This window comes from Aphelocoma coerulescens, chromosome 1A (genome assembly GCF_041296385.1).
Source record: "Aphelocoma coerulescens isolate FSJ_1873_10779 chromosome 1A, UR_Acoe_1.0, whole genome shotgun sequence".
NCBI classification, from domain to species: domain Eukaryota; kingdom Metazoa; phylum Chordata; class Aves; order Passeriformes; family Corvidae; genus Aphelocoma; species Aphelocoma coerulescens.
In genome coordinates this window covers 32,305,679-32,377,767 of record NC_091014.1, presented here as the reverse complement: position 1 = coordinate 32,377,767, position 72,089 = coordinate 32,305,679, and the positions used below count along the sequence as shown (strand labels likewise).

Here is a 72,089-nt window from a genome sequence, read left to right as displayed (position 1 = left end):
CACAACTTAAAGCTTGAATATGCAGACCTGTGTGGGTGCTCTGTGCAGCTAATCAGTGTATGTCTAACAAGTCTAGTTAAAGACAGTTTTAGCAGATCCACAATCTGTGAGCAGACGGTCTCTGCAACACCTACACAGTGGTCAACACATTCAAAAAGCAAGTGCCTACCCAAGGGCAGTCGATTGGACTAATCAAGCATGCAAAATATAGATGACCTGGACACAGACAGCTGTCACTTGTCCTGTTTGAGGGCACTCAGAAATCCCAAAGAAAAGGGCTAATGCTGATAGGAGACTAGGAGGTGAGACATAAAAGCAATCAGCTACTGCCAAAAGCAGTAACATTAGCAGGTGTGTATTCCCTCATCTGCTTCTGAGGCAACCTGGGTAGGATCACTGTAAAGTTACAGGCAGGATGCTATAAAATTGCAATGTAGTAATTACTGTACAATACAAAATCCTGTATTCAGTCACTGTCTCAAGCTACCAGGGCTCTTGCTGTAGAGAAAAAGTTAGATACTAGAAACTTTGCCATCAATTCTGTTCTGTGGCAAAATTACTACACAGCATCCAGATAAAGGTCTTCATGCCTGTCTAAGAGAGGAATCTGGCCTATTATGTTTTTCACAAGTATTTTTTTAATGATCTCCATGCTTATTGTCTCTCCTTTTCAGATTGATTTTATCATGTTATTTAGTGTTCGCTCTTAGACAGGTCTTAGTAGCAACCACCTGGCACAGTATGGCCATAAAATATTTCTCAGCATTTGTTTTGTTAGGTTAAGCATTAAGATCATTATGATTCTTCCTAATTTTTTTTTATCAGGAGCAGAACTGGGATGGAAAACTCCAAAACACTGGTACACATGGCTTAGGTATTTATGTGCATGTTAGTATGTTCTCCAAACAAGTGACACATGTTGAAATGTATTAGAGCACACACAAAATAACATACTAAAATTATAATATCTACTTTTTTAAAGCATGCAAATTACATGCTTGTCTCAATAGGTTAGAAACAGATGGAGCATTGTGTTTAGCACATTTCTTTAGAGTTTCTAAATCTGCCTGATGGGAATACCATTACCTGCACCAGCTGCACAGGTGACCTCTTTGACTTCCACTTGCTAGGCTCTGAATATATAAGACAGTGCTGGCATGTTTTTAACATAAAGTGTATGCAAATATGGATGGATATATTTGACATGTTGCTGTAGTGCCTATTTAAAATGTATGCCATCTGGTTTAACCCTTGCACCCATAATCATAAAGTGTTTCCAACTCTCTGTGCAATAAAACGTTTTTATGTCTTTCTCTTGATTAATCTACTTTACTTTTTTCCATAATCAGAATCAGTTAAGATTCCTTTTCACCTGTGAGTCTTTTTTGTTTCTTTTCACTGGGAAATGATACTACTGTACTCCTAAGGGTGATTTTTTTCAGGTACTGAATGTCTAATTCCCTCTCTGGTTGCAAATGCTGAGGAAGATCTTGAAAGCCTTCCACATTAGGAATCTTATTACACAAGAAATAAGATAAATTTCTTGTTTTCATATAAATATAACACAGAAAATATTCCTTCTTCTGTTTCTGTCTCATTTTTTTTGAAAATGCGGATGTGAATGTATCCCTTTTACAGTGTTTCCAAGATGTACTAAGGCCCATATTGAAGAATTACCCGTGTTAGTCTGTAATCATTTTCTGGCTGAAAGCAACCATACACTTGAGATATTTACCCTGTTACACAAAAGACAAAATACTCCTTTCCTAGGAGTATGAATATCCAGAGTTAATATAATAGGCTTGATTTTAAGAAACCTAAAGTCAGGCAATTTCCTTCCATTTCAGGTGTTCACATGGGTATGGTTTTGAATGAAGATATATGGCCCCTGTGACATTATGGATGATTGATACAGTACAGGTTAATGAAAATGTATTGTTCCACAGCAAATCATAGAATCATGGAATGGTTTGGGTTGGAACAGACCTTAGAGATCACCTAGCTCCAGCCCCTTGCCATGAGCAGGGACACCTTCCATTGCACCAGGTTGTTCAAAGTCTCATCTAACCTGTCATTCAACACTTCCAGGGATGGGACATGACATCTTCTTTAGACAATCTGTTCCAGTGACCAGCACATGGAAAAAACCCTATCCCTCCACTTGAAGCTGGTCTGTGGAGTGGCTTCTGACAGTTTAGCAAGATACAGGAATGAGGGGACAAAACCCCTTTACTTTCTTAGAGTCTGCCTGTGGTCTTTTTTCCATTTCAACAATTACTGTTACTATGTTCCAGATTTTGTCAACAAGCAAAGGGAAAATACATCTTGTATGAGAGTTAGGAATTTGCTCAAAACTACAACAGTGTAATCCAATAAAAATATTTCAGTTTAGATCTAATTATTGAAGAAAGAGAAAGACTACTTTTCTATGGGGTAAAGTCTCTGTTGTAATAATAGCAACAATATTAAGAAATAATAATAATCTTGTCATACACTGGGTTTCTACCCCTTTTCCTAGCGTTACACACACCCTCTTGTCACTTGTGCAGATCCTGTGGTCAGTGGTTTCAGCCTGGAAGCAGTGATGGGTAACATGATTAGTGTCAGCATCTGGAGTACTTCACCAGTGTGAATGTGATGATCGTGGTGGTGGTGTCTTCTTCCTCAATAGGTGATATACCTGAGAACATTTTTATATGTTTGCTAACATGTTTTTACCCTTTCTTTTTTCTCCAATGATCTGAAGCTCCACATTACAACCAAATTAACTACATGCAGTGCCTTTTACCTGTATAACATACTATTTATCTGTCTCTTTTTTTATCCCTAAAAAATGGGGACACCCCTAAAAGCAGTTCCAGATGCTCCTTTCTTTAGTTGACTGCTGCTGCATTGTTTACAGCCCTGGGTCATAAACAGTGCCAGTGTCAGCCTGTGCCCATTTATCATCACATCTGCCCTCCTCTGTTCTGCATTCTGCATTTCCATTTCTTGATGCCTGTGCTATCTTACCAGGCTGGTATTTCTGTATGCTACATATGTATGGTAGCCATAAATGTATCACTGTACATAGAACAATTGCTTATTATTGCTATCTCAATAAAAATATGATAATACTTTACAAAGTTAAAGGAAAGTAGAATGAATTAGTGACAACTATCTAGTCGATAGAAAAATTTAGAAGTGTTAAAGCCAACCCTAGTAAAACAACAACAGTTCAGAGAGGGCAAGCCTCATGAACCTCTGTTCTGAGCCTTGCAAACGCGTTTCAAAGTCTGTAGCCAGACACAAACAATGCCAATACGGTATTGCAAGTCTACAAAGTCACACAGTTAAGTGTATGCTTTGTAACTATACCATATCTCATGAGAACCCCCCAGAACTTATTTTCATTTTGTGTGGTGGTGGTTGCTTCAGATTGCTCTGCATTGTATCAAATTCCCTTACTGAATTACTGTCTGGCAAATTTTCAGAGTTGAGATTTTTACAGAGCTCTTCTGATCAGTGTGCAGGACACATCCTGACCTAACACACCCAGTTGCTGCCTGCAGTCCTCTTTATCTCCAATATGCAGTCTGTGAGAGACCTGCCTCCCTGCTGCTGCATCAACTGGGACTAGAAATTTGCACAGTAAAGGGAAGACAGGTAATCCAGGCAACCTCGGGAAAGAATTAAAAAGGAACTGATGTGAGGCAGAAATAGGACAGAAAATGGGATTAAGCACGTTTTAGGAATGGGATAGTGGAAAGAACAGGAAGTGTCAAAGAGTCTGGGATCTCAGGAGAGAGAGATGATCAGCAAGAAAGCAGCTCAGTGTCTGTTACATGTGAGGCAGAGAACTCACAAATGTAAAATTAGCAGCATGTTCACCTTCAGCTTCGCAAACCGCATCACTGTGAGAAGTACAAAGGTAATTCAAATACCAGATGACTAATAATCTTCATGAAATTGCTAGATGAAATGTAAGATATATCACCTAAACTAAATGCAGCAAACTCTACAGATCCACCCCAAGACCTGAAATGTGATACATTTCTTCTGTCTAGCACTAAATATATCTTTATATTTCTCAGCACTGGTTAATTTAAAAAATGTATTTACTTCCAATCTTAATTAAAATTCTATTTTAATTATCAGGCAATTCTATTTTAAAATTTTAATTATCAGGCAATTAAAATTCTAATCTAAATTTACACGGATCAAGTAACTACTTATGGAAAGTGTTCTATAGGTTGTGCAAAAAGCACTTATAGTTTACAATGGTCCAACAAATGCAAAAAGAGGCTATGCTTGCAGACCATGAAAAAGAAGCCAAAAATTTAAGATTGTTACTATGAATTTGAAATATTGATATAAAGTCAATCTTTAACCTAACATCATCTAGAAAAGTGATTGTAAAATTTACATTTAAAAGTCTAGATATAGGAAAAGGTTGTAGCTTCTAAAGTCTGATATCTAAAAATGTAACAATAATTCCTTAATTTACTTTGAAAAATACTTATTTTCCATCAAAAACCAGTTGAAATGTGCAAGAATTTATCTGCCTTTAAAAGTCACTTTGAGCAACAGCAGTAATCCCTTCTTAGATGGAGAACACTGAAGCTACCTGTAAACCAAATTGCATTTTCCACAGATGACAAGGCAACTCCATATAATGGAACCCAGGTGTTAGACTAATTTCTAATTTAACCATAAATGAAGAAAAGAGAAGTATAATCCTCAATGCAAGTTGTTGTGGTATTACAGAATCCATCATAATGAAGAAATGCCCCCACTTTGCACAAAGGTTAACTGTACAAATGGTATTGTATCAACGAAAATGTTAATGAGTTTGTGTGGCAGCAGGTAAGCAAGAGCTGGCAGAAGGAAGCTATTGTGGTAGATAATTACAATGGAAGTCATGTCTTTGGTAATGACTGGGATTCACATCACATCTCTTTTCAGTCACAGCACAATTTCGCTAGCTCTGTTTATGGTAATCTATGGGATTATTTGACAGCAAGGTGACACTTTGACTTTGGAACAAATGTATTTCATAGACAGCACAATTACTGATATTGTGACATTCAATTAAACACATCACCGATATATAATTTTGATTTTAGAAAATATACAAACTTAAGGTATATTTTTTATTAATACATGAAGGTTTTTTGGTTCTCAATTTGTGTTTCATCATGCTATTGCTCTGATCTTACTAATTTGTAGGAGTTGGGAGAAATTTAAAAGCTGTGAGTTTTTAACCATTCAGAGGCAGGATTAGTAAAGAAAAAGGAAAAATTATGCCTTACAAGCATTCAAGTGTCTTAAAGAGAAGGAAAATAGATTTCTAGGCAATGTTTATCTGTGTTATAAACTCTACTACATAACAACAAATATGTAATATGCTTTTCAGGAGGGAATTCTGACAGTAGCTACACATGCTTTATCATATTCTAGGCCAAATCCCCAGCTAACCTATTTACCTCAATCTCACAAAACAGTTACAAATAGGAAAATAGTCAGGTGAAGAATCAAATCTGTGTCACCCATTCTTCCCTTTATGGAAGGAATGTGAAATAAAAGGGAGAGGACAACACCAACAACAAATTGTGGTGAGTACCTCCTGAAGTTCCACCCTGTCCTTGGTCTATGGCAATTAGCGGGGTCTCACTGAGTATTTCATTGCAAGATCAGAGAATACAGCACTCCACCAATACTTGCATGTAAGTGTTCTATACTCACAAGTGATAAAATATGTACTTTGGTAAGCAGAAAGTAGTTTTCTGTTTGAAATTCTTCAATAAATGCTTTGTGCAAATGAAGTTTGGCTTCTGGGATGCAATGTGTCTAGTGACCTAAAGCACATTTCATTACTTCAGTTCTTTGAGTAGCTGACCTAATTTTACACAACTGTCTCACCTAAAATCTCTCTTGCTTCATAAAATTCTATCTTCACAAATACAGCATTGTAAATATTCAATTTATGGGAAAAACAAAACAAGAAATGAGGATACAAGGAGGAGTATAAATATATCGGAAGCAAAACCTTCTTTAGAAGACAAAAACATTTCTACAAATACATTTCCTTACTATAAGCATGGCTCTTGCCCTACTAGTGACCTCCCTTCTGCCCTTGATGTAGGTTTTACAGTTTAAAGTTATGTGTCTGTCTTCTTTGTAGCTCTGAATCTGTGTGAAATATCTGTTATTTTAAGTTATGTGATCTAAGTATTAATCAAAGAACAGTTATAAGGCACAATAGTCACTCTGCACCATTCTTTCCATTGAACTTAGGTGTAAACTTTTACACTGAAATTGGATTAGAAGAGTTGGCTTAGGTAACTTATTTATAGTCACGATGTGGAAAAAACTGATTTGCTATCAGTATCCTGTTATTTCCACTTTTGCTGAGAAATTTGTGCCTTGAGTGAGCAAAATAGTATGAGGATGTTGCTAGGATTTTTTAGACTAGTCACGTTTTTCTCTCTCCGAGGAGACAAGTCACAGTCTTAATGATCTTACATTTGTAGAGTGGTTTTCATGCCAAAGAATGCACAAATGCTTTAAAACTTGACAAATTACACACATGAATCTTACCGTTCACCACTGAATACCAGCAGCCTCTGTTGTGAAAGGTTTTTAACAATACACAGTAAAGTCTAGTTCACTTTAGTACAAGATATGACTACTATAAAGCAGGAAGAGTCTCAGCAGGCAGACAATAACCCTTTAAATGGAAATGCAAAGACACCACTGAAGTTAACATACTGCTTAGAAAGTGTGTCACATCGATTTAATGACCTTCCTTTTTGTGTTTTGAGAGGACCATACATGCAATAGCTCACTGAGCAAGTTCAAGTGCACTTGATGCACTTAGAGTACTGTTCTCCAAGGTGCTGAGTACTGTGGTTCACAAGGCAACAAATGGTAAGTCTGTAAAAATGACATGATTAAATGTAAGTAAGTTCTTAAGTGCTTTGCTGATCAGAACTTCCAGAGCTGTAAAAGAGTCTGTGTCCCTGACAGTCTGACATTCACATCTTGAAAGCAGGATTCCTGAAGGAGAGAAATAGAGGCAGTGAAAAGGTTTGGGTTTTTTCACTGGCACAGTTTACAAGGCCAGAAATAAGTAATTTCTACCAAAATCCCTTGTCTCACCCATTCCTTTAGAATTTGCTTTATGAGGCTACAGTTGAAGACGACAAGGGTTCTATTTAAAAAAAAAAAAACAACAGAACAAACAAAAATAAAATCCCCCCTTAAAACATATCAGAAGAAATTTAGACTAAACCTAGACCTCTAAAAGACTTCTACAAACTGGAGAGATGCTGGTTTCCATCGACATCTCCAGTGCTGCAACAAAGATTGTACAAGAGGGAGATTGACTCTAAGCACTACTTTAAGAATTTCTCAGGTGGGAGCAAATGTGCCTGACAATGGATAACTGCTGCAGCCACTGCTGCTGAAGGGGATGGAGAGAGTGGACAGCAGTTTGATGAGACTCTCAGGTGATAAGGAGCATGTCCAAAAGTCTTGAAGAAGCAAAAAAGAGGGTCACCACAGGGAAGGTTGATTTGAACAGGAAAATCTATTATCCTAGTGTTTTCCTACAGTTCATCCACAGGTGCTTCGGTCACCCTTGGACAGCATAGGACCGTCTATTCTCAGACACCCAACCTCTGGGACCAGATCTGCTGCCTTTTCTGTCAGCATTTGGATTGGAGTTAGATTGCTTACATTAAGCCTGTCATGAACAGTGACAGTTATGTGTCTCAGAAAAGATCTACAAAGGCCAATGTGCCAAGACAAAAGCAACCAAAGCTAATACTTCCTAAACATAATACTTCCTAAAATTAAATCTAAAAGAATTTTTAAAGAAAGTGTTACTTTTTTTTCCCCACAGTTTTAGTTTAAGACACAGTAATAAGACTGCAGCACTGCACATGCAGTAGATGCCTTACTTCATGGTGTAGAAGTTACATGCCCAGCTTCACTGGTTAGCTGGTTAGCAGAATTCTAGAAAATATCTTCAGAAAAGTGCATTTTCTGTGTGAGATAGGCACTTGGAAAGGACTGTGAACAGTATGATTTTTAAAAGCCTAACTGCATCAAAGACTCAGCTATCCAAGATTCATTGACTGAACTCAGGAAGGCTTCCTGAGCCCATGTGTCTGAAACACAGAGCATCCCTTTCTTTCTGAGCAAAAGTCTTAAAGGTTTGAACCTAGATTTCTTACCTCTTGGGGAATGTTATGTGAGAGTATGGGTATTGTAAAGAGAAGGAAGGGGACACCCTTGGTATCTTTTATTTGCATGGAGTAAGTAGAAGGGTACAGGAACCAGAAAGAGTTGACATAATATCCAGTCCACTGCAGTTAGTGGCTGGCAGACAAATTAACTCTATTAGAGTCATCCGAAGAGCAGGAAAGGATTATTATATTAAAGCTGTCCTTTTAAGTCTGCTTTTACCCAGCAGTCAGAAAAATGCATCAAGATGGAAATGTGTACCTGTGACCTTCTTTCCTTGTATTCCCAGTCCTACAGGTAATTAGTCTCCTACTCCTCATACCAGAAGGTCTAAGGCAGAAGGCGTGAAACCTGAGGGTAATATATATTCTGTGATACCCAGGAATGCTTCAGTTCCCATGAATGAATATTCAGCCCTGCCAGAAATTCAATTCAGTATCAGCATGAGGTCTGACTGGTAATCCCCATCCCCTAGCATGGTTCCTATGGTAAAGAAACATATTTCCCAAGTTTCCCAAGTGCATTACAGTAAAGTGTCAAATCAAGAGACTAAAATGTGGTGGGCCACCAGCTGGCACCAACAGTTTGGCATGGATGCAGGGAGTGTGAGGGCAGCTGAGGAGCAGGGGAGGACAGCAGCAGGAGCTGGGGCACAGGAGTAGTGGGGGAGACACAGTCATGATGCCTACAGGTATCTAGGTTTATTCATGGGCATATGACCAGAAGTGAGAAGGAAGCTCCATAAATAGGACCTGGGAAAGGGGATTCAACTACTCATTCATAGTCTGATCCTGGGAACTCCCAGCTGGGTCCCACCAGACAAGATAGAAGCTATCAGAGTCAAATCCAGTGCTGTGGCATTAGGAAGTGGAAATTAAAAGAGAACGCTCAGAAGAAATACCCCTTGTTCTCACACATGTAACATAGCAGATTGGTTCCCCAGATAAAATTTCACTTACCCTCCCCCTCGTGTGTATTGGAGATGCACAGTGGGAGAAGAAGGAGGTAACTAGTAATGAAAGGAAAAGAAGAAAGGCCATTGCTTACTTGCACATACAAACTGTGGTGGTGCATGCCCCCATCTCCAGGCTGCACTATGATCTGAGAAATGCTCGTCAAACCTCGGCCCTGACCAACAACACCTGGGCTGAGCAACTGTTGAGCTTATCAGAAACACCATCTTCTCCCACAAACTTGTGCTGCCTAACAAGCTCCTCCCCTTGTTTTTGAGCAACCTCGGAAACGTTTTTTCCCTGAATAACAACTCAAATGGAATGATATTTTTGTTCTCATACTTTCAAAGAAAGTTTCTGACCTGAAGTGCAGCCAAGATGAAAGATTACTATTACTAAAGCCGAGTCTGTTGCAGCCCTATAAACAGTGGTCTAAAATGAGACACTTTGAGCTCTCCTGGACCACATCAGACTGTGACCAGCAACCTCCCTCTGAGGGAACACCTCTCAGAGCCAGCAAACTCTCAGGTTTGCTGTACTTGAAGGATTGTCGAACGATGACAGATCTGACAGCCCCACTCATTGGGGCCCAACTTTTTGCCCATTGAGAAGATGAAAAGGCATCTGAAGTGAGTATTTCACTACCTTCAAGGGTAATTTTTCACAGGTACTTTATACAGACTCTTTATGTCTGTGTGCATGCAAGAGTGCATATCAAATCTGGGAGAAATGCTGCTCTCCTAGATTCTTAAGACCTTTAGATTTGTAAATTAGGCCTGTAAGTAAATTACTATTGTGGTATAGTAAATCCTATATGAGTCCTTTGCCAAATTGTTTAAGTTATAATGTAAGTCAAGTTAGATGTTGCTAAGTTTAAGTACTATCAAATTTAAATGCTGTTAAGTGCTATTGGGCCCTTAGGGTTTGGATTGATTGACTCTAGATTTTTGTTTGTTGCTTTTCTTCAGTGTGCCTTAACCATCTAAGTAGTAGAGTAAACCTTGCCAACAAACTTTGTCGTGCTGTCACTTTTGTATTAAACCTGTTCTTACTGATGCCTTTGCTGGTGATTCTTTAAGCAATCTTAAACATGCATAAGAAGAACTTGAGTAGGAAAGAGATGTAATGTGTTCATGGAGAAGTAATTCCTTTAAACTAGGAGAAAACAGCAGGACAAAAAATGGAGATGAAAGAAAATCATTCAACACTCTGGGGAGTGGGAAAGGTGCTCCTAAGGACTCCCCTTTGTGCTGGGAAGGAGTGAGGGGGAACTGACCAAAGTGCCTGGATAGCAGAGGCTTCCTGTTGCCCCTGCCTTTTGCCCAGTGGATGTCTGTGAGAGGAGAACATGGGTGCAAAACCAGCAAGCACTTCAGAACTTTTTGCTTAGAACAGGGGCTCAAACCAAGATCTCTCTTCATATATTGGCTCCTTACTCAGCAGCACAGAGTGCTTTGTATGTGCCCTTCTTCTCCTTTTCCCTACTTTCATCTACTTCTCCTTTTTCCAACTTTCATCTTCTTTTCAAGGAAAGTGAGAGTAATGGTTTAGTTCTCTCCTAAGCTCTGAATTATTTTTTCATGACCCATTAAAGAGCTACAACAACAGGAAAAACAAAACAAAACAAAAAAACCCAACCAACCAAACACACAAAAAACAAACCCCCACAAACAAACAAACAAAACCAAAAAAGCCAAACCATAACAATACCCCGCCCCCCCCAAGTAAATCTTTGTTTTCTAATTTTCTTTTTAATCAGGCATACAGGCAGGCTAAAGGATGAATGCTTGTTAGGTAATTTGGGTGGATTTCCAGTGGATGAGACTCCCTGACCATGCCCTGAAAACTTCTGAACTTCTCAGTATTTCAGGGTTGGATTTTTCTGTTTACTGATGATTTTTGTTGTTTTCACTTATAATTGTTACTGTCTCTAAACCAGTTTTTAAAAACTACTATCAACATATGAAGGCTCCTGTGGTAACTGACATACATCCATGCAACTGAGAGCTAGGTGCTACAAACTTTAAAGAATTCTGCCAAGGAGCTATTCAGTGAGGTATGCCACATCTAGCACTTCCTCTCTAGCAGAAATAAAATGCCTGAAGGCTCTTTATTAAATTACTTTTCTATGTAGGATTATATATCTTTACTATTTGGACAATGATGGTATTTTTTTTTTTGGGTCAAAACTTGAAATCTTTCAGATTTAAAAGTTATAATCTTGTGAAAATTCAGGCTTGAGGAATAAGGAATTAAGCTAATGTAATTTGCATGATTCTCATTATCAATGATGGGTCTTTACAGCTTGATATTTTGGTCTGCCATATGCATCCTGGCATTTGTCTAAGCGTCCCTGTGAACACAGTCACACTCCAAAACAGCACAGATGCCAAAAGTATTTCCACACATGTTTTGAAGTGGTCTTCTAAAGGAAGCAAATATTCTGCAGAAGCTAACAAAAAAAAAAAAAAAAGAAGTGATTGAAATGTGGTTTACTTTTTAACATCTTTTAATATTAAAGTTATGCAAGTTTGATTAAAACAGGAATTTAAACCAAGAGTGAACTGCTCACTGAAAAACAGCTGTGTGTAGTCTGCTGCTGATTTGCCACAGCAGCATGCTGTTCCACAGTCCTTCAGCTCCCTCTGCTGCTTGAGTCAAATTTTTCATATTTGCCTGGTGTTTTTACTTGTTTTTTTAACCTCTGTTTTGATAAGAAAAAAGGATGCAGATTAAAATTGCACCTGAAGCAATGAAATGATTGCTCAAATTGATAAACAGTGTGTGCAAACTTCCATGTAATTATTGTCCCTTCTTTTCTCAGTGAATGACAAGCCCATCAGACTGTCCTGATTGCTTTCTGGTGACTTGCTGTGCATATATTCTCCCATTATAATTTGACTTGGTATAACAGAAAAGTATCTGTTGCTTAAACTGACTTTTTCTGGATATGCAATTTTATTTCATAGACATTATTACATAGAATCAAAGAATCATTTAGGTTGGAAAGATCATTGTGTCCAACCGTTAAGCTAACAATGCCAAGTCCACCACTAAATCCACACTTACATGTCTTCTAAATAATGTCAGGGATGGTGACTCAACCATTGCCCTGGGAAGGCTATTCCAATGCTTGACAACCCTTTCCATGAAGAAATATCTCCTAACATCCAGTCTAAACCTTTACTGTCACAACTGGAGGTTGTTTCCTCTTGTCCTGTCACTTGCTGTTTGGGAAAAGAGACCAACCCCCACCTGGCTACAACCTGCTTTCAGGTAGTTGTAGAGAGAGATAAGGTCTCCCCCAAGCCCCCTTTTCTTCAAGATAATGAACCCAAATTTCTTCAACCGCTCCTTATATGACTTGTGCTCTAGATGCTTCACCAGCTCTGTTTCCCTTTTCTGAACATGCTCCAGCACTTGAAGTGAGTGGCTCAAAACTGAACACAGGATTCAAGGTGTGGCCTCACCAGTGCTGAGTACAGGGGGACAATCACTGCCCTGGTCCTGCTGACCTCACTATTTCTGATACAGGCCAGAATGTGACTGGCCTTCTTGGCCACCTGGGCACACACTGGCTCATGTTCAGCTGCTGTCAACCAACACCCACCCAGGAGCGGCTTTCCATACACTCTCCCCCCAGCCTGTAGTGCTGCACAGGGATGTTGTGACCCAAGAGCAGGACCTAAGGTTCTTTGCCTTGGTGAACCTCATACCATTGACCTCAACCCATCGATCCAGCCTGTCCAGATCCCTCTGCAGAGCCTTTCAGCTGTCCAGCAGATCAACAATCCCACCCAGCTTGATGTCACCTGCAAACTTGCTGAGGGTGCACTTGATCCCCTCATCCAGATCATCAGTAAAGATATTACACAGGACTGGCCCCAATACTGAACCTTGGGGAACATCACTAATGACCCACAGCCAGCTGGATGTAGCACAATTCACAACTCGCTGGGTCCAGCCACTCAGCCAGTTTTTAACCCAATGAACAGTGCACCTATCCAAGCCAAGAGCAACCAGTTTCTCCAGGAGAATGTTGTGAGAGACAGTGTCAAAAGCTTTATTAAAGTCCACGTAGACTGCATCCACTAGATCACCTTGTCACAGGAGGAGATCAGATTGGTCAAGAAGGATCTGCCTTATAAACCATACTGGCTGGGCCTGATCCCCTGGTTGTCCTGTATGTGCCATGTGATAGCACTCAAGATGATCTGCTCCGTGACCTTCCCCACTCCAAAGGCCAGGCTGACAGGCCTGAAGTTCCCTGGATCCTTTCGAACCTACTGTAACTGGGCGTCACATTTGCTAACCTCCAGCCAGCTGTGGCCTTCATTTGACCATGACTGCTGATAAATGATGGAAGGTAGTTCAGTGAGTACTTCTGCCTGCTCCCTCAGTACCCATGGTTGGATCCCATACAGCCCCAGAGATTTGCGTCTAAGAGGTGTAGCAGGTCACTGACCATTTCCCCTTGGATTATGAGGGCTTCATTCTGCTCCCTGCCCCTGTCTCCCAGCTCAGGGGGCTGGGTACTCAGAGAACACCTGTTCTTACTCCTAAAGACTGAGGCAAAGAAGGCATTGAGTACCTCAGCCTTCTCCTCAGTCTCTGTTTCTGTGTTTCCCCTCCCATCCAACAAAGGATGGACATTCTCCTTAGCCCTCCTTTTGTCACAAAGTTATTTATTGAAACACTTTTATTGTCTTTTATGTAGTAGCCAGACTAAGTTCTAATTGGGCTTTGGCCCTTCTCATTTTTTCACTGCAAAACCTCATGACATCCTTGTAGTCTTCCTGAGCTGCCTGGCCCTTCTTCCAACTCTTCTCTTTTCCCCAAGTTCCAGCCAAAGCTCTCTGTTCAGCCAGGCTGGCCTGCTCCAGCACCTTGAGGATTTCCTTTTTGAAGAACATCCAGCCTTCCTAGACTCCTTTGCCCTTCAGGACTGCCTCCCAAGATACCCTGCCAACCAAGCTCCTACACAGGACAAAGTCTGCCCTCTGGAAGTCCAAGGTACCAGTTCTGCTGAGTCCCCTCCTTACTTCTCCAAGAATTGCAAAAAAAAACGTTTGGTGATTACTGTGCCCAACATGGGCTCCAACTATTTCATACTGATATATATACGGATGTTAATAATTACATCTTTATATACCTCAATGTCCTCTTTATTATCAATATTTCTTGCAGAGAGCTCTGGAATACTTTCTTTCCAAGATATTCATCATGTTCACCTATCAAAAATGCTAAATAAAAAAAGAAGGAGCTTGTATGCTTGCATTTTCTAATTTTTATTGCTATATTTTTCATTTCTAAGTAGCCTTGATAAAGTTTATCCCAGATTGAAGAAAAATGTATATATTCAAACTATTTATTGGTCAAAATACAATATAAATGCAAACACACACACACATTCATTAAAGCAGAACTTTGTTTAATGAGGTATAATGGATTATCTGCCAGAATATGTGTCAGAAGTATAAAAAAACCCAGCATCATACATCATACTGACTAAAATGGTGACTTGAAGAGCAGTAAAGGTTAAGGGAATATTAACACACACTATTATCCTGTTTTCAAGGTGTCTCTGATCCCCAGGGGATTTTGGAAACTGCAGGTCTACACAGACTACATGGAATATGGGAAGCTTAGAATTCAATATGTAATTTTCTCCATAGGTATCTAGGTTATTACAGCCATTTTTTTCTGTTGAGATATTCAGCCATGAGATTTTGTCAGTCACTGATGAATTACCCAAGAAATTAAGATTATGAAATCTCCATTCAAAATTCTGTAAAACTACTGAAAGTACAGTTTTGAGGAATCTTAGTCAAGACCTAACTTCCCCCAGTACAACTGGGATGACCTTCTGAGGGATCTACATTAATGCTTAGCCCCAGAAGTAATGGTGTCTTGTAGGTATGAATTATGCAATACCTGGAAATAAATGCAACCCATGCATAGTCCAACACAAACAGAACTCGGGCACTTCAAGCTTGATCAGCTCTCTCAGGCACTTCTTGTATGTGCTGCTTTGTCCTTTTTGAGGAATCTTCACAAGGTGTTTGCTGCTGATCAGGAAAAGGCAACACACTTGTCATCTTCAGGCATCTTGTTCCTGAGTGACACCTTAGGAGCAGGACCACTGGGCTAGAGACTTATCACATGACTGAATACTTCCCAGGAGGAAATTACAGAATGATGCTCAGATCCAAAGTGTTGTAGGCATGTGAAATAAAAGTAAGGTGGATTGCAGGAGCCCAAAGCTGCAGTCAAACAAGGGCCCTATTAAAGGCCGCCAAATTCTGGAGGTACTTGGGAGTACCTCCCCCTTTCAGCTGTAGCATGTCAGGCACTCAAAATTTGTACATGTGCTGACATTTCCCAACCTGAGCAGTTCAGTGCCTCACTCCTGCTCAAATCTCACCACAGCCAAATCTCAGTATTGTATTGCCTGAAGAAGCTACATACACTGACAGTCCTGTTGTCACAAAATATATTGGGACACAGAAGGAGAAGGCAACACTGATCATCATACCCAGTCCTCCACTACCAGAAACAATCAGAACATGAGCAGCAATTCAGGGCATTAAAGGACTCAAGTCACAAAAGCTTTCCCACCACTAACAAATGTTAGACCACCCAAGAATTTCAGGAGGTGCTCAAAAACAAATGTGGCAATTACTAAATTTTGCGTTTAGCCATAGTTATTAAATCTAGAACATGGACCTGTAGTTCAGGTGCCCATCTTTTAAAATACCGTGATGAAGGTCATCAAGTTCATGACTATTTATCAAAGATAGTGAAAATGTAAAGACTTTATGAAAAGATTTATTTACTGACAACAAAACTTTCAGAAACCAAGTCCCAGTCAGTCAGACCAATCAAAATTAAATGCACATTGAAATATGCAGATCATTATTTGACAAGTTATTTGGCATACTAAATTATCTTTCCAGAGTAACAGGTGAGGAAACACAGTTTTTAGTCTGGTTCATTTACCCCATTTACTCCCACGGAACTTGGCTCATGAAATAAGTCTAAAAAATTAACTGATACATTTGATAGATTTGCCCTTTCCACCAGCACTGTGGGCATAGACTATGATTCCAGATGTTACAGAACAGTCAGGTATTAATGGAATTTCTCATGTGGTTCCCCCTCCCCTCCCCCCTTACAAATTAGCATTATAGCGATCTCTGTTCTGAAAGTCTCTGTAAGCACGTTTTGCATCTGCTTTGCTGTGTGGGATTCTTCCAAAAGGTTCCAGATCATTGAAGCAGGCATCAAAAACTTCATCCACAGCTTTTTCCGCTGTTTCTTTGCTAACTTTTCGAACAGCCAGAATGGAACGAATTGCTCTGTCTCGTACACAAGTCTAAAGTGAAAAATAAATAAAGAAAAATCTGTCATTATTAGCATAATTTTTTCCAGATTTTGTCAAGTATTAACTCCTATTATAAAGGCAATAATTTTGTATGAAAGAAGAGTCAAACAGTGCCTGTAATAAGTATTAAAGTAAATTTTAGTTTCATCCTGTGTAAACTATGTGCTTTAGTTTTGCATGTACACATAAACCATGAGATAATTAAAAGACATTCCTTAGAACAGGAATTAAAATACAATTTGGCATTTGTTGTAGGTATTAAGTATTTGTAAAACTTGACCTGGGCACAAGAAAAAATATGCCAGAAAGAAACAGACACAAAGACCAGTTAGGATCTTTACAAACTGAAATGCTGTAAAACAAAGGAATGACTTCTCTACTGGCCTTCAATTTGATACCTCTCTTTATGGTAACTTTTCTTACACAGTTTGTTACCAAAAGACAAAAAAATATGTAAACATCATCTACAAGCTAACTGCCACTCTAACATCAGCAGCTATTTGGGTCTCCATCTGTAGACTTCATTACTATTTACAAAAATTAATTCCTACAAGACAACACGGTTATTTAGAAATCTTCTTATTTTGCTTCCTTCAGTTTTCAAAGACTTTTTAAAGATTGTCACCCACTTATAGGGGACAAGGTATTTCCACTACATTTCCTGCAAGCCCTGCTTTTTGTTTGGCTTTATTAGCCATCCACTGTCAGTGGTAATGCTTTAAAACATGACTGAGTATTCAGGAATTTCACTCCAATAAAAATAACAAGGTGGGAACAAAACCCTAAATCAGTCATTAAAGGTTAGTTAAGAGGAAAGAGCAAGTCCATGGCATCTATTTCTTTTATAATGTTTTCAGCTATGAAAGTGCAGGAGCCCGAGACCAAGTAGGTACAGATGGCTCATAACGAATTATTGTATTTTAGCATCCAGAACCTTTACCTGATGGTGCCCTTTCAATCCAAATTTAAACCTGGCTATTTCATTCATCAATGTACAGTCTCCACTGAGATTAGCAGCTCGAATCTATTCAGAAAAATAAAAAGTCACAAGATCAGTGAAACACATGAAAATACAAAGTCAAAAAAGTTGTAGCAAATGCTTTTCTTCAGTATATTTCTGGTGACTGCTGGTGGAGAATATTGCCAAGGCCACTTTAACTTCTTAAATACCTGTTACTACCATACTCTTTACCTCCATCTCAGCCTCAGTGAACTGCAAAGTATTACCACAACCTTCAAGTTTCTCCAGGAACTACATCTCACATATACCTAAAGCTTAAATAAATGAGCAGTAGAGGTTACAGGTATGTGTCTATGTATATATATGAACTGCTAGAAGAAAATGGAAAGTAGCATTCTCCACAATCTACATCAGAATCTGTTAGAAGGGCCAGAAGGAAAGGCAGATACCTTTCAAAGACTACAGCTGCAATACCCAGAAGAGCAGTAACGCATCTGTTTCACAAAAAGCCACATTTAAATGTTTTAGCTTGTTAACTGTCTTGTCCTATACACTAGGATTTCTTTTGTCTGCTAAATGTTCTATACCCTACATGGTCTGTTAGGAAATGTAATTAAATCCTGATTTCCTATAATTATGTACCAGAGTGAAAATAAATGCATGGAAAATACGAAAAAGTAAGAATTAAAAAGCTGTCAACAAAAAAAGTAAATACCATATAATTAAGTAATCAAAAGACATGAAGCGAACAAATAATCCCAGCAAGAGCAAGAACATGCACTTGGTTTATATAAAACTTACACAAAATAAGTTTTATATAAAACTTATGTTTGAGACTTACATGCTTTATTCTGCACTGTGTAAATGCTTAGACAAAAAAAGTAGATGATAGTTAATAATTCAGAATTATTGTATAGAGTTTACATGGCAAAATGTTGGCAGTGAGGGGCCTGCCAGGATGGCTTTTGTGACACTGGAGAAGTGGCTGTCCCTATGTCAGACAGAGCCAGTTTTAACTGGTTTTAAAGCCACTAGTCAAAGTTGAGCCCATTAGTGGTGCTGGCTCTAGCTCTGTGATGACATGTCTAAGAAAGGATAAAAAACACTACAGGGCAGCTGTGAGACGGATGAGTGATGCCCCACAGGCACCAAGACAGTGAGGAAGGAGGGGGAGGAGATGCTGCAGGCATCAGAGGAGATTCCCTGGCGACCTGTGGGGAAGAGCATGGAGACAGAAATTGTCTCCCTGCAGTATGTGAAACAACACAGTAGAGCAGACATCCCCACTGCAGTCCAAGGAAGATGTCATGACACAAGAGACAAACATGCCCTGAAAAAGCAGCAGCCCAAAGATAGCCCATGCAGGAGTAGATTTACTGTCAGGAACTGTGGGCCTTGGGGCCCAGTGCTGGAGCAGTCCATTCCTGAAAGACTCTATGCTGTGGAAAGAACTCAAATTGGAGCAGGTCTTGAAGAATAGCAGCCCAAGGGAAAGACTCACATTGGAACAGCTCACGAAGGACTGTATCCTGTGGGAAGGGCCTCAAACTGGACCAGGGAAAGAGTGCAAAGATGAAGGAGCAGCAGAGACAAAAGCGTTATGAACTGACCACAGCTCACATTCCCTGGCTCCCTGTGCCACTTGGCAGGCAAGGAGATAGAAGAATCAGAAATGAAGGAGGGAAGCTGAGCCTGGGAAGAAGGTGAGGTGGTGGAAAGGTATTTTTAGTTTTATTTTTCCTACTACTACCACTATCCTACTCTGTCGTTAACTGGTAATAAATTAAATTAATCTTATACAAATCAAGTGTAGCTTTGCCATGACAGCAACTGGTGAATGACCTCCATGTCCTTATCTTGACCCAGGAGCTCCTTAATCTTACTTTTGACTCCTCTCCTACTGAGCAAGGGAAGTCAGAGGATGGCTTGGTGGGTTCCTGGCAGCCATACAGAATGGCTTTACTCATACCAGATAAGGTTACTTCATGAAGTTTTGCCTATAAGAAGGTAGTAAGTGACTGTGGCTCTTTCCCACAGAAAATAAGAATTCAATTTATGAACTAAAATGAATTTTTATGAAATCTGCTTTGGCCACTACTAAACTCATAATTACGCTTATCTCCCATAGGTGAACCTTGGTTTATAGGTGAACCTTGTGCACATCTAAATTCTGGAATCAAATACATTGTCATTAAAAACAAACAAATCAAACAACTCATGACCAAAAACAAACAAGAAAACCACCAAACAAAGCCAACATAATATTTTTATATATTTTTTAAAAAACAGTTAAAAAAACCACCTACTTCATACAGTCACAGTGCACAGTAATCGAAAGGATAAGCTTTTCTGTGACCAAATTATATGGATTACATCAGAAATAAAATAAAAGCATGCAGATTCCTCTTGTGTACGTGACACCTGTGTCACGTACACAAGAGGAATCCTTCTCAACCTGTGCTCCATTTAATTTCACCTCCTAAAGCATCAATTATTAAGGCCTTTAATACCACAAATGTCCTCTAAAACCACAGAATCATAGAATGGTTTGGGTTATACAGGGCCTTAAAGATCATCTAGTTCTAATCACCCTGCCACAGGCAGGGACACCTTCCACTAGACCAGGTTACTCAGAACCCCACCCAATGGACATGGATTCATAACCAGTGTACAAGCAGCAATATCACAATTACTCAAAAAATGAATGCTAGAGGAAATGCCAAGTTTGTTGTTAATCAAAAAAATCTAAGCAAAAACAAGGTTACTGTACTACTGTGGTAACTACCCAACATACCAAGACTTACATGGGATAAAAATAATTCTATAAGCATTTGATTGATGTGTGAATGTGTTTTCACTTCTAACTACTGTCTCATTTGTCAATAACCACTTCTTACACTCACAATGATCATATTCTACTTAGTATGACATTAACTTACTAATATTTGTGAAAACTAAGTATTTGTTTTCTAAACAAAATTATTAAGGTTGACCTGACAGAAAGGACAAAATGCATTAACAGAATTAAAACAAATGAATTGTGTACAACAGACCATATAACACAAAGCAATCCTAATAACCAGCAGTAATTAATAAAATGACAACATCAGAAGCATTTTAACTTACCTCTGAACATGCTAAGTGTTTGACATTTTTAAACCAGTCAACATGTGCACGGCAATGATCAAATGCATGAATTAATTCATGTGTGACCACCCGGTTCATATGGGATTGTTGGCGAATGTTGTTCTGACAAAGAACAATCTGCAGAAGAAGAGATATAGGTAGCCTTTTCAGCCAGTTTCAACACCTCCTTTACTTCTCAGACACACAGCACACACCACCAATACCATTTAGGATCTTTAGATTGGTGTTTTTCAACATTAATAGCTTTATGGTTCTGAAGTGGACTAGATCCAATAGCATGGAACATTTTTCATTTATCTCGTTTTCATGATTAACTCAGGTATCAGCATTGGTAGATTTAATCCTAGCAACAAAACACTAAAATAAATGAAGCCCTTTGAAAGGGGACTATGTCCAGCACCTACCTGAGATGTGGCAGCATCAAAACCTCCACTGACACAGCCATCACAGTTTTCACAAGAAAAGTGTCGGTCATTGAAGACAGTGCTGAAAGGCCGAAACAAACAAAGTTACAGAAAAGAATTTGAAAAACTTCAGTCACCACTTATCACAGTGATGTTACTACACAAAACAAGACAAATTAGTTTACATACCAACCAGATTGCTTCAGAGCCTCAAGGAGAAGTCGAGCATATGGATCTAGAAAAACATTGCTGCAATCAATTTCTCTAGACAAAAGTTTTGAAAATCATCTATAAACAAAATATAAAGACAGTCAAGGAAAAAAAACAAACAAGAAAAGCACTATACATGCAAATTCATACTTTGCAGTATTTAATCCTAATGCAACTGGCATCTGTTACAGCTCAGACGATGTGAAATAGAATCACAGAATGGTTTGAGTTGGAAGGGACCTTAGAGATAATCTAGTCCCAATCCCCCTGCCTTGCACGAGACCAGGTTCCTCAGAGTCCCATCTAACCTGGCCTTGGAACACTTCCAGGGATAGGGCAACCACAACTTCTCTGGGCAACTGTCCCAGTGCCTCACCACCTTCACAGTAAACAATTTCTTCTGTTTATCTAACCTAAATTTCCTCTGTTTCAGTTTGAGCCCATTTTACTCCTTGTCCTGTCACTACAATTCCTAATGAGGAGTTCCTCTACGACTTCCCTGTAGGGCCTCTTCAGGTGCTGGAAGGTTGCTATGAGGGTTTCCATGCAGCCTTCTCTTCTCCAGGCTGAACAGCCCCAACTTTCTCAGCCTGTCTTCACAGGGGAGGTGCTCCAGCCCCCTTACCAACTTGGTGGCCCTGCTCTGGACTCACTCCAACAGCTCCATGTTCTTCTTATGTTGGGGGCACTAGAGCTGGATGCAGCACTACAGGTGCAGAGAGCAGAACAGAGGGGGAGAATCACCTCGTTCGACCTGCTGACCACAGTCCTTTTGATGTAGCCCAGGATAAAGAGTCAAAGCTGCTCAGGAATCAAATCAATCCTGACATTATTTTATTACTCACAGACATAAATAGAGCAGCCTATAGTGCCCACTGTCTGCCGTTAACACAGTCCATATCAAACAGTGAAAAGGGCACGAATGCACAGAAATTGACAAATCATCTTCATTTTTCAGGAAAAAAAAAAAAGAACCTTCTTATTAAAAAAACCAAACAAACCCTCTCAACCACTTTCGAAATTGTATTTTGTCTCACGCAAAATCAGCGTGTTCCTAACGCAGCAGCCGCACCCCCCGCCTGCTCGGGCGCAGCCCGGCCGCCGCAGGGGTGTTGCGGCAGGAGGGCAGGGCCCCCCCGGGACCCGCGGCACAAGGTCACCGCCGCAAGCGGCCGCGGCCGGCCCGGGCTCCGCCTCAGCACCACCGCTGCGCCGGGGCCGGGCCCGCGGGGGGACGGGGAAGCGCCTACTCGTTTCCAGGGTCAGCCTCAGCATCAGCTGGCACTTGTTGTGGAAGGTGAAGAGGCTGCGGACCAGGAAGCTCTGCGGCTTCTTATTCCGGTCCGGGAAAAGCCGGTAGCCGAAATCATCCTCCTCCTCGTCCGCTCCTTTCTTCTCTGCCGGCGGCGCCGAGTGAGCCTTCCCTTCCTCCATGCCCGGCCCTGCCGTCCCGCGCCTGCCGGGGGCACACCGGGCCCGGCGCCGCGGCCGCGCCAATCGCCAGCTCCGCTCCCGGCGCGTGGGCGGGGGCCGCGCGCGCAGGCGCTGTCGCCTCCTGCCGCCTGCGCCGCCGCGGGGCCGCCGGGGCGCGGGGCCGTCCCGGCGCGGGGCCGCCCCGGCGCGGGGCCGCGCTGCAGCCTGGGAGCGGGCTCGGCAGCGCGGGCGGCGGCGGCGGGAGGAGCCGCGACACGGCGCAGGTGAGGCCGCGGCGGGACGGGACGGGACGGGACGGGACGGGATGGGATGGGATGGGATGGGATGGGATGTGCAATGCCCGAACCCCGTGGCGGCGCCGTCCCGTAGCCGCATCCCCCATCCCTTGTGGTCTATGGGCGGCTTGGCCGCGCGGGGTGGTGAGGCGAGGGAGAGCTCACCCTGATGGAGTGAAGGCCTCACTTGGAACTTGCGGGCGGTGCAGAGGCGGGTGTTGAGGCTCAAAGGGGCTGTTCTGTCGGGGCCTCCTGCGGCACGGCCTCGGGACCCGCTCCAGGGCGGGCCCGTGCTGCCGGCCAGGGCGCCGGCGTGGTGCGGCCGCTCCAAGGGAATCGCTGGAACCAGCAGCCCGCGGGTGTTGGGAGGGCCCAGCACTGAGATTCGAATGAAAGTGCCCTGAAGGGTGTAAGAGCTGTGCCGCAAGGAGGCTGCTGTCGGTGCGTGGTTTAAGGTCGTTGCTAAGTTGTATGCGGCTGGTGGGTAACGGAGCAGGCTGACTTTGTACGCTTGAGCAAGATGCTTTAGAATGGCCGAGAGCAAACAGCCAGATTTCATGTTAGATTTTCGCATTCATGGGAATACTGTTTTAGTCAATGACAGGAAAAAGAAAAGTTCAGCAGATCACAAAGCGTTTTCTTGCATTTTTTAAGTATCTTGTTCTAGCTACCTAGAAGTGCTAGGCTGGATGGACTATTTGATGTGTCCATGCCCAGGTTGCATGATATTAACAGACTGAATATTACAGAGGTAGGTCCGGGTGGGACAACAGCGGAAGGTGGAAAAAAATATAATTGGAAATTAATTATGGGCTCCTTAATTGGAAATTTGATTAATGCTATGTATTTCTCGCTTCACTGAAAGTTTCTGCTTCCTTTCAAATAGACCTAGTATGTTGCTCAGGGTAAGCATGTCACCACTTATGTATGAACTAGGGAGAAGTACAACTGCTGCAGCAAGGTATCTGCTCAGCTGCTCACTCTTGAGTCTGTAAAAACATTTCTGCTTTGGTAGCATTAGTTCAGTAGTAATGATGCAGTGTGTTTTTCCATCTCTTTGAGACCCTTGTCTGTAATATGGATAGTACGCTTTACCACAGAAATCATTAACTGTGTTTATGTTTCGTGTCTCTACAAATAGCTTATTTATACTTCCATGAGGCTTGTAACAGATCCTGAAGCTTGCCATCAAGAGGTTATAGTTATCAACCATTCATAACTCTCTTCGTCTAAGTTTGTATTTAGCTCATCATGAGTTACTTAATCATGATTGTTTTCAAAACATGTTTGCTTCATTCTTTCCTATTTTTGTGCTATGAACTGTACAAATGGGGGGGGGATGTTTCTGAACTGTAATTTTGAAGTAGCTAGCTTCCTTCACTGCATACTTTCAGCTTCTTTTTAGAAGGCTTTTTTCCTTGAATTTCGGCAGATTACGATGAGCTCACCAAGTAAAGCGATAGAACTGCAGCTGCAAGTGAAGCAAAATGCTGAAGAGCTGCAGGATTTTATGAGAGAATTGGAGAGCTGGGAAAAAGATATTAAAGAAGTGGATTCTGAACTCAGGAAACAGAGTGGGGTCCCAGAAGAGGTAAAGAACACAAGACCAGTGTCAACACAGCTATTCATACTTTGATAATTTTCATAATAATTATGTTTTGCTTTAGCTAAATTACGTTTGTTGACTTAAAATACCTGAATAGAAGGCACGAACTAATTCACAACATGTCCTTCATCTGAAGTAAACCAGAGATTCCTCTGTAAACTGCACCATCAACGGAGCTCTGGGGCAGTAGCCTCCGGAGGTGATGAGGCCAGTAAATTTTTTATCGATTCTGGGTAGATTTATGAGAATATTTCTGTTTGCAACATCAGTATTGGTAATTTACTGCTGACATTTAGTATATTGAAGTTATTCTTCACTGATGCTCTGAAGAGAGTCGTCTTCTAAACTCAGCTTAGTATCGTACGTGTAATATTTGCTTTTATGTGTTGAAAGATTTATGCTTGTTGTTCTTAGTGGTCTTGTAGAGTTCATGAGAACAGCTTGCTGATAGATGGATACTGTCTAGATACAAGCACTGTAGATTCTTCAGTTCAAGTGATTTTCACACATCTGTTTCATAATAAATTACTTAATTCAATTTAGAATTTGCCACCAATTCGAAACAAAGCTTTTAAGAAAAAGAAGAAAAGCAAAAATAAAGTCCCTTCAAAGATAACCTCTGAGGAAAACAAGAAAAATAAGATCAAATCTTACGATTACGAAGCATGGGGAAAACTTGATGTGGTAAGTCGTAATATTTGCTTTGTTACCTGAGCCTTATCCCCACTTGATTCTGTGTTAAATAAGATTTTGTTACAGTGCTGAGAGTTCAGTCCACCAGTCAGTATCTTACTGTGCTGGGTACTGTATGAACATAGGGGAGCTGCCTGCCAAAAAGGTTACATGTTTAATATTTGGAATATTGATAAATACTTGATTTTCTATTGACAGTGCTTTCACTCAGCAAATTGAATTTAAGGGGAAAAAACCTGTTTTAATAATAGGCCTATTAGAAGGTCATAATTATAGTAGAGTATAATATTAAGCACAACTGTGAGTATTGGCGGACACATTAGTAATTCTCCTAAAATCTTACTTGTATTATTTTGCACTGTTAAATTATAATGAAGACAACAGGTTTTTTTTGTTTTTCTCTGATTCCAGGATAAAATACTTGAAGAACTTGATAAAGAAGATAGTACTCATGATTCTGTATCTCCAGAATCAGACTCTGAAGAAGATGGAATTCATATAGATGCAGAAAAGGCTCTTGCAGAGAAGGAAAAGGTTATAGAATTACAGATGTTTATTATTGGTAAAATAGTAACTTAAGTACAGGAGCATTGCCATTTTCTTTTAAAATATCGTGCACTGAGACCGCACATCTGGTAAAAGAATTGCCTGTTTGGAAGTCTTTCTGTCTGTTTTCCTGCCCATTATTCCAAAATAGAAAATTCTCACTGCAGTTCTATTCCTTCTCATTGTTGGTAGCAGCAAGCCTGTCAGATTCTAATTAATGTTTGCTTATGATAATAAATGTATTGGTGATTTTTTGCTTTGATAAAGAGGGAACTGTTTTTTACCTGAACTCAACATCTGAATGCCCCAAACTAAATCCGCAAGAATTTAAAAATAGTCCCTTTGTGAGGCCAGTACATCTGGGAATGATGGGTGAACTTCTTTGCTTTAGTAATGGCAAGTTCATAGCAGTTCAGTTTTACTGAATAAGGTAGGATATAGAGAGAGATCTGTCTCAGGCTTCGTTGCCATGAGAAGGAGGCTAAGTTGTGCAGCAGCTTCTGAGTTTTTGAAAAACTTCTTTGTTTGTAAGCAATCACCTAACCCATCTGTCAGTCAATACTTGACTTCAGTAGTTTTAGCTTTGGTTTGGGTTTCTATGGGGTTGTTTGTTTGTTTGTTTGAAGCTGTCTGCATGGGTGATATTTGTGTTCTGTCCCTGCTGCTGTGGAAATTCCTTGATTTGTAATCTGTAGTCTACACTGAGAAATTGACATATCTTTGGCCATTATTATCTTGGCTGCAGTGAAGTCATTGAGGGTGCATGAGATAAAAGTTGTGTCCCAGAGGAGGCAGAAATGAGAATATTGACTTGAAAAGCAAAGATGCCAAATCAAGTTACTAAAAACTTTTAAAAAACCCCATTCAGTAATTTAAGTAGTGATGTGCTTGTTACAGGTTTCTGGAAATGACCTACAGATACTGAAAATCAGTATTTTATAGACCCATGTTATAGAATGTGTCATGAGAATTATTTAATATGGGACACTTAGAATACATTAGTTAGAAAGTGTATTTCACGGTAAAGCAGTATTTCATGAGAAATGTTAAACAAAAATATTTAAGCATTCTAAAATACAAACTTTGATTTTTTAGGATTTTTAATTAGCAGTGTTTCTGCCAATGTACAGTAACTTGCTGAAAAGGCTTTTTTCTATTCACAGGGTAATAACTACTTTAAACAAGGAAATTTTGATGAAGCTATAAAATGCTATACTAGAGGGATGCATTCTGATCCATACAATCCAGTACTGCCCACAAACAGAGCATCAGCTTTTTATAGAATGAAAAAGTAAGATTTGCATTGTTAAATCTGTAATATTTTCTTGAAATGCTACCTTCAGATTTTTGGTTTAGTTTTAATTCTGGATTTATACATCATGCTGTGTTGCAGTCTGTGTAAGACTTGTTGCAATCTGCCCACCAGTTACAAAGTCAAATAGAAATCACCAGGAGAGGTAATCTGGTAGTCTCCCGCATCAATTTTTCCTCTGCTTGCACAATAGAAGCTTGCCATCTTCTGTGTTACAGTGTGTAAGACTTGAAGAAAAACGAGGAAGAGAAAGTGAAATTGCCTTCCAGATTCAGTGAGCTCTATTTCTAAGGCTTTAATTTGTTTTGGGTGAAGAAAGGATACAGGGGAGTTGGTTATTCTTTCTGTGGGAGTAGAGATTCTTGACCACTGTTTTCCTTTCTTCTTTTAATGTATTCTGAATCAAGAAATGTGTAAATACTTGGTTTTTGCCCCTTCTGAAGCATGTGAGATTTCCATGTTCTCAAGAACCTGGAGAGGCTCAAAGTAAGATAAACTACTGAAGTTTTGGGGTTTGTTACCTTGATGTGTCCAAACTACTCATTCATTTTTTTGATAGGTTTTCTGTTGCGGAATCTGACTGCAATTTAGCACTTGCTTTAGATAAAAATTACATAAAGGCTTATGCGAGAAGAGGGGCCGCTCGCTTTGCTTTGAAAAATCTTCAAGGTGCTAAAGAAGGTGGGTCTTTTAAAAATTGTTTTCTTAAAATACATAGAAACCTGTGGGATCTGCTTCTTTGATGTAGGAATTTAATATTCATTTCCTATAAACAAAGAACTGAAATACCATGTTGCATATTCTTTTGGCAAGGTAAAATTCAAGTAGCAAGTCCAAATGATAGCTGTAGATGTTAGTTCTAGAATAATTCAGCTTTAACTGTTTTAGAATGTTGCATTCCTTTAAATATCCCAGACTTCTTAGGTAACTACAAAAAAGGGCTATCTCAAAGGAATGCTCTGCTTACTGGTTTGTGCTTTCTACCTGAAACATATTTTTCTGGTCTTCTGATAGACTATGAAAAAGTTTTGGAGCTTGATGCAAACAACTTTGAAGCAAAAAATGAACTGAAGAAAATTAATCAGGTAATAAGACTAATAGGCCCTAACATAAATTTATATGCCCTGTTCAGTTTATATCTGTGTCAATTTTTATTTCTAACAAGAACTGATTCAACAAATTCTCATGTGCTTTTTCTGGAATCTGAAGCTCACTGAGGTCAAAATCTTTAATGGACTTTCTTTTGGAGAAACTCACATATATGCAGACATCAGTGTAATAGTGGAAAACTAAGACTGTATGTGTGCACCATCTGGGATTTTTTGGGTTTTTTGTCATTTTTTGATTGGTTTTCTTTGGGTGTTTGGTTGGGTTTTGGTGGGTTGGTTCGTTGGTTTATTTTTTAATTTTCCCCCATTTTCTACCTCTGTGTTAATGCTTTTTTCAATCATGCTTAGTATTTTGGTATAAGGAAGCACAGCACATGAGAGAACCCCTGTATTCTCTTGGCCATAAAACTACACTGCTACCCTATTTGTAGTCCCACAGGTTGCTATGGTCAACCAAACCAGAAAGCCGTTCTAAGAACAGAACAAAGTACTCTAATATAAGTCCCTTTCATGACAGGGAGGAGAATGTTGATTATGATGACTTTAGTAAATATAAACACACCTGTCACTACTATATGAATGATTTACGCCTTACAAAACTGTATTTTTGAAAGTGCTTGAAAAATTTGTTTTCAGAATGAAGACAAAGTCTCCAGTAATTGAAGAAATAAATGATATCTGAATTGGACTGTATACAAACAGGTTCCATGAGTCATTTCACACTGTGCTTCAGAAGTTACATACTTTCTGTTTACCAAGCATTATTCTGACTTGTAGTCCCTCATAGAAATACATTTTCAAGAAACAATTTTAAATTGTTTTTAAATTGTCTCTTCAATTTGCAACACAGGGACTTCTGTTAAAAAGCTTGGCAGATTTTCTTATCTTAAAAGTTTAAAAATTATTTTCGTTTATGTTCTTAAAATGTTTAAGTGGGGAAACACTTAGGGGAAAAAATTACATCTTCACAGGCTCTGTCATCAAAAGAAAGTTCAGAACAGAAAGAGTTTGAAGATACGATCAGAACAGGATTAACAGATGAAGAGAAGCAGCGCATTGAAGAGCAGCAGCTCAAGCAGAAGGCAATTGCAGAAAAAGATCTGGTAAGTCACAGGTTCTGGTGGAAGGGAGAAACCTAGCGAAGAAAAGGGTTGTGTTGTGCTGTTATGCAAATATATGAATTAAACTGGATACTGTCTTGAACTTCATAAATGCAGTGTCCTTGATGTTACCTTCATTGTTTCCTATTTTGGGCTCTAGGAAGGTGAGTGGTCCAGTGAGTTCTGTTTGGATTCAGCTGGAGGAATAATTATAAAAGGTAGCTTTTACAGCCCACATTGTATGTGCTAAATTTCAAATACATGGTAACACAAGTAGAGCTTAAACCATACTTTTCAAAGATCCCATTTCTCCATTATTAAGCATCTTGATGCTTGCTTGTCCAAGTGGAGTTGTGGACTATTTCTTGTTTTGAAACTTCTGATTACATGATGAATAGTAGTTACAAAAAGGACTTTGGGGTGCAGGCAACAATGACAGTAAAAATGTATTTCTGGATACACAGTCTTGACTCACAGTTGGCTTATCAATTTCTCCCTCTCACCACTCTCAGTAAATAAAATTACCAAACTAAACCAAAATTTTTCTGTTCACTTACCTAGCTATGTGAGTTCTGACTTGTTATCATTATTCAGGTTTGCTGTACTGGTTGTAAGAGATAATTAGGTAAGAATGAAAGTATGCATTAAGGAACAAGAGTTTGAATAGGACACAGAAGAGAAATGTCAGTGTAATGCAGTACTTCATTGGCAGCAGAGCTGACTCACTGCAGGCTTGTTCCTGACAACATGGATCCTATCAAGTCTGAACTGTGGCCTTTCTTTTATTTGTCAGTCAGTAGAGTAGTAGCAAAGAACATGTGCAGCTTCAAATTAGTGCTGAGAAGCAAAAGGTAGTTTTAGTTCCCCAGAAACAAACAAAAAATAATGTAATTTTCTTGTATGGAGCATTAATTAGAAAACAACAACATTTGGACCCAAGTAATATTTGAGGATAAGTTTTATGGAGCAGGATAAAGATGAATTCGTGCAGTGCAAAAAATCATCTGGAAAGGGGAATTGTAAAGGTTCAGCTTGTGTTTAAATTCAGGAGGTACAGGGTAGGTTATCCTGTACATCAAGCATAAAGTTACATAACAACTTGTAGACTTAAAAGTCTGCATTTGAACTATGCATGTAGCAAAGATTTTTTTATCCTTGAAGTATTAGAAAATATTAAGATTCTTTCTGTGTTCTGCCTCCAAACTTAGATAGGAAGAAATATGCCATAACTGTCTGCCTTGATGTGGGTGGTCTGTGCAATTCATCTTTGTAATGTTGTGACCCTCTCTGCTAAAAAGGATAAGAGAAAGTTCATTGCGCTAGATTTTCTCAATGCTGGTTTTTTTTTTTTTGACCTAAATATTCCAGGGTAATGGTTATTTCAAAGAAGGAAAGTACGAGGCTGCAATAGAATGTTACACCCGTGGTATCGCAGCAGATGGCACCAATGCACTACTGCCAGCTAACAGAGCCATGGCCTACCTAAAGATTGAGAAGTAAGTGGAATTGCATATGCTGTATCGTTTGTTTGTTGTAAATCAGAAGGAAAAATGATCCAGTAGATTTCCACTCAAGTTGAGTTATTGTCGCTCCTTCTAATTTTTGTTAGAATTCAGTATAGAGTAAATCATGTCAAAAGCAGTAAAGGGGAGGGAACAAATCTGTATGTGTGATCTTGAAATGCAGTTTGTGGGAAACAAGTTCTGAGGGAATAAAATAGCACCAGTATTAAATAATGGTATCTGAAGTTGGATTTTTGTTCTTTTATGTGCAAAACTCAGGTATTCACTTTTGTGAAAGGAATTGCCCAGAGCTTTGTCTTTGACTATAAAACCAGTCAGCTACTAAACCCAGTCAGCACTGTAAAAAGAAGTGGATTATAACTTCTGACTTTAGAGGGAATTAATATAATCTTTTTCTGGAAATTGCTACCTTTTAAAATATTTTTTTAGCTTCACTGATGGAGGTGCGTATATGTTGCTTCTTTATTATTATTTAAGTTTTATCCAAATGACCCAGAAACTGTAGGGAAATTAATGCTTTCTGGCAAATTAGCTAAGTTCCATACGGCCATTTTTTAGGTGTGAACTTCTTTTGACTCTGTGATGTTGTGGTATTTTAAAACTTGTAAGCTGGTAGCATGAGAAGCAGAGACCAGAGGCTTGGTCATCTGTTTTCATGTGACGTGGCTGAGTATCTGTAGAGACAGATCTGAAATGAGGATCTGTAATTAGGATAAGATAGGTTGCCTGGATAGTATTTCTGACACAACACTTGCAATTTAAAGGACATCATAATGCAAATAATCTTCTGTGAGATTCAGTGAAAGTGATACTTTAATTGAATGACCAAGAAGAAAATTGATTCTCTATGATAAATCTTGTATCATGGGTCTTTACATTTCAAAGAGAAGAAAACATAAAATGCAACAAAAGCCCGTTGGTATTCTTAGAAACTGCTAGTACTGATGAGAACCGCAAATAAAAATTAATTTGCATAAATTTAATGATATTTTGAAAGTGGAGGAGTGAATGAAAATACTTTTAATAAACATATAGTGGAATCGTGATCTAACGTAACTTAATATAAATGGGATGAGGAAATTTAATCTTAAAATGAAACAAATGACATTAATGCAAGGATATACTGAATTCTCATTCTGAAATGGTTAAGGACAAGTCACAGAATTCCAAATGTAGAGAAATTTATTCTCATGCTTCTCCTTTCTTGTACATTTTCTTTGTTTGTAATGGTATTTCTGGTTTTCAGAAGTACAAAGCCATGGTACTGACTTTGTTGAATTTTTAAAGTGGACTCTGCTCTGACAAGTTTTAAGTGGGTTTTATTTTACAGAGGATGTGAGTTTTTGTGTTCCTAAAAAGAGTCAACACTTTTTTATGAGATACCAAAATATACAGCTGAAATTTCAAGGTCCTGAGAAATCATATTTTATGGGAGTTTATTTCACATTTTCCCTCAGTGATGTGTTTATGTATGTAGGTAATGAAGATCTACCTTTATATTTAAATTGGTTTGGGTAGCTCTGTCTTTTCAGTTGAAACTGCCTCTTGAAACTGATTATTAATTTTGTACTACGCTTTTGCTGAGGTACAAAGAGGCAGAAGATGACTGCACACAAGCTCTGCTCTTAGATGCTTCCTATTCTAAAGCTTTTGCTAGAAGAGGAGCTGCCAGAGTTGCTCTTGGAAAGCTAAAGGAAGCTGTTCAAGGTATGACTTTGAATTGGTCTAAATGTGGTAGGTAAGAGATCATTATAAGGACATCCTGATCTTTTTCTTCTGACTTGAGATTATCAGTGCAAAGGTTAAAAATTAAGGGATTTCTGTTGGATTTCGCTGAATGTGTATAAAAACTTGGATGTTGGTACCCACATAATGGGAAGACAGTTTTGTGTGAAATTACAACTGTTGCTATGTATGGTAAGTAGTAAGAAATAGTTTCAAAAGTTTGTTTAAAAAGTAGGTCATAATATAGGTGTTAGAATGACTTATAAGTGGGCAGTGAGGCAGATTGAGAGCTGGCTGAACAACAAATCCCAGAGGGTCTTAATTAATGACACAGGGTCTAGTTGGAGGCCTGTCACTAGTGGTATCCCCCAAGGTTCAATACTGGGCCCAGTATTGTTTAACTTGTTCATCAGTGACTTGGTGCAGATCCCTCCTCAGCAAGTTCACTGATGACACAAAGCTGGAAGGAGTGGCCCATACCCCAGGTGGCTGTGAGCCTTCCAGAAGGACCTTGACAGATTGGAGCGATGGACAAAAAAGAACCTTCTGAAATTCAAAAAGTAAATGTACAGTCCTGCACCTGGGGAAGAATAACCCCTGCAGCAGCACAGGTTGGGGGTTGACCTGCTGGGAAGCAGCTCTGTGGAGAAGGACCTGGGGGTCCTGGTGGACAGCAAGCTGTCCATGAGCCAGCAGTGTGACCTTGTGTCCAAGGAGGCCAATGGAATCCTGGGGTGCATTTGGAAGAGCACTGCCAGCAGATCGAGGGAGGTGGTCCTGCCCCTCTACTCAGCCCTGGGGAGGCCACATCTGGACTGCTGTGCCCAGTTCTGGGCTCCTCAGCACAAGAGAGACGTGGAGCTCCTGGAGTGGGTCCCACAGAGGGTGACAAAGATTAAGGAACTGGAGCATCTCTCTTATGAGGAAAGGCTGAGAGAGCTGTGCCTGTTCAGTCTTGAGATGACTGAGAGGTGACCTCATCAATGTCTACGAGTATCTGAAGGGAAGGTGTCAGAAGGAGGGAGCCAGGCTCTTCTTGATGGTTCCAAGCAATGGGACAGGAGGCAATGGGCAGAAACTGATGCACAGGGAGTTCCACTGAATATGAGGAAGAACTTCTTTACTGTGCAGGTGACCATGCACTGAAACAGATTGTCCAGAGAGGTTGTGGATTCTCCCTCACTGGAGATATTCAAGAACTGTCTGGGTGCAGTCCTGTGCAACGCACTCCGGCTTGAGCAGGGAGGTTGGACCAGATGACCCACTGGTGGTCCCTTCCAATGTGGTCCCTTTCAACCCTGCCCATTTTGTCACTTACCTGCCTTTAATTATTTTTAGAGCTATGAAAGGAAAATAGAAGGTTTAGAAATCTGCCACATGTACATCGTAACTTGAAATACCTACAGTTTATGTGTTGTTTTTCACTCAGATTTTGAAGCTGTTCTGAAGCTGGAACCTGGAAATAAACAAGCAATAAACGAACTCACTAAAATAAGGAATGTATGTATGTTTGTTTGGGTATAGTGGGGTTTTGTTTGTTTGGGAGTTTGTTTAAGGCTGTAGTATTAGAAGGTTTTTATTCTTTATTACATTTTTTTTAACATACCTTGTATTTATTCATCAAACACCTGATGTTTTGGACAACTTGCCATTTTTTTCAGGAATTATCTGAGAAAGAACAGCAGACTCAACAAGAATATCCTGCAGTATTGATAAAAGAAACGGAAATTAAAAATGTAGTGAAACTGATTGATAATCCATTACAGATTAAATCAACAGTAAGTTGTTACATGAACTGCTTTCTGTAATGATGGGAGAAGAAGTAGAGCTTAAAGTTAAAATCTGCTTTCTGTATTTGTAGACTAACTCCTGATAGATAGCCTTGCCTGTGGAAAGCCAAAAATGTATAGATTTACTCTTCTGATATTTTTCAAGAACATATACACACATGGAAATGCTGAAGTTCATAGCAGTGGGGGTGTAAGCATTCAGCCTTAGTACCACCCTCAGCAAACATGGTGCATGCATACATTTATAATGTGGAATAGGCCAGCAGCCCCCACAACACTGTCTTGTGTCTGTAGATAACATTGCAGTTGAGAGTAAATGGGAGAGAGTTGAACCTCTGTGTTTGATTGAGAAGTTCTGGGTAAACTTTCCTTCATTTCTTCTGCTATTTACAGTTTTTACAGCAGCCATAGTGGTTATAAAACGTTGCCTACTTGTGTCATATGCTGCTGTCACCTAGGGCTGCTTCTTAAAGAGCTCTGAGCATACATTTTCATCCATGTAAACTGTAGGACAGCTGGCATTGATTTTCAATAAGCAATATATTTGGACTATGAATTATCAGTGTTTATAGTCAGATGAATCAGCTATAGATGAAAAACTGTAATACCAGGTTTCTTTATGTATTACACTTCCTCTTTTAGTACATTTAATCTTTATATATTCAGCAATGAGTTGTGTAAATACAAACTGTGCTCATACTTTGTATGTGTATGCACTCATGCTGTTTGAAAACCTTTGTTTACCTTCATCAATAATATAATTCAGATGGATAGTTTTAGTAGAAAATGTGTGGTTATTTTGATCCTTTGGGAGGGGGGAGTATTATAGCCTTTCTATAACTAGATACAATATTTCTTTAAACCTAAATTAATTTATTGTGAAGTAGCTGAAATACTTCAATAATAGACAATTACATTTATTAAATGTTCACTTTGACTGCTAAATTAAGTGAAGATGCTAGGTTGATTGTATTCCTCTTGTTACTCAGTTAAGGTAGAATAAGTATAGGTGAAACATCTGTGCTTTTAGTACTGCCATTTCCTAGGAGTCTAAATTGTTGAGTATGTTTAATCATGTTCATTCACATCTGTATTTCTAGAGCAATATACACTGTGTTCATGCTCAGGAAATTAAGTTCCAAAGTAAGAAGTGATGAGGGGTTTTTTTGTAAGACCTGTGAAGGTGGCACTAGGTGATGGTCAAAAATAATGGGGATTGTGCAGAGATTAAACAAGCTGAAGCATTTTAGCATGTGGTGGAATTAATTACCTCAGTATGTATGTAATTTGGTCAATCAGCAGGGTTGAGCAGAGTATTTATTACATCAAAATTTTAAGTTTTGAAATTTTTTTTGAAGTTTTGAAATTTTAAAACTTTAAGCCAAGGCCTCTGTTGCTGTGATTTTTTTTTTTTTTTTTGCTAAATTACAAAGCTTGACCACATAATGGGACAAAGTATATCATAGATCTTGCCTATTCAGCCTTAGTGGGAAAAAAGTATGCATTTTTAGTTATTACTGGGAAAACAGATGGCATATTGAGATCCTCTAGGGTAAGGATATACTGGTTTATGAGGACAAAGCAATAAAATTACCGTATCAGGCTTCATGTAGAATTTTATGGTTTCCTGATTTTGCCATTTGCCTTTATTCAGAGTGTCTTCTCTGTGCACCACTACAGAGGTAACTGGTTATCATAAGATTATTTTAAGTTACACACCGCTGTGTCTGGGGTCTGTATAAACACTTGTGTTGAGTCCACACATGACATGAGGTCTGTGCTCTGTTTAGAAGCCATTGCGAAGAATAGATATTGAAGAAGTTGATGATGATACATCAGATGATGACTTGCCCAGCACTACTTCTTTAGTCAGTAACTGGAGGAATTCAGTGAGTATTGAAACAACAGAGACTCTAGATCAGGATGATCTCTTGACTACAGTTGATATTCCAAAAGCAAAGCACTTGAAAATAGAAGAAATCAGTGATACGTCACCATTACAGTAAGTATAATAATTCTGATCCTCTTCTAAAAAGGTAAATGTAGTTAAAAAGTAATCTTCATTTCCAGATGTCTGCATTTGGTGAAGATACTTTGGAGAATCTGAATTAAAAAGGAAATGTTGAAAGAAACTGCAGTTCTTGCACATTGCCTCTTTGACCACATAGTAGTTGAGACAAATATGATCTGTTTAGTTTCAGATGGAAAATGCAGTCTTGTATTGCAAATATAAAGAAATTCATAATATTTTCCTGCATGCTGTACTCTTTCTTGCTTGGGCACTCCATCTTCCCTAGCTGTGACTTCTATTTGTATTGTTTTAGAATAGATTTTGAACAGAGTTCAAGCATTCTTTGTACCCCAGTTGTGTGAGAGAAGAGGAGCAGATGAGTGTCACCACCCTTTCCTCTGCTGAGGCAGGTGGTAGCTTCAGATGTGCTTGGTTTTTAAGTCACACTGTGTTAGTTAGGCAAACTCAAGTCTGTCTTGCTGAAACTAGGCTGAAGTACAGAAGCTTTATCTTTGCTCAGAGTTAGAACTGTACTTGTCCCCTGCTTTGACACTGTCTTGTTCTGTTAATAGTAAATACTTTTTAAGGAATCTTGATCAAAGAATTTCTTTGAAAAACACTGGCCCCACCCACCTTTTCTAGCTCAGTTAGATGGATTTACTGTGAAGTGTTGAAGAAAAAAGTATGTTCTTATCCATTTCTTAATTTCTAAAAAATAAATGGACTTAAATAACAAATTATGGGACAAATATACATTATACTGCTATCAGTGTTGAATCTAGTTTATCCATGTGACATTGTTTATTGTTTTGCATTATGAAATTCCAGAAAATGTGATTTTTTTTTCCTTGCAGTTATATATGGGAGAAACCTACTATGAAATGCATTTATTTCCAGAAACAAAGTAGACAGAGACTGAGTAAATTTAAGTATTTACAGATGTGCTTTTTAGAAAAGGTGAATCTAATATAAAGCTTGTATAATTTGAAGGGATTTTAAAATACCTGCTTAAGCTAGAACACATTATTAAAAAAAAAATTCAGTATTTTAGCTTTTAATGAATAGAAAGATCTCCAATTAGGTCTCACTGTAGGATTTCCTTAAAAGTTTATTTGATTATGTGTTTCAACATACCTTTGCAGGCTGCCTGTAAATGTGAAAGGAGTTTCATCAACATTGAATCCATCTTTTCCTGCAAGCAAACAGAGAGAAAAAGAAATCAGAATGTCATTTATGTCTGCTTCTCCAGTTCCTCCCATTCCTGCAAATTCTTTCCAGCTTGAATCTGACTTCAGGAAGTTGAAAGACTGCCCAGAAAATATGTACTTGTACCTGAAGGTATGAAACAAAGAGTATGAACAGTATTTGGACAGTTTCTTCAGCATCAGTTGAAGAAACAGTACACTTAGGTGGAAGGGATAGCTGTGTTTAGAGTGTCTTAAGTGTACAATAGTCCCTTTTTTAATTGTCTTCACATAACACTAAGTAGTCTGATATGCATTTGAGTATTTCTTCTTTTGTGCCTTTTTATTTTCTTGAAGTACAGTCTCAGCATTTTTTTTTTTTTCAAATACAGGCCCTTGTTCTTTAAAGACTTAAATACATTAATAACTCTGTTAAATTCTGATTTTTCAAATGAGTGCTTCTGGGGTAATTAGACATAGTGACATTTTTAAACTAAGCAAATGCTTGAAACACATTAATCTACTTCATGTGTACTTTTGCTTACATATATTTTGAAAAAAAATCACTTTGAATTCTTTTAAGAGAAGTTAGAAATTACCATCACCAAAAAACCCCAAACAAACAAGCAAAAATTGTTTTGTGTAATGTCAAATACTGTGATTTGGTTTTTTTGCTTGCATGCACTCCAGCATTGTCCATGACATTCTAAAAATGCACATGTAATTCTCATTACTCACTTGTATTTTTTTGTCTAAAAAACCCTTTTTAATTTTTCCATAGCAAATAGAGCCCTCGCTTTATGCAAAGCTGTTTCAGAAATCCTTAGATCCAGACTTGTTTAACCAGATCCTGAAAATTCTACATGACTTCTACATTGAGTAAGTTTAACTCCTCCTTTGTTTTATGTTACTTACTTATTGCTGTTCTGAAGGGTTTGGGGTTCTTTTGGTGCGGGGAGGGTTTGGTATTTTGTTATGTGTTTGGGGTTTTTTTAATGTTCCCTCTAGTCCCAACCTCAGACCTACAAAATTATTTTCAGCACACAGGATTAGATGAGCATAGTGAAATCATTGGAATTACTCAATAGTCTCTTCTTAAGAAGTGAAACTCATCTTGAAAAATTAGGTAGAGAAGAAGTGAAAAAATACTTTTTCTGAGTGTTGTTGAACTGTGCTCTGCTAAAGAGCATCAGAAACTAGCATTAGACTGTATGAAATAACTTTTGTTCACATTACTGTGTGTATATTCTGTAAGCACATACAATTGCACATTGTCCTGTGTTTTAACTTCCTAAAGCTGAGAAATTTAGAGGGCTTTGGTTTTATGCCACACTTACTGTGATGCATTCAGACTTAGTTATCTGCTAGCATTTTACAGTTGCCTGTGGCAAATGTGTTTTGGAGACTGAGGTTCTGATAAGACACGACCTGGCAAATTATTTTTGAAATTTCTGTCCATGCTATCATTTGAGTCCTAGAGTTCATTTTGTTTGTCAGAGACAGTGTATGCTTTTCTTAATTTACACTGTCTGAGAAGCACACACTCGATGTTTTTCGGTGTTGTTTTATGGAGAAGAGCAAGCATGAATCAATGTTTGCCTTTCCCTTGGTTTCCTTGAAAAATAAGATATCCATCATATGGGTGAAAAATGCTGTCTTAGAGATACAGTCCTGCATTTGATGATGCAACATAAAAAGGCTAGGAAGTTGAAATTTTTTGCTGTAAGGTAAAAGTCCTGTCTCCCTCCAAAAGAAATGCAAAGTTATGAAAGAAAAATACTATTTGTTAGTATTTGTGAGAAAGGCAGTGCCTGTTTACTCTTCACCAGAAAAATGTAAAATGAACACAATCTAGGAATTTTCTTTATGGATGAAAATTAAGGCAGCTGTAATTGGCTCAGCTTTTTGATCAGCTTCCTATGGCCACAGGTACTGCTTCCTTTCACACTACCTGATACATATAAAAATGGTGATGTTATGGCAGGTGTAAGCATTAAATCATGTAGTAGGTATGCTGTACGTGACCAGCAGTCAGTTTGTGTCAGTCTAGGTTTTTGTATTTCTTTATTCTTGCTCTGTAGAACAATAATACCTACATAAAGGTTTCTGGGTATTGACTTTTTGCTTTGTGAATGGACAAATGAACAGGAAAGACAAAGATAGGGAATATGAAAGAGAAGGAAATTCTATTGGTCCTTTAATTTCTTGTTCCTGAATTCTTTAATATTGCTTGCAGCTACTGAATCTAATCAACAGTAGTTATTTTTATATTTTGTTATAATCTTCAGGAAAGAGGAGCCATCGCTCATCCTTGAAATCCTCCAGAGGCTCTCTGAATTAAAAAGATTTGATATGGCAGTAATGTTTATGTCAGGTTCAGAAAAAAAAAGTAAGTAATTTGGTAGTGTCTTCGTAAACTTACTTTGTGATACTGTAGAATCTAGCAAAAAATATGTAAAACTTAGTGCTATTCTTGTTTATTCCATGTAATAATCACTTCAGTTGTCTAGCATTTTATTGTTTTAGAAGTTAATATGAATGTCATGTTATTTTTCCTAATCCTTTGATTCCTTATTTATTGTTTAGACTAGAAAACTAGAGCTAAATCCTCTTATTTTAATCAGAATTACCACTGCATTTTATTCTGATAAAATAAGCTTTGCCAGCATGTCAGTTTGTAGCTGGTAATGTTACAAATTTATGAATTTGTATGAAATTCTACATCTGAGATCCAAGGTATCCAGATTATACAGTTTCCACAATTTACAACTATTTCTTGACAAATCCTGACTTTTCTGTTGGCAAAAGAATGCAGGCATGTCTAAAGCACTCAGCCTGGTTGTCTGTTCTGTTCCAGAGGCATCACTCACATTAGTTTGCAATTTGTGTCGACCTTGGCTCGAATTCATGGTTTATAGAAGTGGGTTTTGTCTCAAATATCTTCTTTATTTAGCACACCAGAGAGACTGTGTAATAGTGAGGCATAAGCAAAACATTTCTCTGCGACCATGTAAATTTAAATTTACTATCTACAGCTGAGTTTCACTAAAAACCATAATACTTAAAGATTTTTAAAATGTGAATCTCCTTAAAATAAAATTACTTACTGAAGTGCAGTGCCTCTTGTAAAGACATAAATACCATTTGTCTGATGTAAACTTTATCTGCCATCTGGCATTAACTTTTGTCTTCTGCATGTAGTGGCATAGTGTCAAGATAGTAAACAAATTAAAAGCTGTTTGTGGCCTGGATTATACACATGTTGAAGGAAGTATTGTTAAGCATCTCTTGGGCATTGAAACAAAGTGAGAGTTTTGCTTTGCTACTTTTGTTCATCCTCCAAGTAATTCTAAAATTGAATTCATATGTCAGCTATATAATCCGTACACCCCTTACTCTCACCAAGGAAAGAATTGGATTAATTTACCTTAAGAGTGTGAATCACAAAAATAACAGTTCATGTTGGGATTTTCTGTTTCAGTTACACAGGTATTATTCAATCATGTGACCCACATGGGATTAAAAGATGCTTCTGTTGAAGAATTGGAGAAGAAATATGGCATTTTCTCTTAGCAAGATGGCTGACGTAAATGTCTGGATTTGCACTTTTTTCATGTGGAAATCAGCTAAGAAAGCTATAAAGACTGAAATTTTGTTGCTTTTTATAAATAATGAAACTCTTAAATTTGGGTTAGCCAAATGGCAAGTACCTGAAGAGATTATTATTTAGTTCTGCAATACATTTGTTTTCCAGTACCTGAAAAAATACGGATCTGCATTTTCTTCTGTGGAATCTGTTTGCCTGAAAAACAGTTGGGCAGATTGGCATTCAGGATTTGGACTGTAGATAGAGATCTTTATTAAAAGGAAAAAAATATTTGTAAACATGTCTTTGGTAAGAATCAAATGCTGTATATTAGAATTATGCATGGGGTTTTTATTTTAGAAAATAAACTGAATGTTGAATTGGAGATACTATATTTTTAAGGAATTTTTTTATTAAGGTGCCTAAATCACTCTTCTGTAAAGATCCATCACATCAGAATTTGTACTGTGCAAAGTGAACCTGAGGTATGATGGCAAGAAAATTCCAGAATTTTTACTTGAGTTTGCTAAAACTCCACTTTTAGATATGGGTAGCTGAGAACCTCTGAACCTTTTCCTGTGAACCTCAACTGTAATTGCAGAATAGAAGGAAGACAAATACTGTAGAATTAAACTAAAAGTTTAAAGAAAAACACTTTCTGTCTTCTTTCAAGAGTACTTCTAAAATAATCTGGTGAAACTTCACCTTGTAGGTCAGTTGTTCCTGAACAGATATAAACCCCTTAAGACAACTCAGGAGGCTAAGCAAAATACCTCAACAGTAGAAAGCAAAAGCATGAAATTAACTGAAATTCTCAGATAAGAGGGATCATTAGGCATAATAAATTACGTGTACTATTGTCATGGCTGGGAGGAAATAACAGCACTTGTCAAGTATATTCTAAAATTTAGCTGTAGTATCCAAGTGGTGGTATGTGAAAATTTGCCTGTGTCTCTCTGAGCTTAGCTGCTCTTTTCCATCCCACAGATGCTAATATCCTGCCAGTTTGCTTTCATCCTGTTTCAGCCCTTGTACTGTACTCATTCTTCTCTGAATGTTTTGGTTTGGAAGTTGTGCTGTTTTTCAAAGGAATAATTTAACGGCTACAGCATTCAAAAAGACTTCAAACTCCCAACATGGATTAGTAGGAAAAGGTGTAAATGTTGTCTTCTATGTAGTCAGTATTAGAAAATTAATTTTAAAACATTTGCAGCTATGTTATGTCCTAGTTTAGATATAATCCAGTTAAAAAAAATATTAACTGAGCTACATCCTCAGGCTTGGTAGCAATTGACAGGAATGGCATTAGCACTGGATCCCTAAGGTGGCTTCCTGGAACTGAGCACAAGAGCAGACAGTGCAACTGGGGGAATGGAAGAGCCTTTCTATAAGAATGCTTGCAGGGTACCTACAGTAAGAATGATTATTACTAGGTGTGTCCCGAGTTACTGATAATGGGCTATTTATTCCCCTTGTTGTAAAGCACTTCAGATAAGGTATTGGGGATACTGCTATAACTAATAATGGTGGGGGATAGAGTAGTTACCCGAGTAATTTTATAGTACAGATTTTGTAGATACAGTGTACCCCTTCCTATGGACTGTTACAAGTTGTTCAGTGTACAGCAGAGGTGTTTGTTGGACTAGGTTATACTGATAAACCATTTGGTACATTGTCAAAAGCTGGTTTTTGAAAGCTGTTGTACGAAAACAGGTGATTAGAATAGGGATCTTCAAAAGTAAAAGCAAGATGATGGCAAAAAGATTAGAAACTGTGGGCCAAGAGTCACCTGCAACTCCACTGTGCTGTGCTCTTAATGAAAATAAGCTGTCATGGTTGGGTTTTGTCCACACTGCTACTTTACAGAGATTTCTGTTCAGGACTTGTGCATGTTGAGGGGTGATGAAGTTTTTCAAGCATGTAGAATTTGGTGAGGTGGATGAGCAGACCTGATTTTATGTTCCTACTGAACTTCAGCCACCAAGATTTATCTTTCACTTTTGTTTTTAAATATAACATCTGGAGTTACTGAAGTTACTTCTCAGTGCATAGAAAATGCAAGAGGGAAAGCATGAATGCAGGTATTCAGAGAGCTGCCAGCTTCACCTGCTCCAGGAGATGGCAGTGTTTTTCCCTTCTAAATTGTTAAAGACTGCCAAATTTCTGAATTATAGAATTTAATAAAACATGAAGAGGATTTATAGATGTCAAGCAAGTAAAAAATCCTTTTTGGAGAGAGAATTTTTTTTTTTTTAATCCAACGCACTCTACAGTGGTTATAACCCTATTGTTTTGGGGCGGGGGGGGGAAGCTGCATAAATTGTGTGAAGCAATTGAACCATGGAATACTTCATGGCCCTTTGCTATGTTACAGCATTCAAGGTGTCAAAAATCTGAGATGATGTTTGCTACAGTGATGGATTCAGACTTGAGTTTTGAATGATTGTTTTACTTTTCAGTATTAAATTATGTTTTTCAGATAACTTTTTATTCATCAAGGTAATTTTTAAAATTTGAACATTCTCCTCCAGTAGATCTCTGAGACACTCAAACTCCATATTGTTTATTGATTCCATAGCGCAGGTTGTTAGAATATTGAGGGAACTTATCCTAGGACTTACTTCTGCAGAACATCCTTACAGCTTTCCCTTTTAACAGTAGACTGTGGCTTTTTTTTTTTTTTTTTTTGCTTTCCAGTAGCCCTGGGTAGCTCTGCATTTACCAAGTAGTTGTTTAATCTGAGCTGTGTTTGCCTTGCTTATGAGGGTGTCCGGTGACAATCATACATGAAGATAAAGACACTTGATTTACTGCTTTTTCGTTACACTGCTGTCAAAAAAAAAGGTTTTAACGTGACTTGTACTTGGCAATACTTGTGTTCAGTTACTGTGGAAAGCATAAATGAATATAGTTTCAGTACTTGTTCAAAAAGACTTTTTAGGATTGAAAATTAATGGTTGTGACACTGCTCAAGTAGTTCTTGCTGCTTCTCGTCTTCCCTGTCGTTTTGTTTAAGAATAGACATTTCAGCTTGCCAATTGTCATATCAACTACTGTTGCTTTTGAAGCTACTTTTAAAATAATTTTATTTATATAAATGTATATATAATTTTAATAACTTGAATATTAGTATAAGCTTAACATGCCGGTTTTTAATATTTAGACTATAAGTGTTTGAGGTCCAGAGAACCTGTGAACATCAGTTACAGGAAACTGAGGTTATAGCTCATATATAGCTCTTTTACTAGGCAAAGATCTTTCTTTGTCAGTGATGTGAATACAGTTGCTTGTGGGTGCCATCACTAGGGAATACTGAAATGGAAATAGATACTGAACAGTTCATTACCAGTGTCATCAGCTGTCAGTTGTTTTCTTCCATCTTGCATGACTAACACTTCCATTGTTCAGGAGTTTTTTTTGTTTTAATGCTGGTGCACCTACAGTGCAGTCTCCTCTTACTCCTGTCAACTACTGCTTATTTTGATTTTGTCCCTTGGTTCTGTGTTTTCTTGTTACTGCTGCTTAATAATTACTAAACAATCTGTCCTCATGTCCATTACTTACATGTTTTTTTCTTTTGAGATCACTGAAGAGCTCTGTTGTTCAGGTTGGTCCCTTTTCACACTTCTTTCTTTCCATTACCATAATTTGAGCTTGTTATCCTGATATTACTTGGTAACTCTGGTATACCCTTTTCAGCCCTTATATTTTCCTCCCATGAAGCCTTGATGAGCAGTGTTACAACAGAGGAAATGGAGCGAAGATGAAGGAAATTAAGCTTTTACAGTTGTGTTTAGGTGCTGTGATGTCTAGGCAGCTTGGGATTGCTCTACTGTCAGTATTAGAATCCAGGAGTGTGGAGCATTAAAAATACATCCTCTTTTCTCTCCTTCACCTGTGTCCCATGTAGGGGCAACTGTGAGGCAAGGATTATCTGCCAGTCTCTTCTGCCACTAGGTTTTGTTTGTTTTCAGTAAATCAATGCTTTTCTAGGAATAGCAAAAAGGACCTTAATAAAAGCATAGAGCTGCATATTGACTCTTACTTCTCCCCAGGTAAGATTCACCCTGTAGCTTTTCTTTTGTAGCAGCTGTCAAGCCATTCTTTTTTATTCTCATGTCTTAGAGAGCAATTAGTGTTTTGAACTGCATTCTATCCTTGCTACTTTTGTATGATGCCTTTTTTACTCCTTAAGGTGTATTTCTAAGGGTTGTGTTATTCAGAGGACAACATTGCCCTGCAAAATCCTATGTTAGTGATTATCCTTGAGAGAGCAGGAAACTAGCCTGACCTCTGAGGAACATGTTCTAAGCTGGAATCTAGTCTTCATGTAAGTCTGCCAAATGACCTGGAATTCTGTTAGTGATTGATCTGTGATCTGACCTTATTTTCTTTGCAGGTTAGGCTTAGGGAAAGTACAGGTTTCAGGATAAAAGGTGGAAGTGTATTTTGCATTGTTGTCTCTTTTCTTAAGCATTCAGTTCAGACTGATTGCAACAGTAAAGTTGTATGGGTTTTATGCATCGACCACTTTGAACTATTTCATATAAACCATTTGTATGAGATCTTTCTTGTTACATGTGCTGATTCCCTCTCTGAATTTGTCTTCATTTGCACTGTGCCCTTTCTGTTCAAAACATTGTATTCTCCACTGCCTTCCCTCTCCTGTCATTAGTTGCAAGCAACTCAGCCTCTGAAAGTGTCATTTGAAGGCCTCTTCTAGTTTTTAAATATTTCTGCTCAAAGCTTTGTTTCTGAAAGCTCCTTCTAATAACGTTGTTTCTTCAGGCTCCATTTTGTAGAAATATTCCACTCTAAAGTCTGACTTTATAAACTGAAGCAAATACAGCATAAAACCCAAACAAATTCCTTTTTTTCTTTATTCTTTTGCTTTCTGTTCAAGTGATTGCCGAGTTCAGTTGTGGTCGAATATTTCAAAGTCTTTTCCTTTCTTCATAGTAGAAGAAAGTAGTGTTTTCTTCAAACTTCAGACCTTCCAGTCTCTCTTTGGCAGTTGTTTCATTAATGAAGTTTAAGATGACAGCATAAAAGATAAATTTGATTCCTTGTCCCAAGTGAGTCTACCTGGTTTTTAAAGCAAGAAAGGTACCATTAAGCATAAGTAGTGTTATATTAACCAGCAATTGGATATACAAAAGTCTTCCTTGTCCTGATGCCTGATAAGATAGATTCATGCTCTGTATAAACTGTTAAAGTCCTGTTTTATGGTCCTTTATATAGCTAGGTCTTCCACAATGAGCTGAGCATCAGATCAGTCTAAGAGAAGAGATCCACAAAAAACCCCGTGCCCCGTGAGAGACCAAAACTGGGTAATGTCTCAGACAATTGGCCATTTGCAAGGGTGCTTTGCTGAGGCCAGGTTTGTATCCCCCAACTGGAGGGGAGGAGGAGAGAGGTTTGTGTGTGTGGTGGGAAAGCCTCTGACCTACGACAGAGAGGGTGCCATCCATCACCAGAGAATGACCCGGTCAAACCAACTTTTGTTTAGCAACAGACTGGATTTTGAGCCAGATAAGGGAAAAGACCGATGAGAAACTGATCCTCTGAATGCATTCATCCCTTCTGACAGGGCATACCTGGCTCAAGTACAGAGATGTAAGAGGCAGCTGTCATGTCTTAAAAGGTCTCATAAACTATCAAAGACCTTTGAAGTGCCCCCAGACTCATTTCTGGGGCCTTCTACCAGAGGATGATCTACAGTGTTGAAAGTGGTTCATAATGAATTGCTATCACTTTTGGAAAAATCAGTAACACCTTTCTGACTTGAGAAAAATGTACTCCAGAACCTTCATTGGAAAGTGAAAAAGCTGGAAACTCTTTCTAAAATAACCTGAAGTTTAGATGTTTGAAATAAAAAGTAATGAGCTACTACTGTACACCAGAGCCTGTGTATAACACCATGTAGCACATGAGCCTTGAGGAGTCCAATTCTGTCCTTAGTGTTAAGATTTCTTTGCTTTTAGTGGTTGGATTCTGGTAGTTGTGAAAAGTAGCCAGGCTATTACTGGGTTGCCTCATATTAAATGCAGTATTTAAGTGAAAGTGTGTGTGTTTTTCTCAAGATGGGTAAAAACATTTTACAGGACACCTCCTGAGCTGAAAGAGGCAGGATGATGGACATCTCTTTGAGCTCTCATGGAGGCAGGTCCATCATCTGACAGATCACATCTTCTGGGAGTGTCCCATGTAATCCAAGAACTCAGTGACTGGCAGCTGAAGGTGGAGTGAATTTCCCTTTCACAAGACTCAAAATCAGCATATTTTTCCAAGCTTTCAGAATTTCAGTCTCAACATTTCTCTCTACTTCAGTAAAATAAAAAATTGATGAATGTTTTCACCATGGGATTTGCAGAAGCTACGAACAGAAGGACAAACTACACTAACCCTTTTTTGGTAACTTTCACTAGCTTTCCTCTCAGAATTACATTTTGTCCTTGTCTTTGTCCTTTCATGCTTTTGCCTGTCACATACTGGGTTTATGTGAAGCCAGCTGTACTGAGGACAGATTCCTGCAGTCGGTTCTCCCACTACTGGACTTTATCAGGACAGCTCTGCTGCTTCAGACCCAAAGAAATTTGGCTCAATAAGAATTCCCAGATGCTGCATATAAAACACCCAGGCTTTGAATGTATTCCTACCTGGTTTGTGCTGGTAGAGACAGGGAGCCACAATACCACACAGCCGGAGCTTCAGTCTCAACTCCTTTCATAAGGCTTTTTCCTCCAACTGCAGTAATGCCAATGCAAAATATCACAGGGATCAGCTGCTATGCTCTGAGGCTGATGAGGGGCTTGTTTGTTCCTGTTCACCTACCTGGGGTTACAATATAGGGCTCTTCATCTTAAGATCTCAAGCTTAAAGTTTGATAAAGGAAGTTCGTTTATCATTCCCAGTTGCCTAATGCATAAAACAGAGGTTTTTTTCTAATCTTCATTTCTTTCCCCTGCTAATTCCCTGTGCTGATAATTTGCCATCCTACAGCCTGTCTGTGCTCCCTGTCATTGCCAGTTCCTGACTGAATATAGCCTATGTTTGTCAGAGCAAGGAGGATGTTTTGAATGGGTGGAGTTAAATCAGAATAATAGACCGAAGAGTATTTTCAGGCACCTCAATGTATTTGATATCCTTGTGTACAAGATTTCCCCACATAAAGTAATGCCCACCAACAGATTTCAAAACATAACAAGACAGATATTTCCAAACTGATGAGCATCTGTTGGGACATTGCCAAAGACATGTGACAATTAAATGTCCATGTGCCTCTAAATCTCAGGAAAAAACAGCTGCATTATGGAGCCGAGGGGAGCAGTGCTACGTCCAGTTTTACAGTTTTATTACAGGCCACAGGCACACTTGGACTAATCAGTGCTTGGAAAAAGAAGAAAAAACAGGCAATGAAGTGAGTGATGAGACCAAGCCCCCAGTCATTATATTCCATGATTTTAGGGAATAGCCTCGTGTTGAGAATTGTCCCATTTTTGTGCATAGACTCATGCCTCAGGCAAGTTCCTACCTAGAAATTAGGTCCTGTTAATTCAAGATTTGAATTTTTTTGTCAACATACCTGTACTTGTGTGCTATCACTGCTGCATTAGAAGCAGATAGTCACATGTGAAATTTATCATAGAATCACGGAATAGTCTGAGTTGGAAGGGACCCAGAAGAATCATGAAGTCCAGCTCTTTAGTAAATGGTCAATATGGGGATTGAGCCCAAGACCCTGGTGTTACGAGCACCATACTCTGACCAACTCAGGTGGAACACCTGAGGCTTTCATAGACAATTAGGAGACTGTTGCCCAAGTGTAGAGATGAGATTCTCCTCACTGGCAGGAGAAGGTAAAAATGTTTTCTTCTGATGGGGAAGGCAGCTCTGGATCTGCGGGAGAGCCGGGGCAGAGGGAGGTGCACTGAACCTCTCAGTGGGGGAGAATTCTGGCAAGAGCCAGATGGAAACTGAGAATTAGAAGGAAAAACCTCAGAGCAACTTTTGAGCTCATGTTACAGCAAAGAGTGCTACTCATTGAAGACTGTATTTGATTAAATTTACATGAAATACCCTTTTTCCTTCCTAATTATATAGCTGGCATAATGATTCAAGAAAATCCGTGGACTATTTATGAAGTGAATTTTGTGAAGGGAAAGCTATGAACTATATTTGATTTGTTTAATTTATTTGACAAGCTCTGAATCTGACCCAGCTTGGGAGAAGAGGACTGCTGTGAGGGAAAGAGAGCACAAGGCCTTTATCTTCACAGAATTATTTCTGCCAGCAAAGAAAACCTTTGGCTCTTCAATTATTTCAGTCCCATCCTGGCATTTGTTTCCTATTGACCAGTCCTGGATCATGTGACTTGTCATATAGGATCATGGTTGCTTTTTCCTCTTCTATCTAATGCTAAAAATGAGAATCTTGATGGCCCTCCTTACTCAACAGCCTACAAAAAAGACATATTATGACAGGAAATTTTGAAACTTCACAGAATTGCCTAAAATCCAGTATCAGGGGAAACTGATACCAGACAGCTGGGGCACAAACTGGAAATTGGTCTTCCAAGGGTAACATGTCTTGGGACATGGCTGTTGCTATTAAAGAGAAGCACAAGAGGATTACGCATGTAGGGAGGGTGTGAATGCCAGCATAAACAGATAGAAAAAGACAGGAGTGGCCAACAGTTGGCTCAAGGGAAGATTTCCTTCCCTAATGACTCACTGCCACTATTCAAAGGCAATAAAAAAGTCGGTAGAGAGCCACAGCTTTCTGCACTTACACAAAGAGACATAGCTTTCTGCTCTGACAGAGAGAACAAAGTTTGCCACAGCTCCTTGTTCTTTTTGCCCTGATTTATCCCAGAATCCTCAAGATGCCACAAGAACTGATGCAGATTTCCTCTTATCACTGATTCATTCTCTCAGTGTAAAGTGTGTTGATTTATGGATAAATACGATGCATTGGCTGTGCTGAGCCTACTGATCATGTTTGAACACAGTCATGGAAACAATGCTTCTTCTTAAAAGAGTAGAAGTAGAATGGCAAATTCAAGCACTCAAAAGGCTGAAATTGCTAGTACTGCTCAAAGTGATTCTTAGCTTTATTCAACCCATTTGTGGATTTTTCATATGATGGTATAATCTTTAATTACATGCTACACCAAATTTCTTGCCTTCTAGCAGCCACGCTTGGAATGTGTTTATCTTCCAGACATGGATGGTTTGTTTGAAAGACTAGCTTTTTTCCAGGAAGATTTTTGGTGCCTGTATTTCAGCCATCAAGAGGGCAGCCTCTCTGCAGCACAGTTCATGCTTTTAAACTTTTCAAAATACAGTTGTTCAAAAACATCCAGCTACGTTGCAGCTGCAGGGAGCAAAGTAAAATGAAACTTTTAAAACCCTCAGCTGGGTTTTAAAAGTTTCATGATGGCATCAGTGACAGCCATGCACAGTTGCCCTGTTCTCCTTATTGAAGTACTCCTCTGTTTCCTGGCTGTTTGGCACCAGAGGGGCACCTGTCTGACAGACACACACCCACTTATGCATGTGTGCTGGTTCAGCTGGATCACATGCCACATGTGCATTTGTTTTGTGTAAGACAGACTGGGAATGAAAAATCACTGCAAAATCTACAACATCAATATATGTTTTTATTCATTTTTGAGTGCCTTGCTCCAATAGACCTTCATTGTTTTTCTTTCATTTCATTTTTGTTGTTCTTACTCCTCTAATTTTCCTTCCTGCTTTTCTTTTATTCATAAGTACTAATTAACTGTGCCTATGAGCCATAACGCTTTCCTAATGAACAAGCTATAAGCTTTGTGAAAATACCTTAAAAAACATGGGAGAAACCACGTCCAGCTGAGCCAAATGCAGCACATCTCCTCATGTCAGTCAGGTTGAGAGCAGCTCCCTTTAGTAGCCCTTTGGAGAGTTGCCGGCGCTGCACAATTAAAATCAAGCCTGGAAGCAGCAAGAGCAGCAGTGCTCAGACACGGCAGCCATGGGAGGGTGAGTACCTTGCTAGGAGAAACACAGGGGAGACTGTGCCGGGAGAGAGGCTTCCTGGGGGCCTCCTGGAGCTGTGCCTGCTCTGACTTGTGACATGGCCCTCCAACTCTACTAAAAATTCACCACATGTAAGAAAAAAGAAAAATGTCTGAGGACAGAGTAGAGGGAAAATGTTTCAGGGAAGAGCCAGCTCAGCAGGAAGATGTGGAGCTACTGTAATAGGAGGTGCATGGGAGGTTCATGCAGGTTCACAGGAAAGACACTAAATTGAGAGAAAGGATTAGTCCTTTCTGGGAAAATGGGAGAAATGGGTTGATTTACTGCCTCCACAATAACAAAAATGAGATGAACCTGTAACTCCATCCCTTCTTTTTCAGACAGATACAAAAACAAAATAGCTCTTCAGAGCTTTTATGTTCTGCAACATAATAGGCAGAAGAGAGCACTGTGAAGAAATCATCTAATTCACACTATTTCCTTATTTTTTATGCATTTTCAATGAAAGACTCTCTTTATGTTAACATAAAAGTAATGGGAAAGAGAGAAGAGAAATGGACCTCCATTTGGAGAAATTAAAATCTTTTAATACAATACCAAATGAAATTGTTGTTGCGAGTCATTGTGTAGCAGAGACAAAAACAATGGATGTTTGATTTGTAGAAGTCCCTGCTTTTCATTCAAGGCAAATGAAGCAAATGCAGCTCTATTGCATGAAGGAGTTTTCTTCAGCTGTCTTGAGCTATTATGCACTTCATTTAGACCAGACATGCCACAAGAATAAATGTTATGTGAAATAAGCATAGGCTGATGGAAAGCTGCAAAAGTGAAGCTGCATGGGCCTGAAAAATGCCTTTCCTAAATTTTTGCACTTCTTGCACATTGTCCACAGAACAGAGCCTGGGAGAAAGCCATAAACAGCATCTCTCAGGCTGTGCTTGCTCGTCTGTACAGAGGGCATCACATGCAGCAGAGAGAACGGAAGGCAAGGGATAATGGCAGATAAAAAGGGATCAGGACCCTCTCTTTGGCTGTCAGACCAGTGTCTGACCTTTTCTACACCCCACTACTTGTTGAAATCATAGCAATTCTTCCCGTGCAAAAGCAAGTTTGCTAAACACAGAATGAATGAAAACCCTGCTTTCAGGCAGAGAGCTGTGCCACCCATTGCCCTCACCAGCTGAGGGTTTCCAACAGCATATGCAGCACACATATTTTCCTTCTGGCTTTAACATCACTTTTCCTCAGTTAAAGACACCATGTGAAAACATGACAAATATGAATCTGTCATGATTCTTTGGTGTTCTCTGGACTTCACACTACAGTCTTGTTCATGACACAAGGAAAAACAAGTTTAGAGCAACACTGATTTTTTCTCATAATGCTCTTTTATGTGTGAACATTAATGGAAGAAAAGCAAAGCAATGAATAGCTTTATAGAAAAGCTTCCACCAAAGGGAAATTAAAAGAGGAAGATGAGTTTAAGCATGTGAGGTCACACCAAGAGGTACACTGTGGCTTTCTATTTGATCGGTATGCTGTGTAGGAAAAGGCAACATTAAACCTGTTGTAGAAAATAAACACACAGAGAGGCATATCCATTCAGAATAACCTGACTGCTAGCCTCATATTTGTAACCTGTAACCTTTTTCTATATTTTCTTCAAGAAATATATACAAAAACAAATAGAATAAATAAATAAGAATTTCAAATAAGAACTAGTCTTGACCAAAAGAAAAAAAAGGAAAAAAGCACCAGCAGAAAAACTGACATAATGAACAGCAATAAAACCAATAAAACAGGCTTAGCACAGTGCAGTGTGCCCAAAAGCTCAGACTTTGGATGCAAATTGAGGTAAAAATAAAGTCTGTTTTTTTCCTTTCCAAACTGTTCTACACCCTTTACTTGTAAAACCTGCACTCATGAGCATAACTCTTGATATTTCACATTCTTATTTAAGAGAGCTTTTTATTCTAAGGCATTAAAATTACAATATTCCTCCTGGAGTCTCTCAAGTTGTTTAATAATTCCGTGGTTTAATTATTGAAATTATTGCAATTTACATTCAGCAAGTCCAGCAGCATGTTGCGGATTTGAAGGGTACGATATATATGTATTCTCAGCAGTAGAAGAAATATAAACAGTCTTCAGTCATGGCTTCTCCACATAGAATAATGATGGGAGGAGAGGCTTTTTGGAGGTTCAACAACACAATAGGATTTGGGACTCAAATCACTATAGCCAATCTTCTTCTCTTCTACCTTATGAGGTGATATATCTCCAGCACATCAATTTCACTACTGAATTTTCACAGTGGGTACATGCAGACCACAAAAACCTGGGAAGGATAGAGTTGCACAACCCTTAGCTGATGCTGAAACCAGTTTGGGGTACATCTCCCCTACCAACAGGGCTTAATCCTTTGGTTTAACCGTACCTCAAGAGAAAACTTGGTGCCTCTACACACTCCCTAAGAACACAGTGGATGAGCATTAGAAGGAAAAATCCTGGCTCAAATATCTTTCTCATCCTTACAGCACAAGCCAGTGCCCTACAACATCCTGGGCAGTAGGTCCTAACTGCCTCTGAAAATTCAGCTTTGAATGACCTGATTAGATCATTGGATTATTGTCTGCTTTGAGAAAAATGTGGAAGAGTATGGTAGAATACAAAAATACAAAACTTGATCTCTCTTCAGCTGCTGGGAACAAGTTTCATAACTAGTTTATAACTGCATAAATGCTGGATTGATTGCTACAGGAGCAATCTCCAGCAGGAGTTTCTGACTTCTGTAAAGTCCTGTACTAAACCTGAGGTAAACAAAACACGGTGTTATCTGAGCGTTCCCTTGCCTTAATATTATTTGTCCTTGTAGCAGTCAATCTTGGTGTGCACACTGGCTTTTTTACTTGGGTGTGTATCACAATCTTCCCCTCTCATCTCACTTCTTCTTCCTCCTGTGGAAATAAAACCCAGACTGAGGGGGAAAGGAACATGCAGCAGCTTACAGGCAGACCTCCAGTCTAAATGGTCAAATCCCAAACTACTAGGTGTGGTGGTCCTCTGCTGGAAAACCTGTTAAATAATTTTCTTATGGAAATCACTGAGGTCTCCACTTGCATTGTAACACAAAGTCCACATTCCCAGGGTAGATTCCCCTGTCTATCTCCAAAAAAAGTGAAGGAAGAGGGTTGATGAAAAACTGAAACCTTCTGGACACAAAGAGTATGGGTTGTCCAATGTGTTGTCGGCACAGTAGGAATCCATGCATAGACATAAATTATCAGAGAGAGAAAATACCTCAGCATCAAAGCCATGTTCAGTGCGTGGGAGAGCCTCAATATAGCTCAAATATAGCACAGTGAACAGATGTCTTTACTACCGTAAGTGTACTCAGACCTCCCTGGATTTACAGCAACAGCACAGAATTACAGTCTCTTTCATTCAAAAATTATAGCAAAAAATCGATTTTGCCAGTCACCTTTTATGTAAGACCAGGAGGCTACAACACTCACCTGCAGTAAGAGACATGCACTAAAGACAAAAAGAAACTGGAGAAATTAATGGAGGAAAGATGCAATTTCCATTTTTCCTCTTGAAGCCAGACTTCATTATGTGGAGAATACAAAATTCCTTGTAGCCAAACTCAGGAGGTGTAGTCTGGATGGTAAGGCTTCAATAAGTGGATGTGCCTCAAAAGTGGGATGTGCCTCAAAACTCACTTGAACTCATCAGGAAGAATTTTTTCAGTGAAAGGGTGATTAAGTGTTGGCAAAGGCTGCCCATGGAAGTGGTGAAGTGACCATCCCTGGAGGTATTCAAGAAATGACTGGATGTGGCACTCAGTGCTGTGGTTTAGTTGACACAGTGGTGTTCTGTCAAAGGTTGGACTTGATCATCTTGGAGTTCTTTTCCAAACTTAATAATTCCATGATTCTGTGATTCTATGTCAAATATCTAGAAAGTATGGCTCCACATCGACCCCTCTGGCTTTGAAGAAGCTCTCCAGAGTCACAGATGATAAATACACACAGCAACAATTAATATGAATATAAAACAAGGTAGCAGGAGAGGCAGCTATAATGTTTAATCCCTCCTACCACCCTTCCTCTCAGACATTGTAGGAGAAGTTATTTAAAATGAGTGGTTTACTTCAAGTTTTGTTGAAAATGTTATCTGAAAACTCACTGAGTATGGCTACTGTGGGCACATCGGGCTTTTTCCACTTTGCCTCAATTCATTGGACTCTTGGATGGACAAACTTAATGGAAAAAGTTTCCAATAAAACCCATGGGTGATTTAGTATACAAAGCTACTATTAATGAACCCTTAAGAACAGGACTAACATGAATTCTTTATGATGATGCCATTTAAAACAATTTTATTTCCTATTTTAAAGCTGAGTTTCTGGAAACAATATTGAGGTATGAAATGTCTCCATTTTATGATGATTCTGGAGTTATACAATAAGATTTTTCTGACAGATTTACAGGTTTTAATTAAAATCAAAAGTTCAGACAAAAGTCATAGTTATAAGAAAAGGTTATATTTTCATTAATATTTTAATAGAGGCATCTGAAGCAGTCATTTTGCCCAGAAGAATAGGTCAAGTCTCTGAATATTTGATTTCAGTGTAAGTGGAACAAAAATATTGATTTAAATACAAAGTATTACGTATATCAACCAGGTAATGCCCTGAAGAAATAGACTGGTGGGGGCCAACAGCAAAACAAAAGAACTAATTTTGGTCTTTTTATTAGACTGTTGGCAACAAATATATGAAATTCTGACTGAATGCCTGAAGTCAGCTCTCAGACAATTTCTTTTTGTAATGTAAATAAAAATATGTGTTTAATGTAGCACTTCCTGAATGGATACTAAAATTACTTCATCTTTTTGATTAATCTCTTAGGCATACGCTACAGTTTGCATTGAAAAAAAAATCACATACAAGTATACTGAGCCAAGAACGCATCCCTCCTAGTTAAAATGCATGCTCTGCTCTGTGTGCATCCATTGGTTTTAACCCATTCCAAAGAGAGGAGAATGGTTCTAAACTGCACTGTAGCAAAAACATCCAGCCTCTTTCTCCCCTTGCCTACCATTACTTGTCACACCTCTAAAAATGCATATGGGACTGTGGGTGAAATTTAGTCTTCAACTGAATATGAGTATAATCAGAGGACTCTCACTTTTTGCTACATGACTTGGTTTTCTAGTCTCCATTTACGCATGATAAACAATACAAATTTAAGATTAGTTTTATCCATTTTTTTGCAGTATAGGTGGAATTTGAAGACCTTTTTAAAGAAGCCAGTCACCAGGTACACAAGTACTTTCCAAAAGTGCTACATTGATCCCTGAAGCACTGCAAGTACAGCAGTCTGACCCAGGCATCTGGAGGCAGCTGCCAAATTTCTCTCAGCGAGGCTGACTGTAGGCTTGAGTGTCTTATCTCTGTGTTGTGCACTATTACATAACCATGCCCATCATCACATGTGGCTGGACCTGGTTCTCACAGTTTCCTCCCACAGTGGCACCTCATTCCAGTAAACCTCAGGCACTGAGGATGCAGCTCTGCAGCTCAGGACTGCTCTTGTTTTTCCTATCACCTCATGAGACATCCCATATACAGGAAACTTGATTTATCTTTCCTGTCTCTGTATGGAGACCAATAATTATATTCAGACAGAGCAGATGACAGCATGTGGATATGATCCAGGGATGGCAGGCGAGGGAAAACTGCCTGCCCTTTTGTTGTGGTTTCTAAATTCCAGTTCATCACCAAAATGACTTCCTAAGTTCTAGAAGTACTTAAGCTCTAGCTGGAATGCAGCTTAAATTCCAGATATTAGTTTTTGTTAGGGTAGGTTAATGGGCTCTTAAGTATCTCTGATTTTCATCTCCCCAAAGTGCTCATTGGTGATTTTTAAACTGTCTTGGCAAGTTTGGTGAGCTTGGCAGCCTCCTATAGTGTTTCCATACAACATCTTTTTCACCTCAACATTTTGATATTTAACATAGAGATTTACTTGTCAGGGAGCATAGTACCACAGAGTCATTTAGGTTGAAAAAGACCATTGAGATAATTGAGTTTATTGTATGAGACCATAAGATGAGAAATTAAATAAGGTATAAAGTTTAAAGCATATTTGATTGCATTCAGTCTTAAAAGCCCCAGGACTAGTGTGAAGCCCATCTTTTAAATACCTCTCTTGGTTCACACCATGCATAATGCTTGGGCTGATACATATCATGGGACAGTGTGCCTTTAATCTAAGCAGTGTGTTGAGCTTGTCTCCCACACTAGGAGACACCACTGTGTTTCTTCAGGTGGGGTTAGCTCCCAGCACCACCTCCAGCAGGTGCCCACACCCAGCTGCAGGGCAGGACAGCAGACCATGTGTTAGCAGAGATCAGGCAAGCACCACAGAGCTGTAGTGCTGGCTCTGCATCCCAGACCATCATCTTCACTGGCAAAAACAGCCAGCTGGCACGGACACAATCTTCTGAGTGAGACCTATCTGACTGCACAGTGCCACATGGATGTGGATGTGGATGTGGATGTGGATGTGGATGTGGATGTGGATGTGGATGTGGATGTGGATGTGGATGTGGATGTGGATGTGGATGTGGATGTGGATGTGGATGTGTTGAGCTGGGCTGGGACTGGCTGGGGTGTTTCTGAATAAGTGCTCCTGGATTCAGGAGATGGTCCAAGAAGGAGCAGTTATGCTCAGTCAAGAGCTTAGTTTGGAGTGCTCTTAACAAGTGGAAGCGTGAGTTGTTACAAGCAATCTATTATCACCCTTGACTTGTTTGGCTCCTCTCTGTATCTCCCTTGGGGGCACTGCAAAAGCCAACGCTGTATTTACATAGCTCTGTTCCTCCTTGGCAGTCTCCTTAACCTTTTGGAAACTGAGTGTGGCACAAAAATAGCACACTGCAGGCACAGGTCTAGTAACCCTAACTCTGCCTATCCATAAAACAAGCAGTATAACAAATGGAAGCTTTGTCTTCAGTCCCTCTTTTTGAAAATAGTACTGGAAAGACACATTCTGTTTCATTTAAACAACAGGCAGATGCCATGAACCAACCCAGAAAAAGACAGTACTTTACTGGGGTTCTCTGCTAGCATCAGAAAAAACTACACTTTTTTATAATCAGAATTTGTTGTTCAGTGCCTTGTAAAAGGTTGGTAGGGAGCCTCAGGAACCATAGAAAAGACCAAGAAAACCTTTTCCTTCTCACCCCTTCCCCTCCATTTGAAGGTTTGGTTTCATCACCATGAGCCTCTTTCAAACTTGGATGCCTGTAGCAGTTTTCCCACATGCCAAAGGCATGCCAAAGGCAGACACACAATCTTCTGTGGCTGGAGTGTACAGAAGTTAGAATCTGTCCTCTGGCCTGGGAGGTAGGGATTCAAAATAATTTCTCAACATTTCCATGTCAATGTCCTAGTTGTTTTCTAACTGTTCTCTTCTCCTTTCATTTAATAAAGCTTCAATTACTCTGTTTGAAATGGGAGGCAGTTAACAAGAGGCGAGGAACCTCTTTCTCTGCCCTGTTTGTTAGGATGGCTTATAGTTCAGTGATCAGATGAGATATGGAAACTGAATTCCCTCAGAGGAGACCGGGAGTAATCCAGAGATCTCATGGGCTGTGTGACTCCTCTCACCTCAGAGCAATTGAATAAAAAAAAAGAAAAGAAAACAAGGTAGTCTTTGCATTCTAACCCACCCTGGCTAGAGTTTTTTTCCAGTCAGATGATTCATTACACCCAGACCAGACCTGAAACTGAATATATTTGTTCAAGTCTTCTTTGCAAGAGCAAATTTCTCACTAAGACATCTCCATATGCTTAGTGCTGTAATATAGTAATTATTGAAAAATCTCACTGAAGGAAAGTCATTCATGAGGGTATTTTTAGAAGAGCATCCTGCTGTCCTCATGCTATCCTCAATTAGTTTAGGTCTGAGGATTGTGAGACAGGCTAAGGACCCTCTGCTTTCTGACAGAACAGTTCTGCTTAATTAAAATAACATAATTTGGAAGAGCAGACACAGATCAAATAGTATAAAAATAAACCAAACCACAAAACAATAGAGTAGGCTCATATTTGTCACCAGATCTGATTTTTACCTCTTACCCTTCACCAACACATAGTTTACCCAATTGAAGTGTTTTGGCATTGCTGTTATATGTAATGCTATCAGATCACTTCATGAGCAGTTTTCACATTGTAGAGTATAATAAACAGCTCCCAAAACATATCAGAGACACCTTCTCTGTATATTATTTTCGTGTCAAAATTAATTCTTGCAAAAATAAATTGTGAAGGGAGACTTACAGAAATTTTTCTGAAATATTATGCTGTAAAAACTGAAACCTTATTTCCTTAAACTATCTGCAAGATTGAAAAAAAAATCAGTATTTTTTCTAGATGGAGACTCTGCAACATTGACCAAAAACACCTAAGCAATTCCATAGCCATTTCTTTGACTTTTTGAAAGTTATTTTCAACCCTCATATTGCAATTTCTTTAGCATACTATTGAAGGAGTAAATGTCATTCTGAGTTATTCCCCACAACTCAGAATTTTTAATGGTCTCAGTGGGAGCAGGTTTGCTCTAAAGTAATGTATTGCTGTGCCAACACAAAATATATTTGGATGTCAGTCTTGTAAAATGTGAGAAATGAAGCTAGAAAACTTCTATGTGCTACCAAACTTTTTTCAGTCAGATCACCAGACCTGTCAAACTGTTAAACAAATGTCACCATGTGTGATACCCCTGTGAGTATCAATAGGATGGAGAACTTATTGCTAAGGGGCTTCAGATAATGCTGGGAGGCTTCAAGCTGTCCCGGAGCTATTAGACTAGGTTATCTTTCAGCAGAAGCATCTCATCATATGCAGAGCAGCTCCTGAACCTCTTCAGCCTACAGAATGGTATGTTCACACATAAGGAGCTTTGTTTTGGTTGTGTGGGCTGACAGTCAGGAGGTAAACACACACGGTTCCCTTGTTGCCATAGAGGTAGCATGACCACGAGGGGGGCTGGTGAGTAAACAGTACACAGCCATCTCATTTTAACCTGCTTGAGTATGTGCAAATCACCACCCACACTCACAGAGTAAAGGGAAAAAGAAGAAAAATAGCACTTTCAGTGTGAGATCCTTAGTTATTTCCCATCTGGTAGGAAATGCCTAGCACCATGAAAGACCTGATGGCAGCAGAGGAGGAGGAAACTCTCCATCACTCTCCATCATTCCCGGGCAACTTGCTGTTTGCTCTTACAGTGAGTTAAATCAGCATGCAGGTTAAACTGCATTTTTTCTGGTATATCATGACATAAACTACTGAAAAAAGGAATCGAGAGCCATTACATAATAGAGGGATTGATCTAATGGAAGAGTCTTTGTCTAAAATTGTGGTTATTAATTCTTGTACTCCCACATGTGTATCGGCTGTGCGAGATATGTTCATTCAAAATCCCAGTCCTGTCCAGCCAAAAATGTGCTCATCTCCTGTCATTTATTTTAGCTGCTGTGTGTCGATATTAAACAAGCTCCTTGTTTAACACTGTTGGAGCAAGTGAAGATATGATAAAGAGAAAGCCAGTTTTTCCCCAATAAGCTGACATTACCTAAAAAGCTGTAAATGTTGGGCTATTGCTTTCATACAATATGAGATACTGTAACATAGACTTTATTTCATTAGGTGATATTTAGATCTTCCTCTAGCTTCTATAAGTGCATTTGTCAGGTTACAATTTACAATTTCTATTTTTTGTGAAGTCAGTTCATTGCACTTCACTGAAATCTTTAATGGAGTCACTCTTCTGAAAATTTGCTACTTTACAAGTTATTTGTCTTTATTCCTGAAGCCTGAGGATACCCAGGTAATTTTATTTCTAAACCTTCAAACTCTGAAAATGAGTCATTTCATACACCCTCTTCTGTCTCATGTAACATATTAGCTTCTTAAGGGAATAATCCTGAAAAGAATATCTCCTTGTATCATCCAGAATACATTTCCCACATTTGTTTATGCCAATGTTGGGGGAATTAAATTTTTAATGTGGGATATATGTCTAGTCTAAACATGACTAAGAAATAGCACACATTTCCATACCCACAAAATACATAAGGTATTTCCTCTTTGACATAAAAACATGCCTGAGAAAAAAATGCCATGAAATACCGAATGCAAACTTTACAGACCCAAAAATTAGTTGGGTACATTATTTTTTTGAAAGAGTAAGTTACATTAGCTAGTAATGAGAAGTTACCCTTGAGCTGACAGCCGCTAATCAGTACAAAACTAATATTAGTTTCCCTTTTTTTTATCTTTTTAAGAAAAGAGACAAGGCTCTATCTTCTGGACCCTTAAAAATGGCAGCTGTTATATGAGCTGGTTTCACAATAATACTTCAGGTATTAGAACTCCCAATAGGGACTTCTAGCACTGAAAGGGAAAGAAATGTACTTTCCATCTACCTTTCTGCATGGCCAGGGAGTGTAATCAAGTACAGCATTTCCAAAGTGGGTAGGCTTTTTGATTGGTGTTTTCAGTTTTTGGGGTTTTTTCCCTTTTTGGGTTTTGTTCTGTCCTTTGAGAACTGTGTATCTTTTCAGGTGAAAATAAAACAAAATTCACATTGCTGTGCTTGAGTGATGGTGAAGGATAAGAAATGTCCATTTATGTTGAGTAGGATTCAGAAGCTTGAATGGGAGCTGGGCAGAGCCAATCAGTTTAAAGCTCCAGGCACTACCAGGGGTGGAAGTTATGGTTATGTTGCTACAGTATGGTCTGGAGACTGTTTTTTGCTATGCAGCCAGATGATACCAGAATGTGACAGCAAAATTGACTTCCTCCCCAGTAGCCTGGCTACAGGCAGGCTGCCATTGCCAACTCCATTTGATGCTGTCTTGGGACAATATCAGTCACCATGTCTACACCAAAACCATGCCAGGAGCATTGTCTAACAGCACGTTCTCCTTGCGGGTATTTTAGTAAAGCAGATTTATAGATGAAGTCCTACAGACCCAAGCTACCTACTGGCCCTAAACTCTTCCCATGGTAATGTAAACCCTACTGCCTGAAACCAGCACAGCATCCTACTGGGAATTCTACTAGGTGATAGCATGGGAAAATGTCAGGTAAGGAGAGTTGTGAGACCTCTTTGTTTTCTATTCTAAATTCTTTCACAAAGGAATCTCGTCTCTGGACAAAATATCACCTATCCAGCCCAATACACATAAAAATCACATGATAGAAGGATGGGGTGTGTCTGGAAAAGTTAATTCTGCCACAGAAACAGTAGGATTTGGAGAGAGATGACTTATTCAGAAACCATTTCTTTCCACTTATGTATTTCCTGTCTCAGTCCACAATTCCTGTTGCTAGCAAAAGAGACATCAAGAATATTTCACCAAGAAAAGAAGATTGACTTTCTATTTCTATTTCTTTTGTGGCCTACAAACAACACATTTCTTTTAAAAGAAGCTTATTTTTACTTCAGCTCCTTGAATTGCATAAATTGCTTTCTTACAAAGGAAACCACAACACTTTTGATCATTTAAGGTAGTCATTCGTGTGAAGATCAATATAAACTCAAAAGTTACATTTTGAGATATCGAGGTTACAGCCATTGTTGGGCATCTGCTGTAAGCAATTTGGCTAAGTGCAGAAAATGTTTCTACAGCCTTACTGAAGACGGGATGCCGTGTGGCACTGAGAGAGCACTGCTAGAAGAATAACAGGTGTGAGAATTAGCTATTTTGAAAAGTGTTGCAGATTATGAAATGGCAAAGTGCACTGGACAAACTTTTGCTTGGTACAATACAGTCAAAATCAAAATTTGAGTTCTTTTAATCCATAGGAAAAAACTAGAGTCAAAACATTTTATTCAATATTTTTGATACTGCATTTAAAAAGCGTGTTTAATTAAATATAATTACATGCAACTATGAAAAACTCAAAAGATATTTTGATTGCTCTACACTGGACAACTCATTTTCATAGGGATAATTATTTTTCAAGGCAGAGGGAGAAAAGATAATTTATAAGAAAAAGAGAAGAAACTTCTCTGTGTTAAAGGATTGTTCTTTCTTCTGTTTTTCCATTGATTAAAAATAAAATAAAATTTTACAATACTGGAACTGATAATGAGCCTAAGTCTGTCACCCTTAGTCATGCTATTTCCCAGAGTAATGAAGGAGAGCAACACCTGGTAGTTAATCAAGACCTACCTTGTTTTGTTCATGCAAAACTCCATTGAATTTTACTCAGATCTGTGGCAAAAATAATTAAAGATCACATCCTGAGATATATTCCTGATATCATCTACTTTAAAGTAAGTGCAAAGAAACACATAATTTTTATTTATGCATATTTTTAGTATATCTGTGTACTTACTTAAATCATACAGTCTTAATTAGAGTTCCTTGAAAATTAAAGAATTAGGATCTTTTGACCACGAATGCAAGTTGCAATATAAAGTAAGAGGGTAAATAAATTAGTATCTAGATAAACTTCTTGATTAAATGAATCTTGCTAAAAGCACCAGATGCAAAAAAGACAAAAGACTAATTGTCAGCATCAGTGATGCTAATTGAGTGATTGACTTGCTGATTACAATGAACCACTGCCATTAGAGTTTTGTGAGAATTGTTTGCTCTTGAATTATTCTCATATGTTGAAAGTGCTGTTTGGTGGCATATTTTATATGCAATTATTTTGTCTATTGATATAGAACCCATTTGCCCCAGGAAGACATCTCTTATTGTAAGTTGGGATTTTTGTAATAGCCAAGTAATTTTTCTATAAACAATATTGACTAGACTAATATTGGTGGGTTTTATTTTTAAAGCTCTACACAATGTCTAATTTGTCTCCATTTGTCATCATTTTTGATCCGCGAACTTCTTCTAATTGCCACTGAATGTCATTTGCAATCTCATAGAAATTTATAAATGATAAGTGAAAAATCAGAAGCTCTTCAGCTAGTGGAAGTTGTGAAATGTTCAAGACATAGCACAGGTTCACTGAATGACATATGACTGAATACTCATAACAGAAAATCCCTCTAATTAGATCTAGATGAGCTGTGGGAATATAATCAACAACCTCCCATTCCTAACAATACTTAGTTTTAAAGACCTTCCAAATATTTGACTTTGTCATGTCATGCATTTAATTTATGTAATTGGAACAGAAAAAAACCATGAATAATTATCAAGAGACTTACTGGATGTGGCTGTCATGTTCTTAATGGTACTAAAAAAATGCAATTAAAAGCCCTTAATATTTTCAATAAATGGAAAACAGCATGTCTTTTCTTGCAGATTTTGCCTTGTCTTCTGTGCTGGTGCTGTGTAAATACCTGGGAGTAAAATCCTGAAGAGAAAGAGAGGGGAGGATTGCTGCTTTACTGTCTCTGTGTTTCTGAAATCCATTTTGTCATGTCTTAGTATATAAGGACTTTTGTGCTCCATAAAGCTCATACTGGCAGGTGTCTCCTGTGTAAGAACTAGACGGATGATCAGGAGGAGACTGAAGTCTGCAAGACCCAGTCAGAACAGTAGCAAACTCTGAGCTGACATTTTTTCCTGCAGCATTTTTACACCTGAACTACATTTACAAGAGTTTCTAGTTCTCCACCCCATTACCAGCTCTCATAGCTCAACTCCTCATTACACACATCTTGGGGGGGAGAAGAAGGTTTGAACAAAACGTTTTTGAGGAGCAGTCAATCGTAATAAAGAAGAGACAAGGAGTAATGACAGGAACCTGAAACAACCTATTCTCCCAAAAATGTTTGTCTCCTCTTTGTATACATCTTTTCAAGCAATGAGATAGATTTGATGGACTTAGCTCAAGGTTTCCCTTTGCACCTCTGCAACACTCTCTTGGCTAGCCTTGCTCAGGCTCAGAGGATCCTGAAAGAGCCAGCTAAAGAGCTGTGTGCAAAGAGACTCTGCAAGCAAGACATGTATAAATTCAGTATGCGTTTTCCCACTGGAGAAAGCAGTGGCTGCTTGTTTTATAAGGACAAAAATGCTAGTGAATATTCTTATTCAGGCTAATCACAGCACTTTGTGTCAGTCATGGAAGACTGCTTGGGGTTGATCCAAAATAACACCTTCCCACCTACTCAGCATTTAAGTTTACTGTGTGCTGTGCGTAGGAGTACAAAATAAACAGGTATTGAGTTAGTGTTTTAATGACTCTGGGATCTCTAACAGACAGAAACCAAAGGAATCCATCACTGTCTTTGCATGCGGTGTCACGTATGTGCCAAACAGAAACACTCTGGAGTCATCAAAATGTTCTTTCCTTTTTATGTAACTGAATGTGCTGAGGCAATTTCCTCAAAAGTAATTTTTAGGAGGAGGTGTTAATTGTTATGTCAATATGTGAAAGCTTCAATATTATGCAAAAGTGTTGATTTAATAGCCACATTATTCATCACTCACAAAGGGGTCTGATGAGTTTACTGACATGCAGAGAAAGATTTCCATTTTCTTCCAAGAGCTAAGCATCATTATTGCTAAGCTAATGAATACTTTGAGAAAATGGCTACCAATGACAACTGGAGGATTTCTGAAGCTGACGTCTGTTCTTGACAGAAATCAATTGCTTGTAAGGCAATTATGGTAAATAAAAAAATACTGAATTCAGAAAATTGAGGTATTGTTAGCCTGACGTGGCCCACACAACTGGAACATTTGATTCAAGGAAGTAATACACAATAAAAGAGATTACCCTTCTGTGAAGCCATTGTTACTATGTGTACAGTTTCTACAATGCTAATCAATTGCTAAGGAAAAAAAATGAAAAATACTGTGCTTTTTACAAAGGGATACCTTCATCAGTATTCCACCAGTGACTTTCTGGAAATAACTAGGTGGGTCTGAATCAAAGCCTAATTCTGAATATCACCAAATTTTGGCTGAAGATACTGTGAATTTTCTCTCTTCTCCTCTGGGAATAATCATGTCTGTCTTTGCATTTTGGAGATGTCTTCTCTGTTTTCAAGTTAGTTTAATAAGCTTCTGAAAACTGAAGATAAAATGGGTTGCAGAGCTGTCTCATCAAGAAGCGACCTTGGTCAATTTAGTTCATTAAGACCCTATCAAACTTTCATTATTGCTGTTCTCAGTGCCAGTATAATAGAGTGGGAATTGTTGGTATCATAAAGCCTTGTCGACAAGTGCGTGGTGTGGATCGTGTTACAATTTAGAATTATATATGAAGTGTAAGGCCATTGAAATTTTAATTATATCAGGTCACGAGAGAGGAAATAGTCCTCATCTCCATGGTAATTGGAGAGAACTTTAGAGAGAATCCAAAGAAGTCCAAATTTGCGAAATTGCAAGCAAAAGAAGTAATTTTTGTGCCTTAATCCTTACGATTGGCTTGTATTAAAGCAAGACTGAGAAAAAAAAACCAAAGAAAAACATGGAACTAAGTCAGGTATCGTACCTGTGCCTTGTTATTTCAATATTTGCCTTGAGTAACGTAATCCTGCCTGTGATCAACCGAAAACCAATGTTTGGGTAACCTTAGCCAATGCCTCAGGTTTGGATACCATTTTTTTGACTCATTCAAGTCCAGAAAAGCCATTTTCAACCTGCTTGGTTCATTTACTGGTAGACAATTGGCCAATACCAAAAAATGTTTATTCAGATCTCTCACGATTCCTCATGAATCCCACAGAGGAATGGGGTGTGTGGACTAAATTTCTCCCTGGGACACCCTATGAATCTCAAGAACTGGAAATCTTTGGCTCAGTAAGAATGGATTTTTGCAAAATATTTGATTCTCCTGGGTCAAACTCTAGATACTCTAGATATTAAGGGAGCAGGAGGAATTGTTTCAACTTTAGCTTTGAGATAAAAAGATAATGCTGTAAATCAAGGAAATGAATCCATATGAACAGAAATAAAACATCTTTCATCATCTGGAGCCCGAAGTGAGGTTTCTAAATTCCTTGAGCTATCACACGGATAAAATCAGGAGCCTAAGAATGGTTGTCAAGGTATTCTTTACAAAGCATTGCAAGACTCTTATCTAGTTTGCATGTGAGACTTTTCAGGATATTTTTTTATGTTAGCTTGATCCTTCTCCACAGAGCATTTTTATTCCAGATTGTGCAGGATCTGAGCACAGAGAAATAACAGCCAGAGAAACATAGAGTAACTTAGATCTGGAAGTAGCAGAGCTGTAGCCAAGCAGTCAAACAGCATTACACGGGGTGTACCATGCATGAAGAACTGAGCCTAGTAGAAGTGAGTCTTAAGAAACATTAGACTAGACACTTAACTTTTAGATGGCTGAAGTTTAGGTAGAATTTATCACAACTTGTATCACAACAATTTATTATCAACTCCAAAATTACAAAATTACAAATCCTATCTCAGATACTAGATTGAAAACAACAGTCCTCAGTGTCCTACCTAAAGGCACTGGGAACCCAAAGCTCCCTGAGAATTTTGAGGGTATAACAGCTCCCACCAAGCAAATGAGGCACCCAGTTTCCATCCAGTTTTACATGTCACCTAAAACTGATTCCCATGAAAGGTCCAGTTCAGTGCACAAGAGTAAGTTCCAGGCACATCATATTACAGGGTCTGTCTTTCCGAAATATTAGAGTTCCACCAATAACCACAACAAAATTTTGGCACTTTGAAAGAAAAATAGCTGACAATGGAAAGCATATCACGGTTTCCAAGTCCACTTGCTATTATGCAAGAGTGTTTTTATGGGAAATAAATGTCAGGTTTTGCCAGCTGAAGGCTGAAAAGTACTTATCCATGACAGAGTATGCTCTGTATTATGTTCTCAGTATAATAAAGAAATAGGGAAAGTTAAAGCAGGAAGCACATGGTGGCAGATAGATGTATTCATGGGAGAGAGAAAAGATGGAGATGCAGCCTCTTTCTAGAAGTGACCTATCTGGCAGTGCTAAATCAGTGAATCATAAGGAGGTCTGAAAATTTGAAACCCTGATATGGAGAATACTTGGACTTTACCACAGTGCTCAGAATATGGCCTACATTTTCTTTCACAAGTTAAGGAAGCTGCTGTATCACTACAATTTCCCTTTCTCTGTCCACAGTGTGGCTGCATCCAGCTCCTGCTTCAAAGGGATTTTGCCATCAGCCATCTCTGATCTTTGCAGGGGATGGAAGAATGATCTTCGCACTGTTTGGGTTTAATTTTGGAGCAGAGGGGGTCCTGCTGAACATGTATTGTCACTAAATCAGAGAGGTAACGTGAATTGTCTGGGGGGAATTTACTCTGGACATTGTCAAAGCATGGGATTAGCCTTGCAGGCTTGTGGGACTCTGCTTAATTTGAATTTTGATTTTGTTTCATGTTCAGACAAAACATTGGAACAAAGGCAACTCATCTGAAAGAGCTGAAGGCTTATCTGACTGTTTTGATTTCAGGTTATACCACTGTGGTCAATTAGTTTTCCCGCACCACAAAAACCAGCCAAGTCCTGCTCAGTCACAACCCTTGGTCAGGATGAAAGTTGTAAATCTTGAAAGATGCCCACTAGACCTGTCCTGAATTTCAGTTTCTCTCTATCCTACATTTTTGATAGCTTTGGCACCCTTGTCTTCCTAATGATCTCATCTCTTCTTTCATCTTGGTAAAGAGTACATTTGCTTTCTCTCTCTCCCACTGGTGCACAGGGTAGCCCACTCACCTTGTTTGCTGCTGTAGGGGCCTCCTGTGCTTCCCCCTGCCCTGGGTGCCCTGCCATAGGGCAGCCCCTGCCCATCCAGCACCTGTTCTCCAGACCTTCTCTCCTCAGTCCACTGTCCCTGCATATCCCTCAAGTTGTCAGTCACACTTCGAGCCCAACCATCCCCAAACTGGGATCGACAATCTGTTCACGTCTGTCCTCCAGTCCCTCCAGTTTCTCATCCTTACATTGTGCCAGTCACCAAGAGATGGCACATCTTCTCATCTGTGGAGGATGGGAGAGCTGTGGGGCCTGTGTAATGAACCCCTCAGAGCCATCCTCCATTTGCACCTCAGGCCATGGGTGGCACATACAGAAATTTCCTCCACAGGTGGGTGGGCATGAGCACATCCCCCTCTCCATGGACTCATGAGCCTTCTGTGGCAAAAGATACATTGTGACAGACTTGTACTCCAAATGCTTCAGGTCACTGTCACTCTTCCAAGTGCTCCAGATCCTCTTGCTGAGACTTTGGCTGCACATGACTTCTCACCTCTTTCTTCCTCTATCAGAGGCCTAACCAACTCAATCCACCTTCTCATCCTGGCTCTGTCTATGCTGTCCATTCCTGCCACCTGGAGGAGGAAAAACAATGGGTAAAGGGGTTTTCTAAAAAATTCTTCTCCCTTGCTAGTCATGCCTCCAAGCAGTACTATGTCCCCAGCTCCATGGAAGCCTTCTAGGACAAGTGGGTGCTCTCAGATGTGTTTTGCTGAGTATCACTCACCAGCTCCTCTGACACCTATGTCTGAGACCCCAACCTTCACACTCCTGGTTTTTCATTCATTGTCCCTATTACCAGCTGTCTGCTCTTCTTGTGCTTCACTTTTCATTGTTCTCTCCATCACAGCATCACCTACAGGACCTACACAGCTCTCTGTCCAGTACTGTTCACCCTGCTCCAAACTCCCATTCACTTCTACTACTGCAAACATGCCTTTGTTGGCATTTCTACTTGTCTTCAAAAGAAAAGGCTATCACAGGGAAATCAGAAAAAACATGAGAAATAATTTAATCTCAGAGATAAATTATGTAACTGCAATCACAGACACTTGCTCCTAAAATAAGGCAAAACCCTCCACAAACAAGTATGCAGGAAAATCTTTTGTGTGTGACTTTGGTTTGAATGACAACATCCACCTTTGTGGTTTTGATGAATGTTTCTTTTAATTTAATTTCATAAAGAAACATAACTAGGTTTAATATAACAAAGTGTTGCATAAATGATGTTAAACATAGTGAGGTTACTGAAGTTGCTTTGATCTGTATTTTTTAATAAGTACAAAAAATCCCTAAAGCCACATTTTTATTATAATTATTATTTTAAAATGGAAGTTTCACACAGTTCAGATAAAATAAATCATTCCCATTTCTCCTTTTCTTTTTTCTTCCTTTTTTCAGTTTTTTAGTCAAATATTTGAATTACTAAGTAGAATATATAAAATTTATAATATAATTTAGGAATCTATTATGAAATAAAAGAAAATAATTACACTTGCTATTACAATGTCTTTTAAAAATATTACCACGTATTTCATATTCAGTATGTTCTTGTGTCTACAATACATTATCAACACTTCAAAGTTAACATTAAATTCTTGTTTTGTACTTTAATAATACTTCATATCCAAAAGCTCTAGAACTTTATAAAGTACTAGACTTCAACAGCTAGTAAGGTAAGGAAGCAAACTTCATGAATTTCTGATCTTTTGGCCTATCATTTTCGTGTTGCAATTTCCATTTTGATGAATTGGAATCACATTTGTATTGCATCTTTTTCTTCATCAAAATCTCATCTGTTCTGAGTTCCTCCATCCACATACTTCTGCCATCTCTGACTTTTGAACTTCCCTTCATGATATTTTGCTATTAAGAAATTCTGAAAGAAAAGATGCAAAAACATGAGTGTGGCTTGAATGCTATCACTGACTTGATTTTCACTTTTTAATTACATTTTGCATTAATTTAGCCTGAGATAACAATTTGAAACATATTATATAGAGCAACTTATCATAAGTATGGAAAACTACAGGTTTAGAAATGGTCCTGTCCTACTTGTAAGCTCTTCTGTATTCCTGAAAGGTACTTCATTAAAAATAGCAGTTCACTCAGATGGAAGGCAGATTCAAAAAGTAGACAGCAGATCACTGCAGTAAAAGAATAGGAACCAAAATATGAATACAGAAAATAATTGTCTGTGTGAGAGAGTACATGGATTTGTGGATCTGAGGAGAGGAAAGTTTGAAAACAGCGGGGAAGAAAGGGATGTAAGAAAGGCTGACCAGGCAGATCTCTGGTAATGAGGAACATAGGTGGAGGCAACAGCATTTCCCAGGATGGGGTGGAAGTCGATCACAGGTCCAACTCACACAGCAGCAATAACAAACATAGAAGCACCAGGTAGCTTTTCAAAAAGCCAGACACTAAAGGTCACAGTCCCAAAGCTGATGAGCCAGATTCTCTGGAGGGAGAGGAAGGCAGACCTCAGGCAGGACAATTGTTAATGTTTTAATACAAAAGGAAGTTCATGTGATGAAATTATACTGACAAGAACAGTTTAACCACAGTCAAATTACATTCCTAGTCTTACCTTTCTTCCCTTTTTCCAACAACCTTTTATTAAAATCAAACACTGAGAAGCTAATTTGTATGTGATTCATACAGATCTTTTCTTCTTTGCCTCTCATTTTTATTCCCACACAGACAGGCACAATACCGCTCACAGTGATATAATTGAAAACACTGCCACTGAATTCGGTAGGAGCAGCATCCAGCATAACATAGGTGGGTTACTCAGTTTCCATGGGATATCCATTGTTTCTATTCACTTCCAGTATCAGGGAGGCCTGCAACAGGAGCACAAAGTACCATATGACAATTATAGCGTTAAAGACCAGCACATTGCAATCACATCCAAATTGTCAGCCCTAGAGTACAGCAGTGCTTCAAGCAAAAACTGCTCTGCTGCAGATTAGTGCTCAAAGAATAGAAGTAACTGGGTGGTTTTGTTGTACAAGAATGTATGCAATGTCTGATTTTCTATAGGACAGCATCATCAGGAGTTATCTGAATCATCATGTTCATTCCAGTTAGGGCTTCATGCCGTTCAAATTCATATAATTCTTC

The 72,089-nt window shown here is 38.9% G+C and overlaps 2 protein-coding genes across 2 annotated transcripts; one reads left to right on the top strand and one right to left on the bottom strand.

Annotated features, from left to right (window-relative positions):
* Positions 1 to 14,596: 14,596 nt before the first annotated feature.
* On the bottom strand, positions 14,597 to 22,826 carry ATP23 (ATP23 metallopeptidase and ATP synthase assembly factor homolog). Its single transcript, XM_068998118.1, has 6 exons — positions 22,539 to 22,826; positions 21,268 to 21,313; positions 21,079 to 21,160; positions 20,654 to 20,791; positions 17,507 to 17,590; positions 14,597 to 16,557 (listed from the first exon to the last, which is right to left on the bottom strand). Exons 1-6 carry the CDS (start codon positions 22,720 to 22,722, stop codon positions 16,354 to 16,356), a joined length of 738 nt encoding a protein of 245 aa, XP_068854219.1. The 5' UTR covers positions 22,723 to 22,826; the 3' UTR covers positions 14,597 to 16,353.
* Positions 22,827 to 22,895: 69 nt separating this feature from the next.
* On the top strand, positions 22,896 to 41,567 carry RPAP3 (RNA polymerase II associated protein 3). The gene is made up of 17 exons (XM_068998109.1): positions 22,896 to 22,985; positions 24,430 to 24,588; positions 25,147 to 25,287; positions 25,708 to 25,830; positions 27,006 to 27,133; positions 27,714 to 27,835; positions 28,169 to 28,239; positions 29,235 to 29,366; positions 30,732 to 30,859; positions 32,472 to 32,593; positions 34,041 to 34,111; positions 34,273 to 34,389; positions 36,192 to 36,403; positions 37,555 to 37,750; positions 38,378 to 38,475; positions 39,885 to 39,985; positions 41,078 to 41,567. The coding sequence occupies exons 2-17, from the start codon at positions 24,436 to 24,438 to the stop codon at positions 41,167 to 41,169; spliced, it is 2,007 nt and encodes a 668-aa protein (XP_068854210.1). The 5' UTR covers positions 22,896 to 22,985; positions 24,430 to 24,435; the 3' UTR covers positions 41,170 to 41,567.
* The last annotated feature ends 30,522 nt before the right edge of the window (positions 41,568 to 72,089 follow it).

Coding starts and splice junctions, on each gene's coding strand:
- RPAP3 (XM_068998109.1), top strand. CDS start 24,436: ATGAGCTCACCAAGTAAAGCGATAGAACTGCAGCTGCAAGTGAAGCAA. Junction 30,860..32,471: donor GCCTACCTAAAGATTGAGAA/GTAAGTGGAATT, acceptor GCTTTTGCTGAG/GTACAAAGAGGCAGAAGATG. Junction 34,112..34,272: donor AACTCACTAAAATAAGGAAT/GTATGTATGTTT, acceptor CATTTTTTTCAG/GAATTATCTGAGAAAGAACA.
- ATP23 (XM_068998118.1), bottom strand. CDS start 22,722: ATGGAGGAAGGGAAGGCTCACTCGGCGCCGCCGGCAGAGAAGAAAGGA. Junction 21,161..21,267: donor GCTCTGAAGCAATCTGGTTG/GTATGTAAACTA, acceptor TCGGCCTTTCAG/CACTGTCTTCAATGACCGAC. Junction 17,591..20,653: donor AACACTTAGCATGTTCAGAG/GTAAGTTAAAAT, acceptor TTTTCTGAATAG/ATTCGAGCTGCTAATCTCAG.